This window comes from Nansenia antarctica (genome assembly GCF_963989245.1).
Source record: "Nansenia antarctica genome assembly, chromosome: 14".
Taxonomy (NCBI): domain Eukaryota; kingdom Metazoa; phylum Chordata; class Actinopteri; order Argentiniformes; family Microstomatidae; genus Nansenia; species Nansenia antarctica.
In genome coordinates, this window is record NC_137684.1 from 15,548,359 (window position 1) to 15,617,218 (window position 68,860).

The 68,860-nt window shown below is 45.5% G+C and overlaps 2 protein-coding genes across 2 annotated transcripts; one reads left to right on the forward strand and one right to left on the reverse strand.

Annotated features, from left to right (window-relative positions):
- Positions 1 to 5,974: 5,974 nt before the first annotated feature.
- Positions 5,975 to 36,179, forward strand: phrf1 (PHD and ring finger domains 1; the record flags this gene model as incomplete). The annotated part of the gene is made up of 18 exons (XM_080544625.1): positions 5,975 to 6,062; positions 6,359 to 6,511; positions 6,849 to 7,057; positions 7,522 to 7,742; positions 8,881 to 8,972; positions 9,377 to 9,552; positions 14,289 to 14,421; positions 14,960 to 15,084; positions 16,584 to 16,777; positions 18,498 to 18,620; positions 19,444 to 19,601; positions 20,289 to 20,852; positions 21,144 to 22,440; positions 22,761 to 24,307; positions 24,759 to 24,835; positions 32,907 to 33,005; positions 33,972 to 34,100; positions 35,063 to 36,179. 18 exons carry the CDS (start codon positions 5,975 to 5,977, stop codon positions 35,228 to 35,230), a joined length of 5,553 nt encoding a protein of 1,850 aa, XP_080400751.1. The 3' UTR covers positions 35,231 to 36,179.
- A 5,231-nt stretch (positions 36,180 to 41,410) lies between these two features.
- Positions 41,411 to 60,156, reverse strand: irf7 (interferon regulatory factor 7; the record flags this gene model as incomplete). The annotated part of the gene is made up of 10 exons (XM_080544626.1): positions 41,411 to 42,551; positions 43,324 to 43,439; positions 43,673 to 43,874; positions 44,660 to 44,895; positions 45,594 to 45,803; positions 46,186 to 46,240; positions 46,654 to 46,733; positions 47,152 to 47,323; positions 48,238 to 48,391; positions 60,086 to 60,156. The coding sequence occupies 10 exons, from the start codon at positions 60,154 to 60,156 to the stop codon at positions 42,357 to 42,359; spliced, it is 1,491 nt and encodes a 496-aa protein (XP_080400752.1). The 3' UTR covers positions 41,411 to 42,356.
- Between the last annotated feature and the right edge of the window lie 8,704 nt (positions 60,157 to 68,860).

A 68,860-nucleotide genomic window follows, 5' to 3' on the forward strand; every position in this document is an offset into this window, starting at 1 on the left:
ACCTGCTTAACTTCAGACCATCTGGGGGGAGTGGTGTCAAACTGAGAAGAGGGCTCGGGTGGGAGCGGTACGTGCCCTGGGGAACCAAGGGGACTCTCCTTTTGGCTGTCACTGAGCTGGTCCTTGATGTGTTCCTCCAGCTCCTGCTTGTGGTCTGCAGCTTCCCCGATTTCGTCTCCTCAAGCAAACCCCGGGCGTACTTGAACGGGTCCCGGAAGAAGTTCGTCCTTGCCTTTTCCTTGTTGCTTCTACGTTTCCTGATCCTTTCAGCTCGCCTCAGGTGGGTGAGTCTGGTTCTGATCTGACTCCAGAGGTTCTGCAAGCCCTCCTTCTCCTCTTCCTCAGCTCTCCTCCATGCCTTCCGCAAACGTCGCCGCTCCTTTACCAGCTGGAGGATTTCTCTCTCCCGTCTCCCGCTCTGCCTAGGAACGGTCCTCCTCTGAGGCATCTCTCCAAATCTTCCCTTGAATTCCTCATAGATGATATGGCCGAAGATGTTCAGCTTGGATGTTGTGCTGCCTCTTAGACTGTTCTGGAGGGTGGTATGTAAAGCTTTCGTCGAAGCTTCTCCATGAATCCTTGTCGCTGGCCTTTGGCCACTTGATCTTGGGTTTCCGGTCTGGCTTCTCTGGGGTTTCTTTGGTGGATTCTCTACCTGACGTTCTGCTCTGATGCTCCTGTTGTGGGTCGTGCAGATGTGGTTGCAAATCTTGCTGGGGAGGCTGTTCTTGCTCTCTCTCACCGGATGCAATGGTGGGATCAGTAGCACTGTGGTGCTCAACCTGGCTCTGATTCCTCCTTGTCTGACCTGCTGGCGCAGTGCAAGCTTGCATCTGGTAGCTGCCGCCGCATTTTGTCCTCCCCTGGTGGATCCGCAGGCCCAAGTAGGTTGTTACTTTGGACCACCCACAGCTGCATTCTCTCAGGATCCTTTGATCGTTAGTCGTTGCCGTTCCAGTCGTTACCGTGTTATCTGTCCTGATTGGTCCATCTTCCATCCCGCCTCTCGGTGGACCGCCGGGTTGTTTTTTCCTTATTCTGCTTGTAGTTAGTTTGGGGAGTCCCTGTAGCAAGGCTACAAGGACGTGTTTAAAGGGTAACTAGCCCCGCCACCCCCGGTGCAGTCTTTCCTGCCGCCAGCCAGACTTCCCTGGCAGCCCACCAGTCTTTCCTGGATGCCAACTGCTCTTTTCTCAGTAGTCACTGGCAAGCCAGATTAGATAGATGAAAGCACAGGTGGGTATACCTGCTGGGCATTGCTGCCTGTCGCACCTCCGACGGTGCCAGTGGGCTGACTGCAGGGTCGTCAGCCGGGAGCCACCCTTCACTGATGTTTCGCTCCTTTAATCCCGGAACATCTCAAGGTGGTGGAGCAGTGACAGGGACGTCTCCCTGCCACTCCCTGCAGCCAGCCCTAGGATCCTCCTTTCCCCCACGCCTTGTCCTTTCTTCTGAGCCAGAGCCAGAAGCTCCCTTGTTCAGCCTCCTCCGCCAGGTCTTTGAGCGCATTTCTCAGCTTGGATCCTGTGATCCCCAGCGACCTCAGGAGCCGCTGTGTAGATGTTCCTGTATAGCCTCTGCACCCAACTTCCACAGGATAGGTGACTGCCCTCCACCCTGCTTGCAAGCACGCAGCTGCCAAGTCTGTGTACTTTTCCTTCTTTCTCTCGAAGGCAGCCTCCATCCCCTCTTCCCATGGAACGGTCAGCTCCGCCATGATGACTGTCCTCATCGGGGTAGACCAGAGTACGACATCAGACATAAGTGTATATGTTACGGTACATGTGGGAAGACGGTACATGTGGGAAAACTAGGGTTAGGGTTAGGTGCTACGGTTAGGTTTAGGGTTAGACATGCCAGCATGTACTAAGTCGACGTAGCACCTAACCCTAACCCTAGTTTTCCCACATGTACCGTATTCCCACGTGTACCGTAACATATATACCTCTAAACCAAACTGATGTTTACAATACTACCTGCCTTACCTATCACTATCATTCTTTTGTTCGTTTTATTTAGATCATGTTCTTATATCACTATTTGCACTTTTGGTTGGATGCTAAACTGCATTTCGTTGTAAAGTACTTGACACTGTGCAATGACAATAAAGTTGAATCTAAATCTCTGTGTACACATCTCAGCAATGACAGTTAGATTTGTTAAGTGTTCATACAGAACAAACAATAGAAAAAAGAAAATAAGCCTTCTGCATATACTTAAATAAATTAGGCTGCATCCTGCCTTTCCTTCCTGTCTGGCCTCAGGACATCATCGACATCACAGGCAATGTTTTCCCTGGCCAAGCAACGATATTGCCTGTCATGACGCATCCAGCCCTGATATGCTTCAGCATTATATCACCACAGGCTTCCTCCATTACTTGTAGGAGGGGTATGCCCTCATGGGACCTGCACTGAAATACCTTCCAACTGGGCCTTACATCTTCTCGGCTGGGGTGAGGATATTGTAGTGTGTCCAGGAAAGTCATGAGATGGGCACTATTGTAGGGGCCCAGGGTTGAATAGTGATGGAGAATGCCTTGGTGATTGACCACATGGTCAACCAAAGTGGCCCGAATCTCATCAGAGGCAATTGCTCTCCTAGGTCGAGGTCTTAGTCTTCTACTTGCTCTTCCTCTTGCTCGTCGTCGTCGTCGTCCTCATCCTCATCCTCATCATCTCACTCCTCTTGCTATACCTCTCTCTGCAAAGATGGGATTGTGCCAAACATAGAGAATTGTGTGTAGTGTTTTCCAAAAAGCGTGGTTTAGAACTGCAAAATTAGTGGAAAGCAGAAAATGTGTTTTGTGCAGAATAGGTGTGAGATCAGGTACATGAGTTTAAGGGTTTGGTCATTGTATCTCAAGTTCCAGTGTTAGTGTGTAAGCAATTGAGAAAAACTGTAAGCAAAGTTAGCATTTAAAATAAAATAAAAAATGTTTTACATGAATGTTTATTTTAAACATTGACACAGTGCCAGAAACAATTTACATGCATTTCCATATTTTCAATCGAAGAGAAGATCTTGATGATAAAGAGGCTGTTCTTGAGAGAAAATTATCTAATATAGGCTAGAAAAAGTGCAATACTGCCGCAATTAACAAGGCGAGGGAAATGGTTTGGCAAGAAATTGTTGACCGATTAAATGCGTAGGTCATACCCCTACTTATTGTTTTATGTTCATATTTTAATAAATGAATATTCACTACTGTGGCGATATTAGCAGCAGGCTACAAACTATCAGATCATCACGATGGCATAGTGGTATTAACCACTGTCATGGTATCAAAGAGTTGTATTAAGACAGGGGTTCAAATCCCACTTCTGACAGACTTTTTACTGCATTTCGTTGTCTGATGCTTGTACTCTGCAATAACAATAAAGTTGAATCTAATCCAAAAATGTATGAAAATGATGGTATAGGCTAATTTACGAGAACTGACATGATGAAGCCTTTCTGACTAGTAATGATGTTCTTCTAGCACTGTAACTGGACCCTGGATTTGGCATAGATTATTATTTCTTATGATTACTGATGGATAGATGATTCACTTACTTAGACAGATGTATATATTGTAAATCGATTTGCATGAAGGCTTCGGTTAAATGTATTATTCTTTTTTATTTTTTTATTAAATCAAGGATCGAACCAGCAACCTTTGGACAACTAGCTGGCTGCCTTAAACCCTGCGCCAAATGATCTAAACTAGTCTTGATTGTCTCTAATCGCCCTTCATGGAATATAGGGCCCAGTCTTCAGACACCTGTATTTTCAATTAGGCTCGCCCCCTTTGCTCTCCCTCTTGCATCCATATACAACTATATAGTGATGCTATCATGATCACAATACACTGTTTATTTCATGATGGAATTGATACGAATATCTTATTGATCGGTGAACTAGCTCGTCTGCTGTTGGTTGTCCTTTTGTTTGTCATGTTTATTAATGTGTTTTAACTTTGTATTTATTTTACCCCCCTACCCGCCAATCTCAAAAGACTGTGCCTTTTGCCAGGTCGGCATTGTAAATAAGAATCTGTTCTTAATTGTCTTACCAGGTTAAATAAAGGTTAAATAAAGGTACAGTGCATTAAAAATGTTTAAACATTTTATTTAACCTTTATTTAACCTGGTAAGGGTACCTATAGGGGGCAAATATCGCCGATTAGAACTTTATCGAGGCTTAGAAGATAATCTCGTTTAGTGGAACGGGCCCCAGGTTAAATAAAGGTTAAATAAAATGTTTTTAAAATGTAATGCACTGTACCTTTAAGAGTGTCACAGTGATTTGAGTCCGTTCGGCCATTCCCATTCCCTGTCTCCAGCCGGTCGTGTCACTCACTCGACAACACATTTGTGGACTTCAAATTACTACAAATCTGCCCCACACAACCGCATAGGGTAGGTGCAGCTACACACTCAAGTATAGACTTAACATACAGCCCGAAGAGTGGGGAATAGTCAATTATAGGCAATAACATATGAATGTTACATCATGCACCGAACATAAACGAGCTTTGCAAGTTATATTTAGACTCGAGCTAATGCTAAACAGTGAGCTAGTCCATAGCATGCCGTTTTAATAACAACGTAAAGGCTAACTAGCTACCTAGCTTGCCTGGCTGACATGCCATGCATGGTCGCATAGAAGTGTGCTGGACTCATTAGCTTTTAGCTTAGCATGAAAGCAACTGTCTGCTCTTTGATTGTTGTGTTGTGTGATTCACTCGTAATATTGCCACGTTTTCCACATGGGTTTTGCAGGTAGCTAAGCTAAAGCTACAACTAGTACACTGAGAGTCGTTCAACGTGTGTTGTTTGTTGTCATGGTGCTGCGTTCGTAAATTCGCTCTGAGAGCGCCGGAGCACAACACTGGGTTCAACGTCATAAAGCGACCGAGTCATTTGATTGGACGAGAGGCGTTCCGCGAGTGCTGATCCGATTTCCAGAGCGAGTTTACGAACGCAGCCATTGGTGGAAGTGGAGCAGCTACAGCTAAGCGCACTGCTGAACAGCTGTTTGTCACTTTCATGATCTCGCAACGAATTGAGATTTACAACATATCACGGTAGGTAGGTGGGTGGCTGGGGAAAAAAATCATTATTGAATAGTGATCTAGCTGCATTGCATTTGAACACATTTAAGTGAACTCTCCTGTCAATGGTAGGCCTACAACATGTGTTTCTGCAGCAAAGAGTTGGGACAGTTGACAGTCAGTCCCACGTAGAGTTTGAGCATTATTTTTTTTTGCGATATGAAGTGTAGTGTGAATATATTTGCACAGGGGTTTTCAAAATGTGTCTTTGTAGGCAGTGTGGTTTGGAAATGTAATCCATGCACCCAGGGCATGCATTGCACTCGCTATCTCTCTCTTTGATTTTGTATCTTTCTTTCCCAATCTTTCCTCTTAGGCCGGGTGTCAGAGAGAGTTACCTAAGCTCCAGAGTTGCAATCGTCAACGTTTAGGGATCGTTAACTACCTGGCAAGTGGTGAGTACATGCTGTATGAAGCACACATTGTCTAACACAGCAGTGCCAACACACCGTTTTTAAGAAACCCGTTATTGCTGCATGGGTACAGTTATAATAATCATAATAATGCATGACATTTTATTTGTATTGCACTTTTCCTTCAAAAGAATCTGAATGAACTGTGCAGCTCGTTTGAATTCCCTGGCTTATTTGTTTTACAGACTCATTTACTTGTTGTAATATATATGCTGGCATGTCCCGGGAAATGCAGACATAAACCGTTTTCCCACATGTACCGTAACATACATATTACATTTGTAATATAAGCTTTTGAGATGAGCATGAGGTTATACAAATGAAAAGCGTGTTACAAAAATGTATTATTATAATAATAATATAATAACTATTATTATTATATTATTGTTATTATTATATAGGTTTTGGCCCTGTGGCCTGGTAGGGATTGGTGGTGGTGTCTGAGGCCTTCTGATGGTCCAGAGCCATGGATGAGGAGGACAGCCAGAATGAGCTGATCAACCGCAACACCTCCCACGGGAAGGGGAAGAGAGCAGCAACGTGGGCAATATCAGGTCTGGAGGCACTAAAACAGTTTAGTTTATTGGTCTTATAAGCATTATTGCAGGTTGTTAATATCTAAAACTGAATGTTTGAACACTTTTACGATATATAAAACATAATCTAATTTCGAAATCAGAATTTCAATGACTTTTAGAAATTCATAATTTATGAATGAATCTCGCAATATTTTGTTAGATAAGTTACATGTGTACATTTGTCCTGGTGTTTGAAAGGACGGTCCTGAGCACTTGGGAACACCATATGTTATCATATCATCACTCCTCTCTCATTCACTGTTTACACCTAGATGAAGATTCAGATGATGATGGCGAGGGGGCGGAGTCAGAGGGAGAGGAGGAGGGGGACTCTGACAGCGGTGAAGAGGAGGAAGAGGAGGGGGATCACATAGAGGGAGAGGAAGACGAGGATGATGAGGAGGACGAAGACGAGGAGACTGATGGTGAGGCTTAAAATAATGTATTTCCTTTTCTTTCTTTTTTTTTTCCCTTCTTTTTTTGTTGTTGTTTTGGAATCAACAGTTAACATGTTATTCTGCTTAACGTGAGTGTTCCAGAACCCAGAAGTGAATAACAGTGGCTGCGTTCGTAAATTCGCTCTGAGAGCGGCAGAGCGCACCCTGGGTTCGACATCATAAAGGGACCAAGTCATTTGATTGGACAAGAGGCATTCCATGAGCGCTGATCAGATTACCAGAGCGAATATACGAACGCAGCCTGTATGATGCACAGCTAATGGCTGATCTCTGTGTTTCACGTTTCTCTCTCTGCCTTTCCCAGACGGTGAAGAAGAAGAAGAGGAGGAGGATGCTGGGAAGGCCGCGGGGGGCGCTGTGGGTGGAACCTCTGCGGACCTGGCAGATCTGAGCTCTGACGAGGACTCTGAGAAATGCCCGATCTGCCTCAACTCGTTCCACAGCCAGCCAGTGGCCACGCCAGAGAGCTGCGAACACTACTTCTGTCTGGACTGCATCCTAGAGTGGTCCAAGGTGGGTCTGATACAAGGGCCAGGGGGGGAGGCTGGTGGAGGTAGAAATTGGAGGACGGGCTCCTTGTAGAGTACAGGGTTGACGAATGAGGAATGGTATCAAATGTTTAATACCATTCCATTCCATGCATTATAATAAGCCCGGCCTCCGATTTCTACCTCCACCTGCCTCCCCTGTGAAGGGAATATGTGACAAGAGACGGGGCAGAATGTGTCTCTGTTGTCCTAAGTGGAGTCTACACCCTGTGTGAATTTTAAACGTCATTCATTCATTCATCCACCTCAGCCTTAGGAGTTAGTCTTGTATATACACTTTATACTTTAGGGGTGAGTCATGTCACTAGCTGAAGATGTGTAGGATGTGTATGTGTGAAACATTGAGGATGTGTATATGTGAAACATTGAGGATGTGTATATGTGACATTGCGCCTCTAAGCATCGGCGTCTTCCTGCTCCTCCTCGTAGAACGCGAACTCCTGCCCCGTTGACCGCATCGTCTTCAACCACATCTACCTGAGGAAGAGCTATGGCGGCAAGGTGCAGAAGATGATGACGGTGCAGAAGCCTGTGAAGGAGGGCCAGGACGAGGTGGCGGTGGACCTGACCCTGGAGCAGACCACCTGCGAGGTGTGTCAGGGGAGCGACCACGAGGACCGCCTACTGCTCTGCGACGGCTGTGACGCAGGGTGAGACGCGTTACTGAAATATCACGTCCTCTGTGTATCCCCAGCTTCCTGCCGTTTGAGGTTGCATGTTGAGGTAGTCTGTTGAGGTAGCGTGTTGAGGTAGTGTGTCGAGGTAGTGTCGAGGTAGCGTGTTGAGGTAGCGTGTTGAGGTAGCGTGTTGCGGTAGCGGTGTTGAGGTAGCGGTGTTGAGGTAGCGTGTTGAGGTAGCGTGTTGAGGTAGCGTGTTGAAGTAGTGTGTTGAGGTAGTGTGTTGAAGTAGCGTGTTGAGGTAGCGTGTTGAAGTAGCGTGTTGAGGTAGCGTGTTGAAGTAGCGTGTTGAGGTAGTGTGTTGAAGTAGTGTGTTGAAGTAGTGTGTTGAAGTAGTGTGTTGAGGTGTGGTCCTGTAGGGGGGGGGGCGAGGAGCCAGAGAGACGTTCGAGAGCCTCAATGATTGGCTGAGGTAGAAACACAGGGTGAGGGTTATACATAAGGACGTGGCCACACTAGTCGTATGTGTCAATAAACATACAAAATGGGACTAGAATCGTGCATTCCCAGAATACATGGTAGTGATTGGCTTCATTCAGTCCACAGGATCTCCAACACCCTACACCAATGACGTTTTTGTAGGGGAGTGATAAAAAACCTCTTTTTTTTTCAACTTAATTCTCGCCACGTATTTGAGCATGTTGTTTCCTAGTGTAGTTGACATAACCCATCCCAATCCTCCCCAGAAATGCCATATTTTAAATCTAGCATCCGTTTTGTTTGGAGGGAATCCGTGTTGTATGCACACCATCTTAGCGTTTTAAGTGAGTCTCTCATACCACACAATTTCACTGTCTCCTGCCAAATCTTCAATACTACGTTAATCCATGGATTATTTTTATTTGTCATATTGTTTATTAATTCACTATGTGCAACTGCTATTTGAACCCCTTCTGCCATTGCACTCTCAGTTTCCTTCCATCTTGCAGAGTATGATGGGGTACCCCAATACACTACAGGCCTCAATTGAGCTGCGTAATAGTATTCTCGTGAACAAGGAAGGCGAAGTCAAAAGTCAATAGCTTTTTTGTGAGGGTTTGGTTGTAAGAAAGTTTTTTTTGATACATAAGGTTAAAGGTAAGTCATCCCCCCTGTTTTTGTGTGATGGTAGGTACCACATGGAGTGTCTGACACCCCCCCTGAACGCGGTCCCTGTGGAGGAATGGTTTTGCCCGGGGTGTGAAGCCAACAATCGCCATTCAAGTAATCTCACTGAACACTCAATACACTCACACAATCACCTCTTTTTTTACAAAGCAATGTAATCACTGGATATTAGGCTTGGGCCTTAGAACTCTCAAACCGGTATACCTTGCCTGGGAACAAGTCGCCAACTGACGGACTGTTCAGACTTTTATTCAGAAAATTGTAAATAAATTGAAAATCAATGACACACTCTCTAGTAGAGCCAAAACATTGCAATGCAATGGATTCTGTGAGTAACAGACACACCCCACTACTCTATGCTAACTAGTAGATTACTCAGAATAAAAGTCTCAACATTTTGATTGGTTGGCAACTTGTTCCCGGTTTCACCAGCTGCTGTCATATAAAAGTGTAAAAAAATAATGTATTGACAAGAAAAACAAGAAAAAACCTCCTTTCAGGAAGTTCTGGAGAAGACCTGAGCGAGGCGGAGAGTGTGCACAGCGCCCGTGCCACCACGAGCCGCCCTCGGCCTGCCACGGCGGGGCCGACCCGTGCCATCGCGCGCACGCAGCAGAGCGAGAGGGTCCGCGCCAACGTCAACCGCCACCGCATCACCCAGGCACGCACCGCAGAGGTTTGGCATGAGGCGTGCGCTTCTTCTGTCCCTGCATCTCTGTTAACACGCGCCAACGCGTCACGCACACACACACACACACACGCACACGCATGTTGTGGGAACCCGCTCACTTGACCGGAGTAAAAGTACACACACACAGCTAGAGAGAAAAGAGATGGAGGTCACTTTTAGGCGCATCGCCATATTTATTCCTATCTTAGGAGAAGTCGGGGCACTGCCCACTCAGGAGGACGGCGTAGCTGTAACAAAAGTCAATGTTCAACACTTTAAGGACGACTCGGGTATCAAAAAGTCAAGTAATAGGGGGAAGGGGCGATGTCCCACTCATCAGGGCAAAAGGATAACTCATTCAGTTTAAGCGGCAAAAAAGGATAATGTAGGTGTCCCTCTACTGGAGGGGGCTGCCGGCAGGGAAAGGGGGCGGGGCTCCATCACACCCGTAGTACTCGGGGGGCACTCCTGTACCTCTCTCCGGCTATTCTGTAAATCTTCGTCCCGTCGCCACTCCAGCTCTGGTTATATAGCTCTGGTTATATAGCTCTGGTTATCAGGGTTCTGCCCTCAGGTCATCTCGGTCTGGTCACACAAAGACACATTATTATAAACTTTCACACATAGTATTGGTCACAGATATACCACACACACACATACATACACTCTTCACCTCACTGCATTCAGCTAGCCTACTCGGTAACTGTGTCTCACCTAAGAATGTTGGCTGAAGATGTATGACGACTGTTGCCGTGTATGTGTTAGTCATGTTACATGTATGTGTTAGCCATGTTAGTCATTTTAACAATAGTGAGAGATGGAGGTAATGTAACTTTAAATTAAGTGATGTCCAAATAGAAGTCAAGGCTGGACGGTCGCCCCAGATGATGTTTTGACACTTCAGATAGCAGAAAAATTACCAATAACTAAAATGTTTGGAGAAGTTAGAATGGGTATTTATATGGGGAAGGTATTAGACATGCATGTTATCTTTTTATGTTTTTTTATGTTTTTTTAAGGTAAAAAATTCAGTTGGACAGAAAAAGTAGGCGTCTGGGAAGTTAAATTCTCATGGTTTTTGGTTCAGTTATCCCCTTTACACTGCGTTCCAAATTATTATGCAAATTATATTTTTCTCAGATTTTCCTAAATAGTCGATGCAAATGACAATCAGTATACTTTTCAAGTCATCAACCGTTAGAGTATAATTCAAATTTTATTGAACAAACCTCCAAATGATAACAGTATTTTTTTTTTAAATAAAAAACTCAAAATGCACTGTTCCAAATTATTATGCACAACAGAGTTTCAAAACATGTTATAGGTTGTAAAGAACTACAAATGGTAATTTGATGAATGTAGGGTTAGGAGGTCATATTAGGAGGTCATATTTACTGAAATCAAAAGCTATTTCAAACAAAAACATCTTAACAGGTCAAGTTACATGTTAACATAGGACCCCTTCTTTGACATCACCTTCACAATTCTTGCATCCATTGAACTTGTGAGTTTTTGGACAGTTTCTGCTTGAATTTCTTTGCAGGATGCCAGAATAGCCTCCCAGAGCTGCTGTTTTGATGTGAACTGCCTCCCACCCTCATATATATTTTGCTTGAGGATGCTCCAAAGGTTCTCAATAGGGTTGAGGTCAGGGGAAGATGGGGGCCACACCATGAGTTTCTCTCCTTTTATGCCTATAGCAGCCAATGACACAGAGGTATTCTTTGCAGCATGACATGGTGCATTGTCATGCATGAAGATGATTTTGCTACGGAAGGCACGGTTCTTCTTTTTGTACCACGGAAGAAAGTGGTCAGTCAGAAACTCTACATACTTTGCCGAGGTCATTTTCACACCTTCAGAGACCTTAAAAGGGCCTACCAGCTCTCTCCCCATGAGTCCGGCCCAAAACATGACTCCGCCACCTCCTTGCTGACGTCGCAGCCTTGTTGGGACATGGTGGCCATCCACCAACCATCCACTACTCCATCCATCTGGACCATCCAGGGTTGCACGGCACTCATCAGTAAACAAGACTGTTTGGAAATTAGTCTTCATGTATTTCTGAGCCCACTGTCATGCTGCAAAGAATACCTCTGTGTCATTGGCTGCTATAGGCATAAAAGGAGAGAAACTCATGGTGTGGCCCCCATCTTCCCCTGACCTCAACCCTATTGAGAACCTTTGGAGCATCCTCAAGCAAAATATCTATGAGGGTGGGAGGCAGTTCACATCAAAACAGCAGCTCTGGGAGGCTATTCTAGCATCCTGCAAAAAAATTCAAGCAGAAACTGTCCAAAAACTCACAAGTTCAATGGATGCAAGAATTGTGAAGGTGATATCAAAGAAGGGGTCCTATGTTAACATGTAACTTGACCTGTTAAGATGTTTTTGTTTGAAATAGCTTTTGATTTCAGTAAATATGACCTCCTAACAGGGTTCGAGTTATAAGCTGATCTCTGTGGGGGTCTCCAAAATAACAGTGCGAAATGTTCTCATGCACGCGCGAATCATGCCCACACAGCGATGGGACTTACAAGTTTTAATTAGCTATAGGCAGTAGCGGATTAAGGTGGTCAGTGGCCCTAGGCTACTCCTTTGTGTGAGGACCCCCCGCCCCCATACACAAGCCTCCCCCTCCCCAAAATATACAACTCACGAGCACCCTGCACACACACCACTCATAATGCTTTACCATAAAACACTTAAACACTTTAATAACACAATAACACAACAGTGTTAATAATGCAAAGAATTAAAAAAAAAGTTCAGTGCATTCAGTTCTGTCTCTATTGCTCTCCTCTCCCGTTGTCTCTCTGTTACTGTCCTGTTGTCCGTCTCTCTGTTGCTCCCCTCAGCTCTAAATGACAGAAATGAATTAGCTAATTAGTTGGCATGTAAACATATAGTTAGGGTTGGGTACAGTTTGGGTTTTATTCGATACCGGTGACAAATCGATACTTTAAAAACGGTACCGGTACCGAAACATCATCCTCATCCTCCTCCTCAAATACCAACATATCCTGACGCTACAGCTGCAGGCTACTCATTTCACCACATCAACAGCCCCACATGAAACAACAGCTATAAAAGCGATAGTCACACATGAATCTCGGCCAATAATTGTGTTATTTTTGCTATACAGAAGGAGCGAAAAATACATGTACACTAGGTTAGTAAAAAGTAAAAGCCACCTTACCTTTACGGAGACAAGATAGACCTGTTTGGTCTGTTTTCAGTAGGCTGCGGTCGCGGTCCTGGAACCCATGATGCTGACGTCCGATGTCCTTTCTTTATCCAAGATTGGATGAACGGGAGAGGGTCAAAAAATGGCCTTTTTTTGGGCGGCATGGTAGCTACTGTATGTATATACTCCTGTATAGCTAATGAATGAATGTTTGCTTCTCAATAATAGGCTAGGTGCACAATCTCACTACTTCCTGAAAGGCAACTGGTATATGAACATATCCTGTCTCACTCTATTGGTTTAATTGATTAATCAGCTGTGCACTGTGTGTTCCAACGGTTTACCGCACAGCTGATTAATCAACCTTTTGCTGTTGCACAATATTCTACTGCGCCCCATGGTGTCTTGGTGGTGAAGTGCAGGCAGTCAAAGGCCTACTGTCATTCACAGGAGATTAATGGTGCGCGTAGCTCTTTTGGAAAACGTGTTTATTTTACAATATTTATAATATAAATTAAATAATATTCATTACATTGACATTTTGATCAAATAATAGTTGTGGTAATGTATTATTAGCGACCCCCACAGATTTTTGATTTTACTGCCTTCATGGGAGCTCAGAGAGTCTCAGACCATCTCTATGGGAGCTCAGCTCCCATTGGCTCCCACATAACTCGAACCCTGCCTCCTAATATGACCTCCTAACCCTAAATTCATCAAAAAACCATTTTTAGTTCTTTACAACCTATAAAATGTTTTGAAACTCTGTTGTGCATAATAATTTGGAACAGTGCATTTTGAGTTTTTTATAATAAAAAAAAATACTGTTATCATTGGGAGGTTTGTTCAATAAAATTATACTCTAACGGTTGATGACTTGAAAATTATACTGATTGTCATTTGCATCGACTATTTAGGAAAATCTGAGAAAAATATAATTTGCATAATAATTTGGAACGCAGTGTATATTGTTTGAAAGAATTGTTGTATTGTTTGAAAGAAGATCAAATATTGATATGTCCATATTTCTTAAAAAAATAGCAAAATATTTCATGGCGTGTCCTAATTTTTTCATGACTATGTCTATGTGTTAGCCATGTTTCGGTCTAGAGTGGAAACATGGACAGGGCAGCGTGTGTGGAATGGGAATGGCCAGTAGTGAATTGAATAGTCTGTTTTACAGTTCTGAAACATGAAGCATGTCTGTGGTAGGACACAAGTCTATTACTAACTTAATTATATGGATCAGGGGAGGCTGGTGGAGGTAGAAGTCGGAGGATGTGCTCAGCGTAATGCTCAGAATGAGGAATGGTATCAAACACAGGCGTTTCTGTGTGGTGATGCATGGTGTCTCCCTCCCTCTCTCTCTCCCCCTTTCTCCCCCTATCTCTGTCTCTGTCCCTCTCCCCCCTCTCTTACTCACTCTCCCCCTATCTCTCCCTCTCTCCCTGTCTTTCTGTCACTTACTTTCTCCCCCCTATCTCCCTATTTCTATCTCTCTCTTTGTCCCTCTCCCTCACTCTGACCCTCCCTTTCTCTCTCCCCCTCCCCCCAGTTTGCTCCCAGGTTTCTGATGCAGTCCACCTGGCTGGATGACACCATCAATGCCGTGGTGGCGGGGCTGAACACAGCCGTGTACATACGAGACCTCACGCCCCGCGCAACAACCAGCCGCAGGCGCAAGACAGGTAGACACACACACACACACACACACACACACACAAACAGATAGAGACGCACACACACACACACACACACACACACATACACACACACACAAACAGATAGAGACGCACACACACACACACACACACACAGATAGACAGACAGACAGACACACGTGAGGAGGATTTTGGAGGAGCCTGTCTTATTTAAACCTCAGACATTTAGTTTGGTTTGCTCTCGATTGTTGAAGTGAGCGGTATCACCATGGCGAGATCAAAAGAGCTCTCTGAGGCCTTCAGAAAGAAGGTTGTAGATGTGTATGAGTCTGGGAAGGGATTTAAAAAGATCTCCAAACAATTAGAAATCGTTCCACTGTGCGAAAAATAATTTACAAGTGGAGAACATTTAGCCGCAGACGCAAGACAGGTAGATAGACACACACACACAAACACACACACACACACAAACACAAATACACAGACAGTGACAGACTCATAGGCACACACACAAAGACACACCTTTCCACTGTCATGATGGTTGACGACGTCTTTGTGCCAACAGTGAGGCGCAGGAAGGGCGTGAGTAAGAAGTCGTCAGCCTCGGGAGGGAAGGGCAAGGCAGCGGGCACTGGGGTGAAGAGGAGGAAGAGACGCAAAGTCAGGAGGAAGAAGTCCAGGAAGAGAACGGTGAGCTGTTACACATTCTGCTTTAGGCAATTAGATTAGAATTAGATTCAACTTTATATTGTCATCGCAGAGTACAAGTACTATACAACGAAATGCAGTTTAGCATCCAACCAAAAGTGCAAATAGTGATATAAGGGCATGATATAAATAGAACAATGGTATTGAATGGTAGTGATAGATAACTATGTAGTATACAGTATGTGCAGAGGTAGTATTGTAAACATCAGTTTAGTTTAGCGGTAACATGACCTACTGGGGTTTTTCTCAGATAACATGACTTACTGGGGTTTAGATAACATGACTTACTGGGGTTTAGATAACATGACTTAAGGTCTTTGCACACCAATGCGTGCGTTTTCGCATGCGTATTTTTTTATCCGTCATCCGAAAAAAACGTTACGCACCAAGACCTTGCACACCGGTCCGTTGCGGAGTCCGTTGCGTTTTTTTACGTTGCGAACATTCGCAATATGCACTCTACATTCTAAATTCTAACAGTTCTAGTGGAGGGACAGGAGGGAGAGCACTGGAGGTGTGGATCACGCCAATTATCCAATTCACTGTGACATTTAAATGCCATGGCTACAGTAAAGTACCATTGGTATATAGTAGTTGTGCTTCTGGACACCTCAACTATCCCACTGGTCTAATATCCAAATAAGACACTACTGAGGAAGGGAGAAACAACAAGAAATATAACCGCAAGCGGCAATGGGGCGTGTTCCTACAGATATGCCCCCATAACCATAAATGGGGTGAGATTGACAGACATGGGGTAGATCTACAGCAGGTAGAGTGATGTACCTGTATGATGCACTGACAGTCTGTGACAGTGTGTGAACCTGCCCGGACCCTGCCCTTCTGCCTGAGTTTGAGTAGGATGCTGCCCAAATGAATGTTATTGTTTAGTGATGCTGCCCAACTGAATGTTATTGTTTAGTGCCGTACGCTTTCGTGGTATTATATTGTGTGAATTATCATCTGTATGTTGTTTTTCTTTCACTCGACTAACCACCGAGATAATACTTGAGACATGTACTTCTGTAAACATTAATCCAACTGTCCTAAAGTTCTAATTTGACGATGTGTCCCAATCTATACCATGGCGGAGTGGTCAATAACAACTCTCAAAAGGCTTTTGACGGACGCGAAAAACGCAGAAAATCGAACCTGTTGCGTTTTTTTATTTTGACGGACGAATTATTACGGATTGGTGTGCAAGCGTGGTTGACACAACATGAGTTCTAATTTATTTTTTTAACGGACGTAAAAAACGCACGTAAAAAAACGCATTGGTGTGCAAGGGCCTTTACTGGGGTTTTTCTCAGATAACATGACTTACTGGGGTTTAGATAACATGACTTACTGGGGTTCAGATAACATGACTTACTGGGGTTTACTGTGTGTGGACGCTACCATGGAGACTCTGTTTGAAGTGTGTGTGTGTGTGTGTGTGTGTGTGTGTGTGTGTGTGTGTGTGTGTGTGTCTCTGTCTCCAGGCGGTCAAGAAGACGCCTACGTCCCGGGGCCGTATCGCCCGCAGCTTGGGGATCAGCAAGCCCAAGCGGGGGTCGACTCTGCCCTCCCTCTACCGCCCCACTGAGACCACCCTGGGCAGCATGCGCTCAGATATAGGGGCCGCCTCGCTCTCCGTCTACGGAGACCCCTTCGGCCTGGACGGCTTTGATAATGGGTATGTCACTGTGTGTGTGTGTGCATGGGTGGGTGGGTGCGTGTGTGTGTGTGTGTGTGTGTGTGTGTGTGTGTGTGTGTGTGTGTGTGTGTGTGTGTGTGGGTGTGTGGGTGGGTGTGTGGGTGGGTGGGTGGGTGGGTGGGTGGGTGGGTGGGTGTGTGTGTGTGGAGAGAAGAGATTGAGGGCCCTATTATGCACTTCTTAACTTGCCGTCTTAAGTCTTAATTAAGACGCACCGCCAGGTTAAGACCTACCGCCACCCTTATTATGCGCTTCATACGCGCTACTGCAATTATGCAGGTGTCGCTAGGCGCCCACACATAAGACGTAAGACCGTGCATATATTACTCATTGTGGGAGTGGTTTCATATGTTAATGAAGTGCGCTAGGCGCCCCTGCTATTATGCGATCTGACTTTGCGCCTAGCGCTAAGAAGTGGTTTGAAAAGTTCTTAGGCGCTAGACTTCATGCACGTTTTGAAACACGAGCGCGCCTCCGCGCCGACCGACTTCTTAAGAATGGCAGCTTCTTAAGAAAGCTCTGGTGAATTCCATGCCCAGGAGGGTTAAAGCAGTGCTAGATAACAATGGTGGTCACACAAAATATTGACACTTTGGGTACAATTTAGACATGTTCACTATGGGGTGTACTCACTTTTGTTGCCAGCTGTTTAGACATTAACAGCTGTGTACTGAGTAATTTTCAATGGACAATACATCTATACTGTTATTCAAGCAGCACACTGACTACTTTAAGTTATATCAAAGTTTCATTAAGATAGTGTTATCCCCTGAAAGGATATGACAGAATATTTGCAAAATATGGGCGGGGAGAGAGTTCAGCTTCCTGACAGCCTGGTGGATGAAGCTATCCCTCAGCCTGCTACTCCTTGCCCGGAGGCTCCTCAGTCTTCTCCCTGACGGCAGGAGACTGAAGAAGCCGTGTGTGGGATGTGTGGTGTCGCCTGCCATTCTTAGTGCTTTGCGGGTCAGGCGTGTGTTAAAAAAATGTCCTGGAGGGAAGGGAGGGGGACTCCAATGATCTTCTCGGCTGCTCTCACTGTGCGCTGCAGGGTCTTTCGGCAGGATGCCGTGAGACCACCGTGCCACACAGTTATGCAGCTGGTCAGGACGCTCTCGATGGTGCCCCGGTAGAAGGAGCACATGACGGGGGGCCGGGGCTTTGGCTCTTCTCAGTTTGCGGAGGAAGTTGAGGCGTTGCTGAGCTTTCTTGGCCAGTGATGCGGTGTTAGTTTTCCAGGAGAGGTCCTCAGTGATGTGCACACCCAGGAATTTGGTGCTGCTCACTCTCTCCACAGCCGTTGATGGTCAGTGGAGGATGCTGGGTGTGCGCTCTCCGGAAGTCGACAACAATCTCCTTTGTTTTCTCCACATTGAGAATGAGATTGTTGTCTCCGCACCATGTGGTCAGTCGGCTCACCTCGTCCCTGTAGCTGGACTCATTATTGTGGATCAGACCCGCCGCAGTTGTGTCATCCGCAAACTTGACGAAGACATTGGTGCTGTGCTTTGGTGTGCAGTCGTGGGACAGTAGGGTGAAGAGTAGGGGGCTGAGCACACATCTTTGTGCGTGTGCGTGCGAGTGTGTGTGTGTGTGTGTGTGTGTGTGTCTGTGTCTGTGTGTGTGTGTGTGTGTTCTGTGTGTGTGGAGAGATTGAGGTTGTGTGTGCGTGTACTAATGGTAGTGAAACTGGTCCTAGGGATGAGGCGGAAGAGCAGGACCAGGTGACATCACTGCTGGACGCAAAGAGGCGTGGCCTCTCTCGCTCCGCCCTTCGCTCTCACCAGCCTGTGGCTCGACCAATCACTGCCGGCGTTTCCAGGTACCTTCCCATCAACCGTTCTGTCATCATCATCCCTTCTCATACACACACTCTCATCCACACACTCTCATCCACACACACTCATCCTCACACTCTCATCTCTTCTCATCCTCACACTCTCATCCCTTCTCATCCTCACACTCTCATCTCTTCTCATCCTCACACTCTCATCCCTTCTCATCCTCACACTCTCATCTCTTCTCATCCACACACTCTCATCTCTTCTCATCCTCACACTCTCATCCCTTCTCATCCTCACACTCTCATCCCTTCTCATCCTCACACTCTCATCCCTTCTCATCCACACACTCTCATCCACACACTCTAAACATATAGTACACAATAAAACACTATGATAGTAGGAATACCCCCCCTCCCCTGCACCCTCCGCTCGTCCTTTTACTTCACCTCCTGTTGTTATTTTGTTTTGTTTGCTGCTGTTTCTTTTCTTTCTGTTTAGTTTTAACTGTGTTTGACACCTTGTCAACTCCACTGTTGTTAACCGGAATGTATTTTACTGTCTCTTGTCCTGTGAGGTGTCCTTGGGTGTTTTGAAAGGTGCCATACAAATAAAATTTATTATTATTATTATTATTATTATTATTATTATTATTATTATTATTATTATGATCCACACACAGTCATCCACACACTCTCATCCCTTCTCATCCCCTCACTCTCATCCCCTCACTCTCATCCACACACTCTCATCCACACACTCTAAACATATAGTACACAATAAAGCACTATGGTGGATTGATTATTTATGTAATTTCTTGACTGATTGGTAATTGTTTCTGGCGTGGTTGCCGTGGCGTGGTAGGCGGGGAGGTGCAGGCCTGCCCCCAGTGGAGGAGGTGGTTGAGGCGGCGCCTGTGCCCGACCTGTTGGGCAGCATCCTGTCAGGACAGAGTATGCTGCTGATGGACAGCGCTGACGTGGTCATCAACAGAGACGGCACCCTCAAGGCTCTTAAACCAGGTGTGGGTGGGTGGGTGGGTGGTTGTGTTGGGTTGGGTTGGGTGTGTGTGGGGGTGGGGGTGTGTGTGGGTGCGTGTCTGCGTGAGTTTAAGAACACAATTAGTTGTGTTTGTGTAGATGCGCAAGTGTGCAAGCACAAACAACACATATATTTTTACATATTATGAAAGTGCAGACTGTTAGCTTTCAAATGATGTCATACATTGAAAATAGTTGGAGAAGATACGCTTATTCGAATGTTGGTACACCTCAAACCAAATAGCGGACAAAATCTGATCAGAACAGTCTGTGCACATGCTGATGGGACTTGAACATGCTAAAAGCACATAACTACACATAACTAGATGATCACACAGTCATTGCTTTTTAACAGTCCTAAAATGTACGTTTATTTACTAACACTCACTATACAAAGCAGGACGGCAGAGGATACAGTCAATCCAAAACAAGCAGAGTTCTCTGACAAATTATACATATTTAGTGATCCTGAAACTGTTTGTTTTATTGACTCTCTTCAACACTTAAACTTTCGTAATATGAAAAAAATCAGAAAACCCATTAAAAACATATTTAAAAAAAATATGTTTTGGTCATTTTTGTGACTTGATGATTCGTGACTTGTTACCTCTTTCACCAGCCACTGTCTCATATGTTGTGTAATTGTATTGTATATGTTTTGTGTTGCAGTGAGTTTGTCGTCATCGAGGCCTGGCAGTAGCTTGACCAGCAGCCCAGGGGACCCCGGACCTCAGGTCACCCCAGGGATGTCCCCCAACCCTGGGGTCAGCCCCCTCTCTCTCCACTCTAACGGAGATCCAGCAGGAACCTCCCCAGGGCCCTGCCTGTCCCCACTCACCCCCTCATCCCCCGGCCCAACCAACCAAAGCCACCACCAACCGCCCCCTTACTCCCACCCTCCCACGCTGGGTCCTCCACCTCTTCACCCCCATGCCCCCCACCGACCCAACCCCCTACCTGGACACAGCCACCGGGGGACCAATGGTGTAGGTCCCCCTCATGGATCCCATAGAGGGGCCACCTCCACCTCCGTCCCCACCCCAGACTCTCGCTCCAGGGGGAGGGAGACGGCGCTACCACAGCCCCAGGCTAAGAAGGCCGCTCCCAAACCAGTGTGGGCGGGGGATGTGTCAGTGCTACCCAGGATACCAAAGCTAAAACGGGAGAGTAGTGAAGGCCTAACGAACGGTAGCACCAGCAGAGGGGGTAGTAGTGGGAGTGGGAGTGGGAGTGGGAGTAGCAGCAGCAGTGGTGGTGGTAGCGGTAATGCTAGTGGTCGCAGTAAGGCTAGTGGTAGTAGTAAAGCTAATGCTAGTGGTAGTAGTAAAGCTAATGCTAGTGGTAGCCGTGATGCTAGTACAAGTGGTAGTAGTAAAGCTAATGCTAGTGGCAGTAGTAATGCTAGTGGTAGCCGCAATTCTAGTGTTAGTGGTAGCCGTAATGCTAGTGCTAGTAGTAATGCTAATGCTACTCATAGCGGTAATACTAATGCTAATGGTGGTAGTAATGGCCTACCTGGGCCAGGTATGCACAGCTTGGCTGGGAACAGGGGCAAGCAGCAGGGTGTGGACCAGCAACAGGGCCGAAACCAAACCAGGCCGAGACCAGACAGAGCAGCCCCTCCTCCTTCAGCCTTCTCCAACTCCTTCTCCTCTTCCTCCGCTTCCTCGGCAGCGTCTTCCTCTTCCTCCTTCTCGACGGTGTGCTTCCGCATCAACTCCAGCGGGAACGCGTGGCTCGCCCACAACAACGCCTTAGAGACCGTCAGCGAGGCCACCGAGCAAGAAGCAGCAGCGGCAGCAGAGAAGGAGAAGTTGGCGAAGTTGGCGAAGAAAAGAGTGGCGCACGTGAGCAAGGCGCACACACAAGTGGCGCACACACCGCAGAACTCGCACTCACACACACAGGTCAAAGAGGAGGAGGTTGAAGAGGAGATCTACGACCCCTTCAATCCCACTGGTTCTGACTCCAACGGCTCGGACAGCGAAGCTGAGGGCCAGGCCACGGAAGTCAATTCCCAGAATGCAACGGCAGCAGCAGCGGTAGGGGGTAAGAGACCTGGCCGCCAGGTGAAAGCTGAGACACTGGAGAGTAGGATCTCACTGGCGCGGTGTGAGGGAGGAAAGCGTGTGGCGGTGAAGAAAGAACCAGAGCACACTGTCGTCGTCGGCTCTGAGAGGCCTGGTCACGGCCCAAAACCTGCACCCATGTCTGGGATGACGATCACCGCCGCCACACCCCTACCGCCTCACAGCCTGGTTCCAGTGAAGATTGAGAGGAAAGACCCAGGGGAGGAGGAGGAGGAGAACGGAGCCCCCACCTCCCTCCAGAAGAGAGCCACCGTTCCCACTCCCTCCGCTTCAGCCTCAGCCTCCAGCCACCACAGCGAGAGGAGGGTGAAGACGGAGATCAAATCAGAGCCCAATGACAGTCCACCTAGAAGGACCACAAAGTCACGGTCTAAGTCCCCCAGCAGGTCCTCCGGTCAGGGAAGGAAAGCCTCTAAAGGGAACAGTGGTGGTGGCAGTGGTGGCAGCGGCGGCGGCCAATTGTCGAAGGAGCGACGGTCCATCTCAAGCAGCCCAGAAGCAGGCAGGAGGAGGGGGGGAGTAGACCAGGATCGGTCATCGTCCTCCCAGGGAAGGAGGGGGAGAGGAGAGGAGGAGGGGAGAGAAAGGGAGAGGGAGAGGACACAGTCGAAACGCTCGCGGTCCAGGGAGAGGAGGCAAACACCCTCCACCTCAGACAGCTCGCTCTCCGAGTCGTCCGACCGGAGGAAAAGACGCTCACACTCACGCTCTAAAGATAGGAGGCGCTCGAGGTAACTGTGGCTATTATTCATATTAAACCTTTCTGTCTTTTTAAATTTTGGGGGGGGCATTTCTACTTTTGCGATAGAGACAGTAGAGATTGGCTGGGTGTGAGAGAGAAGGAATGACATGGAACATATGTCGAGCGTCGCAATCGAGCCAGGAACCTTGCGTTTATGTGGTACTATGCGCATTAGTGTGTTACAACTAACCCCCCCCCCAAGTCATGTAAATTCTGTTATTTTACTCTACTATGTTCTTTTACTCTAAGTAGTCTCCTGTGGGTGAAAATGTACATTTTCTCATCTATCTTTCTTTCTCTTGCTATCAGGTCGGGGTCTCGCTCCAGCAGCAGAGAGCGTTCGAAGAGAAGGAGGAGGGGGGATGAGAGGAGAGGAGGCAGCAGGGAGAGGAATGACAGCGCCAGAGGGAATGAGAGAGAGAGGGAGAGGGGCCGGGTGTCGAAGGACAAGAGGCACGGTGGTCGTTCTCGTTCTCGCTCACGTTCCAGATCCAGGGATAGGAGGAAAGAGAAAGAAGACCGCTCAAGATCACAACATCCGCCATCTTCTTCTTCCGGTTCAAAGGTCAGGGTTGAGCCGGGGTCAAAAGACCGGAAGAGGTCGCGGTCAAGAGAGAGGAGGAAAGATGAAGGGCCGTCGCAGAAAACAACACAGAAAACAACACCAGGCTCTTCCAAAGAGCCGAAGGAACTGTCTTCCAAAGAGCCCAAGGAACTGTCTTCCAAAGAGCCCAAGGAACTGTCTTCCAAAGAGCCCAAGGAACTGTCTTCCAAAGAGCCCAAGGAACTGTCTTCAAAAGAGCCCAAGGAACTGTCTTCAAAAGAGCCCAAGGAACTGAAAGAGAAGAAGAAAGAGAAAGCTCTCCCTCAAGGTTCTCTCAAAGAGAAGAGAGAGGTGAGACCGGTGATCAAACAAGAGATCCCTGCCTTTGTGTCTAGGTTGAAACCGGTTGAAATTGGCTCTGATGTAAAAAAAGAGATCAACTGTGTTGACATCGGAACAGACAGTGACGTTTCAGCAAAACTGGTCAAGGAGGAGGTCCTGAAAGTCATCAAGAAGGAGAAACTACCTTCCTTTGATATGTTTATGGAATCGCCGGACACTAACCCAATCAAGAAGGAAAAAGCCCAAACGCCTTCTCTCAGTGTGGTCAAGGACTTTCCTGAGCCCAAGGAGATTAAAAAAGAAAAACGTTGCCCGCCCCTCAAAAACGAGGCGTTTCTCCTCACTTTGGAAGAGAGATGCAGAAAGGAGCAAGTGCCATTAGAGAATCCTGTGAAGATCAAATCTGAGCCTATCTGGCCTGAGTTACCTCAACACCTGCCCCCCAATGTCCCCCCTCCACCCTCCACAGCACCACCCCAGCCCAGCCCTGTCATACCCAGCCCCAGCCCCAGCCCTGGCCCTCTCCCTCAGCCCGCAGTCACAGCAGACAGCCTCCAGGGGGCGACCTCCTCTCTCCCTCCTCCAGAATCCTCTGACACCCAAACAGAGACTTCAACCCAAACCAGTGTTCAATTCGAACCGACGATCTTAGTGAAGGAGGAGGCAGAGGACCAACCCTTGGACTCCGATGAAGACTTCAACGACGTGGACATGATGCTGGACTGCCTGGACTTTGTGAAGAGTGAGAAGAGTGAGGAAGGGGACCCAGGAGGTGGTGGTGGTGGTGGCGGGGAAGAAGGAGAAGAAGGAGGTGTCGTACAGGAGGAGGTGGAGGGGGAGCAGGTGAAGACGGAGGGAGAACCGGTGCCTGTCACTGCCGGAGCGGGAGCCAAGACCAAACCGTCAGTGAAGAGGGTCACCTGGAACCTCGAGGAACCTGAGGATCCGCCAGTAGAGAAGACAGCCAGTAGTGAGTATTACCAAAAGAGGACTTATCATCATCATTACTTTTTATTATTATTACAGCTAATCTATAGCTAGCTGGACTTTGTAAGCCTAGAGGCTTATGGACACATCTCAAGTCATTCCTTGATTCCTCAGTTCTCTTTCCTGGGGGGTATTCCATCAACGTCGCTAAGGGAAAATCTATGATAAGTCTTTCAAGATGTATCAAAATAAGCCAGGATTTACCTTTAGCGATGTTGATGGAATACCCCCCTGGTCTCCTTTTCAAAACTCATAGTCGGAGGTTTCCTCCTCTTGAGCTTTCTCTTGGACATTCCCCTCCAATGCATTTTGAGAAGGAGCCGAGGAGAGAGGATGTGAGGAATCAAGGAAAGACTTAAGATATTCGTCCATTAAATTGTTTTCTTTTGTTGTTTTTAAACGTCTTGTTGTTGTGATCCTCTCCCTTCACTCAGAGTTGGCCCTCTACAAACTGAAGCTGAAGCAAGAAGGAGCTCGCAGACCCGCCTCCTCCACTCAGCTGGCCAATCAGGTATGTATAACCCACCCCCTTTAGCCAATAAAATTACCTCTGTCACTTCCACCACATCCAAAGATCTATAAATTACTCTTTAGACAATCCCATATTTGTCATATGGGGCGGCTGTGGCGCAGGAGGTAGAGTCGGCGTCTAATGATCGCAAAGCAGATCGGCGGTTCGAGCCCTGACTGGCCACATGTCGAAGTGTCCTTGGGCAAGACACTGAACCCCCCAAAAATTGCTCGCAATGAGCGGGCTGGCGCCTTGCATGGTAGCTTGCCGCCATTGGTGTGTGAATGTGTGTGTGAAACATAGGCCATTGTAAAGCGCTTTGGATTAAGGCGCTATATAGTCCGTCCATTTACCATTTAATCAGTGTGTGTTTATCAAAATGCGTGTTGTTGTGACCCTGTGTGAAATGCACTTGTAAACTCCAAGAAACTAGTTCGATAATGTCTTTGATCGCAAAAGTATGTATGAACTGCAGCGCATGGTGTATGGCTGGGTTGTAAATAGTTGAAACAATGAGATATGTATTCACCTTTGCTTTGCCTTGCACAAAGCGGGAAACTGCCGTTGTAGTTAAGCCCATATCTGGACTTGTAAGCACTTCTCCAACGTCAGTAACGTCATTCTGTAATATACTCCAAATATCACAATATTCTATAATATATCTAATATTGGCCCAACCCTAATGTAAAATGTTCCAATTGCACATTCCTGTACGTGTAATGCACATGCATTTCCCCTACATGGCCACTAGGTGTCAGTCTATGTCTGCTGTGAAGAGTGGAGAGAGTGGATGTGTCAATCACGTGTGGGGCCAATAGACCTATCACGTGACCGAAACTGCAACTGATAGAGGAGCGTTTTCTGGAAAATGAAACTAAAAGTCTGACAGGGGAAATTCAAGTTTGTGCCAAGAGGAATGTGACACATCAGCTATTATGTGCAGACCAAGACAAAAGAAATCCTTTCAGGATGAGGCAATCATGGATCATGGAACATAATTACCCTCCTGAGCGTTGTTGCATTTGTGAGCCAGTGTTTCTGGCGGTCAAGTGATGAACCACTTCACATTATATTAAAGGGACACTTCACTTTTATCTTAGGGGTAATTTCCTTAGGACCTTTTCTCTCATCTTTTTGAGTACAGAAAGTAGCAAAAAAGCTGTTTTCACCTATGTAGTCATTGGTATGGTGCTGGAGATAATGAATAGGAGGTTAAAAAAGTAAGAAAGTGACATTTCCCTTTAGTATTTATAAAAGATATGGTAATTGTGACAATATAAAGATGTATCAGTTAGTAGCTGCTCTTATGCAGAATAATAACCGTGTCAACATAATGCCAGTATGGCCAAGCTTCTAACTTCTAACTGACCCTAGTGTAACCACCAGTCTCTCTCTCTCTGACCCTAGTGGCCAACAATTCTACCATTCACAGTTAACTTAAGTTTAACTAGAACTAGTTAAGTTGTTTTTATATACTCAGTTTATATCTCCAGTCATATGACTTTTTACAATTATTGTTTATTTTTGTCTACACCTGTCTCTCTCTCTCTGACCCTAGTGTAACCACCTATCTCTCTCTCTCTCTGACCCTAGTGTCTACACCTGTCTCTCTCTCTCTGACCCTAGTGTCTATACCTGTCTCTCTCTCTGACCCTAGTGTCTATACCTGTCTCTCTCTCTCTCTCTCTGACCCTAGTGTCTATACCTGTCTCTCTCTCTCTGACCCTAGTGTCTATACCTGTCTCTCTCTCTGACCCTAGTGTCTATACCTGTCTCTCTCTCTCTGACCCTAGTGTCTATACCTGTCTCTCTCTCTGACCCTAGTGTCTATACCTGTCTCTCTCTCTGTCTCTCTGACCCTAGTGTCTATACCTGTCTCTCTCTCTCTCTCTGACCCTAGTGTCTATACCTGTCTCTCTCTCTCTCTGACCCTAGTGTCTACACCTGTCTCTCTCTCTCTCTCTCTCTGACCCTAGTGTCTACACCTGTCTCTCTCTGACCCTAGTGTCTATACACCTGTCTCTCTCTCTGACCCTAGTGTCTATACCTGTCTCTCTCTCTGACCCTAGTGTCTACACCTGTCTCTCTCTCTCTGACCCTAGTGTCTACACCTGTCTCTCTCTCTCTCTGACCCTAGTGTCTACACCGGTCTCTCTCTCTGACCTTAGTGTCTACACCTGTCTCTCTCTCTCTGACCCTAGTGTCTACACCTGTCTGTCTCTCTCTGACCTTAGTGTCTATACCTGTCTCTCTCTCTGACCCTAGTGTCTACACCTGTCTCTCTCTCTCTGACCCTAGTGTCTACACCTGTCTCTCTCTCTCTCTGACCCTAGTGTCTATACCTGTCTCTCTCTCTCTCTCTCTGACCCTAGTGTCTATACCTGTCTCTCTCTCTCTCTGACCCTAGTGTCTATACCTGTCTCTCTCTCTCTCTGACCCTAGTGTCTACACCTGTCTCTCTCCCTCTCTGACCTTAGTGTCTACACCTGTCTCTCTCTCTCTGACCCTAGTGTCTACACCTGTCTCTCTCTCTCTCTGACCCTAGTGTCTATACATGTCTCTCTCTCTCTGACCCTAGTGTCTACACCTGTCTCTCTCTCTGACCCTAGTGTCAACACCTGTCTCTCTCTCTGACCCTAGTGTCTACACCTGTCTGTCTCTCTCTCTGACCCTAGTGTCTATACCTGTCTGTCTCTCTGACCTTAGTGTCTATACCTGTCTCTCTCTCTGACCCTAGTGTCTACACCTGTCTCTCTCTCTCTGACCCTAGTGTCTATACCTGTCTCTCTCTCTGACCTTAGTGTCTATACCTGTCTCTCTCTCTCTGACCCTAGTGTATATACCTGTCTCTCTCTCTCTGACCCTAGTGTCTATACCTGTCTCTCTCTCTCTGACCCTAGTGTATATACCTGTCTCTCTCTCTGACCTTAGTGTCTATACCTGTCTCTCTCTCTCTGACCCTAGTGTCTATACCTGTCTCTCTCTCTGACCCTAGTGTCTATACCTGTCTCTCTCTCTCTCTCTGACCCTAGTGTCTATACCTGTCTCTCTCTCTCTGACCCTAGTGTCTATACCTGTCTCTCTCTCTCTGACCCTACTGTCTATACCTGTCTCTCTCTCTCTCTCTGACCCTAGTGTCTATACCTGTCTCTCTCTCTGACCCTAGTGTCTATACCTGTCTCTCTCTCTCTGACCCTAGTGTCTATACCTGTCTCTCTCTCTCTCTCTGACCCTAGTGTCTATACCTGTCTCTCTCTCTCTGACCCTAGTGTCTATACCTGTCTCTCTCTCTGACCCTAGTGTCTATACCTGTCTCTCTCTCTCTGACCCTGGTGTCTCCACCTGTCTCTCTCTCTCTCTCTGACCCTAGTGTCTATACCTGTCTCTCTCTCTCTCTCTCTGACCTTAGTGTCTATACCTGTCTCTCTCTCTCTCTCTGACCCTAGTGTCTATACCTGTCTCTCTCTCTCTGACCCTAGTGTCTACACCTGTCTCTCTCTCTGACCCTAGTGTCTACACCTGTCTGTCTCTCTGACCCTAGTGTAACCACCTGTCTGTCTCTCTGACCCTAGTGTCTATACCTGTCTCTCTCTCTGGCCCTAGTGTCTACACCTGTCTCTCTCTCTCTGACCCTAGTGTCTACACCTGTCTCTCTCTCTGACCCTAGTGTCTACACCTGTCTCTCTCTCTGACCCTAGTGTCTATACCTGTCTCTCTCTCTGACCCTAGTGTCTATACCTGTCTCTCTCTGACCCTAGTGTCTACACCTGTCTCTCTCTCTGACCCTAGTGTCTACACCTGTCTCTCTCTCTGACCTTAGTGTCTATACCTGTCTCTCTCTCTGTCTCTCTGACCCTAGTATCTACACCTGTCTCTCTCTCTGACCCTAGTGTCTATACCTGTCTCTCTCTCTCTGACCCTAGTGTCTACACCTGTCTCTCTCTGACCCTAGTGTCTATACCTGTCTCTCTCTCTCTCTGACCCTAGTGTCTATACCTGTCTCTCTCTCTCTCTGACCCTAGTGTCTATACCTGTCTCTCTCTCTCTCTGACCCTAGTGTCTATACCTGTCTCTCTCTCTCTCTGACCCTAGTGTCTATACCTGTCTCTCTCTCTCTGACCCTAGTGTCTACACCTGTCTCTCTCTGACCCTAGTGTCTATACCTGTCTCTCTCTCTCTGACCCTAGTGTCTATACCTGTCTCTCTCTCTCTGACCCTAGTGTCTATACCTGTCTCTCTCTCTCTGACCCTAGTGTCTATACCTGTCTCTCTCTCTCTGACCCTAGTGTCTATACCTGTCTCTCTCTCTCTCTGACCCTAGTGTCTACACCTGTCTCTCTCTCTGACCCTAGTGTCTATACCTGTCTCTCTCTCTGACCCTAGTGTCTATACCTGTCTCTCTCTCTGACCCTAGTGTCTATACCTGTCTCTCTCTCTCTGACCCTAGTGTCTATACCTGTCTCTCTCTCTCTGACCCTAGTGTCTACACCTGTCTCTCTCTCTCTGACCCTAGTGTCTATACCTGTCTCTCTCTCTCTGACCCTAGTGTCTACACCTGTCTCTCTCTCTCTGACCCTAGTGTAACCACCTCTCTCTCTCTCTCTGACCCTAGTGTCTACACCTGTCTCTCTCTCTCTGACCCTAGTGTCTATACCTGTCTCTCTCTCTGACCCTAGTGTCTATACCTGTCTCTCTCTCTGACCCTAGTGTCTATACCTGTCTGTCTCTCTGACCTTAGTGTCTATACCTGTCTCTCTCTCTCTGACCCTAGTGTAACCACCTGTCTCTCTCTCTCTCTCTGACCCTAGTGTCTACACCTGTCTCTCTCTCTGACCTTAGTGTCTATACCTGTCTCTCTCTCTCTGACCCTAGTGTAACCACCTGTCTCTCTCTCTCTCTGACCCTAGTGTCTACACCTGTCTCTCTCTCTGACCCTAGTGTCTATACCTGTCTCTCTCTCTGACCCTAGTGTCTACACCTGTCTGTCTCTCTGACCCTAGTGTCTACACCTGTCTCTCTCTCTCTGACCCTAGTGTCTACACCTGTCTCTCTCTCTGACCCTAGTGTCTATACCTGTCTCTCTCTCTGACCCTAGTGTCTACACCTGTCTCTCTCTCTCTGACCCTAGTGTCTATACCTGTCTCTCTCTCTCTGACCCTAGTGTCTACACCTGTCTGTCTCTCTCTGACCTTAGTGTCTATACCTGTCTCTCTCTCTGACCCTAGTGTCTATACCTGTCTCTCTCTCTGACCCTAGTGTCTATACCTGTCTGTCTCTCTCTGACCCTAGTGTCTATACCTGTCTCTCTCTCTCTGACCCTAGTGTCTACACCTGTCTCTCTCTCTGACCCTAGTGTCTACACCTGTCTCTCTCTCTGACCCTAGTGTCTACACCTGTCTCTCTCTCTCTGACCCTAGTGTCTATACCTGTCTCTCTCTGACCCTAGTGTCTACACCTGTCTCTCTCTCTGACCCTAGTGTCTACACCTGTCTCTCTCTCTCTGACCCTAGTGTCTACACCTGTCTCTCTCTCTGACCCTAGTGTCTACACCTGTCTGTCTCTCTGACCCTAGTGTCTATACCTGTCTCTCTCTCTCTGACCCTAGTGTCTACACCTGTCTGTCTCTCTGACCCTAGTGTCTATACCTGTCTCTCTCTCTCTGACCCTAGTGTCTATACCTGTCTCTCTCTCTCTGACCCTAGTGTCTACACCTGTCTCTCTCTCTCTGACCCTAGTGTCTATACCTCTCTCTCTCTCTGACCCTAGTGTCTACACCTGTCTCTCTCTCTGACCCTAGTGTCTATACCTGTCTCTCTCTCTCTGACCTTAGTGTCTATACCTGTCTCTCTCTCTCTGACCCTAGTGTCTACACCTGTCTCTCTCTCTGACCCTAGTGTCTATACCTGTCTCTCTCTCTCTCTGACCCTAGTGTCTATACCTGTCTCTCTCTCTCTGACCCTAGTGTCTACACCTGTCTCTCTCTCTCTGACCCTAGTGTCTATACCTGTCTCTCTCTCTGACCCTAGTGTCTACACCTGTCTCTCTCTCTGACCCTAGTGTCTACACCTGTCTCTCTCTCTGACCCTAGTGTCTATACCTGTCTCTCTCTCTGACCCTAGTGTCTATACCTGTCTCTCTCTCTGACCTTAGTGTCCATACCTGTCTCTCTCTCTCTGACCTTAGTGTCTATACCTGTCTCTCTCTGACCCTAGTGTCTACACCTGTCTCTCTCTCTCTGACCCTAGTGTCTATACCTGTCTCTCTCTCTCTGACCCTAGTGTCTATACCTGTCTCTCTCTCTGACCCTAGTGTCTATACCTGTCTGTCTCTCTCTCTGACCCTAGTGTCTATACCTGTCTCTCTCTCTCTCTGACCCTAGTGTCTATACCTGTCTCTCTCTCTCTCTGACCTTAGTGTCTATACCTGTCTCTCTCTCTCTGACCTTAGTGTCTACACCTGTCTCTCTCTCTGACCCTAGTGTCTACACCTGTCTGTCTCTCTGACCCTAGTGTCTACACCTGTCTCTCTCTCTCTGACCCTAGTGTCTATACCTGTCTCTCTCTCTCTCTCTGACCCTAGTGTCTATACCTGTCTCTCTCTCTCTGACCCTAGTGTCTATACCTGTCTCTCTCTCTGACCCTAGTGTCTATACCTGTCTCTCTCTCTCTGACCCTAGTGTCTATACCTGTCTCTCTCTCTCTGACCCTAGTGTCTACACCTGTCTCTCTCTCTCTGACCCTAGTGTCTATACCTGTCTCTCTCTCTCTGACCCTAGTGTCTACACCTGTCTCTCTCTCTCTGACCCTAGTGTAACCACCTCTCTCTCTCTCTCTGACCCTAGTGTCTACACCTGTCTCTCTCTCTCTGACCCTAGTGTCTATACCTGTCTCTCTCTCTCTCTGACCCTAGTGTAACCACCTCTCTCTCTCTCTCTGACCCTAGTGTCTACACCTGTCTCTCTCTCTCTGACCCTAGTGTCTATACCTGTCTCTCTCTCTCTGACCCTAGTGTCTATACCTGTCTCTCTCTCTCTGACCCTAGTGTCTATACCTGTCTCTCTCTCTCTGACCCTAGTGTCTACACCTGTCTCTCTCTCTCTGACCCTAGTGTCTATACCTGTCTCTCTCTCTGACCCTAGTGTCTACACCTGTCTCTCTCTCTCTGACCCTAGTGTCTATACCTGTCTCTCTCTCTGACCCTAGTGTCTATACCTGTCTCTCTCTCTGACCCTAGTGTCTATACCTGTCTCTCTCTCTCTGACCCTAGTGTCTATACCTGTCTCTCTCTCTCTGACCCTAGTGTCTACACCTGTCTCTCTCTGACCCTAGTGTCTACACCTGTCTCTCTCTCTCTGACCCTAGTGTCTATACCTGTCTCTCTCTCTGACCCTAGTGTCTACACCTGTCTCTCTCTCTCTGACCCTAGTGTCTATACCTGTCTCTCTCTCTGACCCTAGTGTCTATACCTGTCTCTCTCTCTGACCCTAGTGTCTATACCTGTCTCTCTCTCTCTGACCCTAGTGTCTATACCTGTCTCTCTCTCTCTCTGACCCTAGTGTCTATACCTGTCTCTCTCTCTCTGACCCTAGTGTCTACACCTGTCTCTCTCTCTCTGACCCTAGTGTCTATACCTGTCTCTCTCTCTGACCCTAGTGTCTATACCTGTCTCTCTCTCTCTGACCCTAGTGTCTACACCTGTCTCTCTCTCTGACCCTAGTGTCTATACCTGTCTCTCTCTCTGACCCTAGTGTCTATACCTGTCTGTCTCTCTGACCCTAGTGTCTACACCTGTCTCTCTCTCTCTGACCCTAGTGTCTATACCTGTCTCTCTCTCTCTGACCCTAGTGTCTATACCTGTCTCTCTCTCTCTGACCCTAGTGTCTATACCTGTCTCTCTCTCTCTGACCCTAGTGTCTACACCTGTCTCTCTCTCTCTGACCCTAGTGTCTACACCTGTCTCTCTCTCTGACCTTAGTGTCTACACCTGTCTCTCTCTCTCTCTCTGACCCTAGTGTCTATACCTGTCTCTCTCTCTGACCCTAGTGTAACCACCTGTCTCTCTTTCTCCACAGGCTGCCTCCTCAGACACCCTGCCCCCAGCCGGGTTGTCACACCCTGGGCAGGTGGAGGACTCGGAGGAGGGGGGCGCGGAACCATTAAGGAACAACATAGTAAGACTATGTTTGGCTTGGATTCTAATCGCCTAAAAGATGCTCTAATTCAGCGGTTCCCAAACTTTTTCAATCAGGCCCCCCTTGGGTAATTGGAAATATTTTCGAGCCCCCCCTAACCCGGTCCCCACCTAGATTGATACAATTCATTGTATTGTTACACAAAGGTGAAAAAGGAACACAATAGCCACAAACTGGTTTAGTCTGGTCTTAGAGTACTGGGTCTGGGGAAACACAAAAGTCAAAAACTGCTCTAGATGGCTTGGTCCATCTCGGGAGAAAAGAGAGCAATCAGGTCTTTGTAATCATTTAAATGTGTCTGTTGTCTAGCCAATGTCAAGCTTCAAGTAGAGAAACTGGTTTCATTGTGTGTTTACAACAGGAAATTAGTTTCTATAGCTTTGCCCTAGATATCTGAAGTTTGAATCTTAAATGTAGAAAATGTCTTTTACATATTTAAAAAATATATAATCCCCTCCCATATTATTTCTGCGCCCCCCTGCAGTACCCCCGCGCCCCACTAGGGGGGCGCGCCCCACAGTTTGGGAAACGCTGCTCTAATTGGTTGGATTTGAACCCCCCCCCCCAAAAAACATTCCCATATAGGCTACAGATGCACAATGCACAGACATTGTTTGTCTTCGTACAAAAATACGAATGTGTGCGTCTTATTTATCAAAATCATAGAGGTTAGTTAGATTTTCTAAGGGAACCCCAATTTGAAATCAGGGGATGGGACCGACTCCAAGTTTGGGAATTGCTGCGTTAGAATGATGAGTGTATTGACAGACCCTCCCACCTTCCCTCCCTCCCTCCATCCTTTCCACCTTCCCTCCATCCTTTCCTCCTTCGCTCCTTCCCGTACTCCCTCCCTCTCTCCCTCCTTCCCTCCATCCTTTCTCCCTCCCTTCTCCCCCCCCCCTCCTTCCCTCTCTCCCTCTCTCCCTCCCTCCCTCCTTCCCACAGTTCATGAAGAAGCTTCACATGCAGGAGCGAGCCATAGAGGAGGTGAAGCTGGCCATCAAGCCCTTCTACCAGAAGAGAGACATCACCAAGGATGAATACAAGGAGATCGTACGCAAGGCCGTCCAAAAGGTGCTACATGTTTACATTTTAACGCCTTTATCCCATGGTTCAATGTACGGGAGGGTTTGGGGGGTCTGACCCCCCTAATTAAGACTTGAGTGCCCCGCGGTGGTGTAGCGGTCTAAGCACTGGCCACTAGTGCAAGTTGCCCACCGGGGACTGGGATCGTATCCCAGCTCGCCAGATCCGGATATGGCTGGGGCACACACGGGGAGCGACATATTGGGCGGCCGCTCCCGAGGGCGGTATAGGAGTAGTTCCGGACAAGGATCCGTCGCGCAACACCGCCCCCGTCTGGTGCTGGAGTAACGGTACTGGGCTCGAGGAGCCAGTCAGCTAGTCTGCCTGGCGCCCTCCTCTGGGACTGCCGGCCACGGGGTCGTGCGGCGGATCCTACGCAATAGGCAGGGGATAATTGGATGCTAGGTTGGGTTCAATTGGCTACCAAATTGGGTGAAAAAGGGGATAAAATCTGGGGGGGGGGGGGGGGGGGAAAGACTTGAACCCCCCCAAAAGAGGTAAAAACAACCGGTCGGGGGGGTCGGAACATTTATATATGACGCAATATATTTATATAGCTCACTGCTATATTGCTGAGTGCTGAGCTACGCTGTGCAAAAACCAGTATCTACTGATTATTACCTCCCCCCCCCCCCCCCCCCATCACCACGGCAACAACAAGGTGACACCCCCGATTGCCATTGTATAATTCGCACTCTGCTTTATCCAAAGCAATTTACAACAAGGTATAGCTCATCATTAGTCATCATGTTGTTTCTACTGTATGCAGAAGAATGTGTTGGTCACTCTTTCAATAGGAAAATACAGCATTTACTTGAATCCTTGAAAGGAAAAACATCACCTTTTGTTCTCACAACCTTCATCGTGGACTAGACATAGCAGGGGAGGCTGGTGGAGGTAGAAATCGGAGGAGGGGGCTCATATAACCTTCAGAAGCGTTGTCTTTGCAGGTGTGCCACAGCAAGAGTGGGGAGATCAACCCGGTGAAGGTGGCCAACCTGGTGAAGGCCTACGTGGACAGGTACAAACACGGCCGCAAACACAGGAGGGAAGAGGATGAAGGGAAGAGTCAGGAGGAGACAGAGAATGAGGGAACGGGGGACCCCGAGACCCCCTGAGGAGGAATAAACGACAAGAACAGTCACTCCCCCCCGCCTTCCTCCAGCGCCCCCGCCATCGCCAGAGACTCAGTCATACTCTACTTCTGTTGTTTGTGTGTGCCTCTGTTATCATTTCATATACTGTATATCATGTATGTCTCTAAGGGAGGCTGGTGGAGGTAGAAATTGCAGGACGGGGTTCATTGTAATGCATGGAACGGAATGAGGAACGGTGTCTACCTCCACTGTCTCCCCTCCCTCCAGATGCTCTTCTTTTGTTGATTGGTTTGGTGTGTGTGTGTGTTTACTCAACTCTGTGTGTGTCTGTGTGCGCGCACAAGCATAAGCATGTGTGTGTGTTGGGGGAGGGAGGGAGGGGATGGATATTAAGTTGTCACATTTTGTCTATAGTTGACCACTGTCCCACACATTTCAGAGAGGAGACCTTTTTGTTTCAAAGAATGTTGAAATGTCTTCAAATCAGTGTAGGGCTAGCATGTCCACGTTGACCGCCACTACAGAGTATCTGTTATGATATTATGTTATGTATGTGTGTAGGAGCTCAGTTTACCCAGTTTAACGCCAGTGTGTTGTAAAAGGATCGCCCGGCCTGCTCTCATGTCTCTTACCACAGTCCTGAAAGCTCAGCGTGAGACGTTTACTCAACTCTGTCTTAAAGAGACAGGTCTCAGATACAGGGGGAGGCCGGTGGAGGTAGAAATTAGAGGACGAGATATTGTAATGCATGGAACGGAATGAGGAATGAGGAATGAGTATCAAAACTCATTCCAACCCATGTATTAGCCTACAATGAGCCCCCGTCCTCTGATTTCTACCTCCACTAGCCTCCCCAGCTCAGATACACACCCTCTAATCAGGAGGACCTGAGTTAATATGTGAAGCTGCTGCTGCTTCTACAGGTTAAATGAGTTAGAAGCAGCTGTTTTGGCTTTTAGATATGTATCATGGCAGGTAGTTATCATGTATCATGGCAGGTAGTTATCAGAGGCTGAAGTCCTGGTTTTGAGGTGTGGAGAGGCACATGCCGTCATTAATTCAACAAGGATGTCACCATGAGGAAATTTTTTGTAGAAAAATAATAAAAGAAAGAAAAATAAAACAGGCAAAAAAGATAATCTGATTTTAGATTTTGGTGTAAATAGGTTATAAAATGTACGCCCTTTAGAAGTTGAGTTAATTGCCGATACCGGGAATTATTTTGATTGTGAAGAGTTCTTTGTTTTGTTTTTGTTTGATTTGCTGTATTTTTTGAACTGCCTCTGTGATTTTGTTTGTGGGTGTGATGTACTCGTTGGCCATGGAGTGATGTGACTGTGAGTGGCCTCCGTACTGGTACTCGTGTCCAGTCAAGACTCCCCACGTTTTCTCACGACGTTTCTGTTGACGTCATGTCAGTGCAAGTTTCTCAATCATTGGCTTGATCTGGGGGCTATTCCATCAACGTTGCTAAAGGAAAATCCAGGCTTATTTTCATAAGTCTCATGAGTCTCGCGGGATTTATCAAAAGTAAGCCTGGATTGTCCTTTAGCGACGTTGATGGAATACCCTCCTGAAGTGTCATTGATATCTCACCCATTGGCTACTCACCGGGTTAAAACTGTCTAAGAGACTGCACTTCTCAGTTTATCAACCGACTCTTCGGTTGTTCAATCAGCTTTTGATTGATACCTGATCGAGATCGATCAAGGACGATCAGTTGTGTGCCACGGACCTGTGAACGCTAGCAGCTGCCCTGGAGGATGCCAGTTGAGCAGGGGAGGCTGGTGGAGGTAGAAATCTGATTTCTACCCGTGGTTGCGCCAGTACTTCTGAAGTTTAATGAAAGCCCTACCATCGTCAACCATTTCTCTGTTCTTCTCTTCTCTTCATTTTCAATGAACTATTATTTTATAGTAGATGTAGTATCAAGTGGCCTTTACGTTGTAAGAGCCAGCTGGTCGCAAACACAGTCATGGTCTTGCAGCCCGAATGATGAATGAATGAATGAATGAATGAATGAATGAATGGATGGATGGATGAATGAATGGATGGATGGATGGATGGATGGATGAATGACCAACCTCTGACCTTCAAGCACAGAACGTGTTTCACCCTTTGTATTCTACTTGGTGCTTACTTTATCTGTGGAAGATTTTGGCTGATTGCAGAACTTATTTTCCAGTTGAATAAAACGTGCAATAACTCTTACTACTTTGATACTCATATCAGCATGGTTTTGTACTTTGCCACATATACTGTAGATAACAAACTACTAGCCTTGTTTCTTTTTTTTAAATGTCAACATACATTTTTCGTTGCAAGCTTGTTGCACACATGTCATCAAGTAACGGTTTGGGTATTGTACCAAATGCAAATCATGCCGTCCTTATCTTCTGAAAGTTTTGAGCTTTGTTGAAAAGTGCTTGAAAAAACGTGCTCATACTGTCTGCAATCAGTTGAGCCGGGATCTGTGGAGGTAGAAATCGGAGGATGGGCTCAATGTAATGCATGGAATTGAGGAATGGTATCAAACGGATACCCTTCCATTTATTACAATGAGCCAGTCCTCCGATTTCTTCCTCCACCAGCCTCCACTGGCGGCTGATCTGTGGAGTGAAGAGGTGGGTTGGGGCTGTGGACTGTGGACCCTGTCTGGCTGGATTGGGTATGGCATGGCAAACATGTTCTGGAGTTCTAATGTGTTAAGTTAGTTTTTTTGTTTGTTTTTCTCTTCACTTACTTGGTCATGTAGGGTTAGTGTTTCAACAAGGGAAGGCACAATGACAATACAGTAAACAATAAGAATAAAAGTAAGTAAAAGTTGTCAGAATCTAATTGACGTATTCTGCTAACTTGGTTTAAGAGGAGGCAATGTGATTGAATGGGCAACCATGTTGGAAAAAATGACCTTAGTAGAACAGGACATGACTATTACTGTACCTCTCAAACCGCTGGTGAGACATGGGTATGCATGGGGAGGCTGGTGGAGGTAGAAATTGGAGGACTGGAATGCATGGAACCGATCAGGAATGCTGTCAAACTCGATATTTGATACCATTCCTCATTCCATTCCATGCACTACAATGAGCCTCTGTCCTCCGATTTCTACCTCCACTAGCCTCCCCTGTGACTAATGTTCGCCTATTCTGCTGTGGTGTTTGAGCCAAGGGGCCGAGTCTCAAAAGTCTTTCTTCTCATTGGTAGACTTTGCACCAATGGGTCATGAGAAGGAGGTGAGGATTGAAGACATGAAATGAAGGAAAGACTTTTGAGACTTTGTTTTATGGTGTAACTGAGACAATGGAGAGGGGGGGGGGGGGGGTTGTCTCCTCCTTTTTCCCCCAGCAGCTGTCTAACACCTGTCTGGAACACCTGTCTGGAACACCTGTCAACTGTGTAAACAAGCTGCCTGTACTGTATGAAACTGCAGACCTCCTGTATGGTACTAGAGCTTCCACACAATTCATTGTAAATAGTTTTTTTGTATTTAATAATAAAATATACTGTTAACATTTGTCTTTGCTGTCTCTCTGATTGACTGTTGAGAAACGACCCAATGAATGCAAAATCAACTACATTGCCCGGTGTAAGTAACGGGACAGTGAAGCATTTTTCTCTTCTTTTGGCTCTACACTCCAAAGGTTGGGACCTCTATGAGGTTTAAGTAGAGATTCAAAACTTTAATATGATGGTATTTGTGTACAGAAATTACAACACTTTTTTAATGCAGAATTATTATAATATAACAAATTATATATTTCAGGGTACCCAAAAGTCATGGGACAATTGGCTTGACAGGTGTTCTTGGTAAGTCAGGTGTGTTCTGTCACATGGTTTGTGCTGGCATAAGGGAGCTTTCAAAGCAGTATTGATTCTAGGTTCTGGATTTGCTGTTGGAGTTTGCTATTGGTGTCTGTAAACATGAGGACAATGAAAGTCAAGGAAACCATTATAAGGCTGGAAAATCGGAAACAATTATCAGAAACAGCCAAAACCTTAGGCATGCCAACATCAACAGTTTGGAAAATCTTTCAAAAGAAACAAAAGCACTGATGAGCTCAGCTATCGCAAACAGGCTTCCACGGTGGATGAACAAAGCTTGCTCACCATAATTAAGAAAACCCCTAACACAACTGTCCCACAGATCAGGAACATGGCAGAATGTAGGTGTGAATGTGGCAGAGACTACCATCTGCAGAATACGTCATGAGCCACACTACAGACACTTCTCTGCAAGGTGCAAACCACCTAGTTATGCTCAAAAAGGATGGTCAGGTACAGTTTGCTAAAAAGTACCTTAAAAGCCTGCAGATGTCTACAACAAGGTAGGCTACTGTGGACAGATAAAATGAATATTATCATGGACCAGAGTGATTGCAAGCAATGTGGTAGGTTTGTGTATCCTGAAATAGGGGGACCACACATAAAAAGTGGTGTAAATTCTGAATGGTGAAACCAATATGCACACAAATACCATCGACAACAAAAGTTGAGAATCTCTACTGTTTGATCCTTAAAATCCAAAATAACTGTATTTCCTGAAGTATTTCCAAAGACATTCTCTTAGTATTGAAATCTGTCATTGAAAATATTCAGGTAAGTATTAAACAGGATATCACATCCACTTTGACCTAGAAAGACTTATTTTAATTATCAAACTGACCCATTCCTCTGGTATCACAGAACAACTTTTATATAATTACTGCCAGTAGTCAAGGCCTGGCAGTAATTAAAAGGAGGTTGATTACCTACAGTAAAACTGGGCAGTAAACTAAAGGCCAGTCATGGCAGCTACAGTATCTGACAGAGTCTGTTTGTTGCAGCAGAGTGGTGGATAGATGAACACAGAAAGTCTGTAAATTTGTGTTCACGTGTACATTCCCTAGCTCAGTGAAACCTTTTATTCCTCACAGCCTGTTTCCCTCTAACAAGCCATTTAATTGGTTAACTCACAAACTGCCAAAGAATTCTGGAACACTCACCAGAGTGCTGAGTGTTCTATGTGGTGTTTACATTGATTGAGCAGAGGCATTGGGTCCCATCTTTAGAGCTGTTGGCACTTTATGTCTTTGGTGTAACTTGGCCAGGGGCCACAGCCCCAAACCTCTTGATCCCAATGTGTTTCTATGCTGTGTTGCAATGTATAGCGCCTCATAAATCCTTATCAGAGAGATAAAGGCAGAGACTATCAGCCTAATAAAACAGTATCAATTAAGTTATTTAGTGCCAAGCAAGGCTGGGGGTGGCTCTGGGCAGGACAAACGTATGTCTTGCCCACCCCGCATTGAAGGCTTGCACCCAAATAACCTGCAGCTGTCATGCTGTCTCAAAAGTCTCAGTTGCACAGAGTATTGCAAGTGTGAAGGCGGTGAGGTCCACTGCTGCGACCCATTCACAATACATGAAGACAAAGAAGAGGAGGAGGCTGAAGGGAGTGAGGAGAGATGATGATGAAGCCATTTCCTGATTTTGACCTAATTTACACATAATTTATGCAAATTATGCTAATGAGGAAAGGTTGCATGACTGCGCCATGGTAGTAGATGACTTTCTGGACATCACAAACATGGACTTCGACGATCACCTTTTTAAGTTAACTAGAAGCAAAATGATTGCCATTTCCAGTTCAGTGTTAAATTTGCATAATATGCTAATTACTCAAATTGCCCAACATGCAACTTTCAGCAACCAAGTTGAATTTCATCCACTAGGCCTATAGATGACATTTCAATCATAAAAGTTCATATGAATCACCATTTCTGGGTTCAAGAAATTTCCAGTGGACTAACATGGATTAGAAGAAGATATAGTATACTTGATCCCTGAGAGGAAATTATAATTTTTGCACACACACACACACTCCCAGGGAGAACAGAGCTCTGGGCACAGGGTCAGCCCCTGTGAGTCACCCCTGGTGCCGTTGGTTAAGTGCCTTGCTCAAGTGCACAACGGCAGTGGTAGGATACCTTCGATGTGGTGCCAGCAACCCTCCAGGCACCAGCTCACATGCGGTATGTGTGGCTTCATCCAGGGAGGGGCTGTGAGTCATGTGGGTGAAGAACTTCAATGTCGAACAACAACAAGGCGCAGCAGTGTAGCAGTAGAAAACTTTATTATCTCTCATTGGGAGTGTTGGTTTTTAATCATAAAACACCAAAGACTGACTCACACAGGGCCTAATACACTACAGCAGGCTGGCTTACCATGTAAACAGTTTATTTACCTTAGCTTAACGGAAGAGGCAACTTCACCCGCAATAGGGGTGTATTTTGACAATAGGAGACAATTTGGAGTTTTATATGTCTACAAAGTCAGCAGGCACAGGCTTGAAGAGTGAGCGAACTATAGACAGGTTTAGACCGGTTTTTACAGGTCAAGTATGAAATAAGGAAATACTTCAGTAGAAGAGATTAGTCAGTAAAAGCTCAAATAAAATAAATGTAAATATCACTAAATGAGACACTAACGCTCACAACAGACACTGCAATGTGATTTTGACCTATCAAAAACATTCTCAAAACATTCTCAAAACGTACCTGTGAAAACAAAAACAGACAAAAGGCACCACATTTTTTGTTAGCAAAACCAACATGACACGGTTATAACACAGTTCTGAAACACTACCAGAATATTGCACTTAATTACAGAATTTGTACATTTACATATAATAACATTATATTTCTTATGTAAACAATTCTACCCTGAGGCAAGACAGATCTGTGGTGTATTAGCGTAGAGAGTGCTGTACCAGACAGATATAAAGGACAAGTGTAAAAACTAAATATAGTCAGTTTCAGGAAGTGATATTTGATTTGAGACAGCTAAACATCCAGTTCAAGAAACAGAGAGGTTGACTAAGAAAGGGGAGTAAATGCTATGTCAGCATCTATAGTCAACAGAGAAATAACAGAGAAAGTGCTACTCTGGCCTATTGGGCATGTATTGAGTTGGGAGTGTGTGTGTGTGTGTGTGTGTGTGTGCGTGCACCGGCGCATGTGTGCAAGAATGTGTGTGTGTTGTGTCTGCACCGGCGCATGTGTGCAAGAGTGTGTGTGTGTGGAGGGGTTTGGGACACAACCAAACGATGAGGTGACAGACCCAGAGAAGGGGGTTGACAGGTCAAATAGAGAGACCACAGGCTGTTCTAGGACCCCCAGGCTGTGCCATGCTGTGGCGTGTCTGTTGCCATGGGCAGACCGAAGCTGGCGCTGATCAGATCAAACAGGCTGCTGCCGCTGCTGTTGTTGGAGATCTGCAGGCTGATGTTGTCGTTGTGGAGGGACGACGCACCCTCCATCTGGGCCATCTCGTGGAAGTAACGACAGATCACAGGAACCACCTGGGAGAGAGGGGTATGAGAGGGAGAGAAGAGGGTTGAGGAGGGGGAGAATATGAGACGGAGAGAGGAGCAAGGGAGAGGTGAGGCCATAAATAAGAAAAAAAAAGAAAAACCTTTGAATCACACATTACACACATTATGCTGCATATCTGCTGGTGGCCAATGTGTTACCGTTGGTAACCTGTCTGACATCATAGGGTGTGTTTGTAAATCTGCTCTGGAAATCTGCTCTGGTTTCAACGTCATAGAGCGCTCAACTAACTGTAAACATGGTGGACACCAACATTACCATAATTTCGCTGAAGGCCAACAATTTTATGTTATATTGTTAACATTAACCTTGACTTCAGCTAGCTTTCTGTGGCTAACTTCAGTGATGTCGACAGTAGATAGCCTATTCGTTAACTAACGTTGCCATTTTCATCTTTTAAAATTCTTTCAAATGAACGTTAATTTATCCCATGTATGAACATGATTATTACTTGTTTTGTTACACGTAGATGCGTGTTGAATAATACTATTCATGTACTAAGTACCAATCAAGCCGCAACCATAACATTTTGCACGACTTGCTCTGACATTTTTATATTGGAGTGTTCAGACGCTCGGACTCGGTCTTTTCAGTCAGAGCGCCCAGTGTGCAGTCTGAATTTACGAATGACCAGAGAGCACCCCCCCGGGTGCGCTCCGGCGCTCTCAGAGCGTATTTACAAACGCACCCATAGTTCAACACTCAAGTGAGATACATATAGCTAGTAGGTGAGAGTGTTACCTTGACAACAATGAGTTTCTTCTCCAGGGATTTCCCGTCTGGGAACTTCTCTCCAAAGCACATGTTGATGGTGTATTCAGGAGACCCTCCCCTGTTCTCCTGGAACGCTATCAGATCTGACCAGGAGAAAATGGGGTCAGAACACTGACTTTATCCATGTAAAGTGTGTGGGTGTGCTCATGCATGCATTTGTGCATGTGTGTGTGATCTGCATATCTCTGTGTGTGCTGTGTGTATGCACTACGCATGTGTATTAGACCAGTGTGTATTAGATCAGTGTGTATTAGCCCAGTGTGTATTAGACAGAGTGTGTATTAGATCAGTGTGTATTAGACCAGTGTGTCCTCACCAGCGAGGTACTTCTGGAAGCTGAGCAGCTGCACCATGCTTTGGTGAGGCAGCTTCTCAGGCTTGGGGTGGGCCACGCTGGGGTCGCTGGTGCTGGCGAACACGTGACACTTGTCCTCCCGGTAACCATAGATACCGTCGTTCTGCACCTCCAGGAGGAGGCCTCTCTGGATGCTGCGGAGGATGCGGTTGGTGTACTCCACCTGAGGTCAGAGTAATGAGCTGCCATTTTATTATATTGTTTATTTAGTCTTTAAAATGTTTAAAACTTAAAAAAAGAAAGAAAAAAGAAAGATATTGTATGCATTATTATATACATTATATATTTACTTTAAAATATATATATATATATATTTTAAATTATTATATGCTTTTCATTTATTTGTACAATCTCAAAGAGCATACAGTTGAGTGCTTTGAAATCAGAAACACAAACAAGACTGTAAACACAAGAAAGAGGACTAGCGGAAGTTGGTGTTATTGTTGTTATGAGAGAGAGATTAGTCTAGCCATAGAGGAACACCAATGTGTCATAGGGCTGGGTATTGTGTCATAGGGCTGGGTATTGTGTCATAGGGCTGGGTATTGGCAAGGACCTCAGAAACAATATGAGTCATCGTATATTCGTCACAAATCGAGAACCGGTTCCAGTTGAGAACTGGTAACAAATTGTTCGATCCATCGGAATCGTACGCCTCCAAGGTTATCAATTAATATCGATGCCGCCTTGTTTTTCTGACAGTTGCATTGCACATTGCAAAGATTCATGTGTCATGACATCAAACTCTGCGTCTGACATCAAACTCTGCGGTGTAGTATGGGACTGTAAAGTTGTATTTAGTCTCAACAAGGAGTATTAACAGTGTTAACAAGGAGTATTAACAGTATTAACAAGGAGTATTAACAGTATGTATTCAAGCCCTCAGGCTATGCTACAACGCTACTTTCAATGGTTTATGACAGGAAGTACCGAAAGTATTAACGTTACCTGCTTATGGTCCACTAGCTGGTCCGTGTTGGGGAAGCAGATGGGGTGGGCGTTGGGTTCTGGGGTCGGGCAGCAGTGGAGCTGGACGCGGGGAGAGGACACTGGTGTCTTCAGCACCTCCCTCTGCCTGTAACTGATAGTGATCTCCAGGTCGTTGATGGACGGCTGCATGGGCGGCTGCATGGGCGGCTGCATGGGCGGGGCTCCTGTCGGGGCAGAGGGGAAAGTCAGCAACTCTGCAGGACAGTCAGGGATCAGGACAGTCAGGGATCAGGGGAGGCTGGTGGAGGTAGAATTCATTGGTGGAGGATGGCTCATTGTAATGCATGGCCAGAATAAGGAATGGTATATTTGATGTTTGTAATCCATTCCATGCATCACAATGAGTCTGTCCTCTGATTTCTACCTCCACCAACCTCCCCTGTAGTGGAACTAAAATAAATGCTTGTTTATTGTTAAAACCAATGCCTGTAGTCGTCATCAGGGTATTGCATGGGTGAGGGTAAATCAGAGGGTATTAGTAATAATACTACAAATTATTCATATAATTAATATGAAGTAATCATAATTCACGTCATGTTACAAATCTAACTGTAGGGTGCAGCTGTATGAAATTCACTGTGTTGGGTTTCTGCCCAGACCAGATTAGCTCCAGACCAGATTAGCTCCAGACCAGAGGCACAGTGCCCCTAGATCCCCCCCTGTATGTGTGCAGTATGTATGTGTATATGTGTGTGTGCAGTATGTATGTGTGTGCGCTGTATGTATGTGTATGTGTGTGTGGCGTATGTGTGTGTGCAGTATGTATGTATATGTTCTGTATGTGTCTGCACTCACTTGCCATCGCTGTATGTGTGTGTGTGCAGCCTGTACGTTTCAGATTGGGTGCCATAACAGCGGAAATGATAACTTGTAGAAAGGTATTTTAGCGTACCGTGGTAGTAGGGCTGCTCTACCTGGCTGGGGGTCTGGGAGACTGGCGGGGGCTCTGGGAGTACAGCGTGGAGGTAGGGGTACAAACCTGGTACCACATCCACAGGGTAGCTACCTGGTACCACATCCACAGGGTAGCTACCTGGTACCACATCCATAGGGTAGCTACCTGGTACCACAGCATCTGACTGGGAGTAGCTGTCTGGCCACTCTGTGGTAGAGGACAAAGAAGAACAAAAGTTTTAAATGTGGAATTTGCACGGAATGGGTGGAATGGGCTTTCATTTTGTTTGATCTCACTTTTATCTTCTGAATCCTGTATCTCAGTTTTTTTTGTTTTTACCATTGTGGTATGTGAAATGCCCTTACTCAAATAGTGTATTCTGTATCATGAACAGTCCCACCCAACAGTCCAAGGTTATTGTGAGACCAGGGGAGGCTGGTGGAGGTAGATATCAGAGGACAGGCACGGAAAGTAATGAGGAACGGTATCAAACACGTGTTTGAGCAATGAACCCGTCCACCGAACTCTCCCTCCACCAGTGTTCTAGTCAAGTGTACCTGAATGGCCACTTGTAAACACTGTACTGTACCTCCATGTTGGCTGTTGAGATCTAGGGTGATCATGTCTTTGAGCAGGTCATCATTCTGTTAGGAGAAAAACAAACATTTGCAAACATGCTATTGCTATTCAAGAAATAATATGATAATATGTCTGCAAACTAAGACTATAACAAAATAGCTGAAACAAGACAACACTGGGATTGAATAGACTCGACAGGCTAGACTAGACTAGATTAGACTGGAGACTAGATTAGAGACTAGAACAGAACAGACTATAATAGCACAGATGTATTAAAATCAACATGGATGGTGTGTTCAGCTTAGTGGAGGCTGATGGAGGTAGAAATCGGAGGACGGGCTCATTGTAATTCATGGAATGGAAAGCATGAATCGTGTTTTGATACCGTTCCTCATTCCGTCCCGTGTATTACAATGAGCCCGTCCTCCGATTTCTACCTCCACCAGCCTCCCCTGACGTCAGTGAGCAGCTGTAGTACCTCCATGTTAGCAGGGAGGCAGAGGGTAGGGCTGAGAGAGCTGTCGAGGATGAAAGGATCAACAATCTGTTCGTAATCATCTACAGGAAGACAAACAGGGACAACCAATGGTTAACCATCAGAGAAGGCAGTACTGTATGTATTTGATATATATATATATATATATATTCAGTTAGGTCCGTAAATATTTGGACAGTGACACAATTTCAAAGATGTAATTGAAGTGGTCAGCTTTAATTCAAGGGGTTGAACAAAAATATTGTATGAAATGTTTAGGAATTGCAACCATTATTATACACAGTCCCCTATTTTCAGGAGCTCAAAAGTAATTGGACAAATTAACATAATCATAAATAAAATTTTCATTTGTTCATACTTTGTTGAGAATCCTTTGCATCCTTTTAACATGTTCCCGGTTTCACCAGCTGTATATACATATATATCATCATATCTTTACAGGTATAAAGGTGTAATATACATAGTGAATTGTCTTCTTACACTCTTTGTGGATGATCTTGTAGATTTTGTGAGGATCTTCTGAGTTCTTAGAGTTATCCAGCTCCATCTGGAAGTGTTTCTTGAGGTTGTTCAGAGCGCAGCGGAAGTTAGTCTTCCACTTAGCTTTGTCGTCAGGGTTCTCGTTGATCTTCCCGCTGGCCTCCGCCCAAGCCTGTGAGGATCCAAAACAACAAGACAACAATAAACAAACCAACAAAAGACAAGGCAATTCAATGTGCTTTACATACATTCTTTAAAAAATACAGCAAGAGGAGCATTTCAACAGTCAATTCCATTGGATTAAACCGTTTTGTCATTGCACAGAATAAAACAAAATGTATGTTTTGCTCTAGGCACAGGGTCAGCCATAGTCAGAGCACATGCAGCTCCCTCCAGGAGAGGCAGGGATCTAACCAGCTACCTCCCGATTGCTAGCCGCCTCTCTAACCTCTAGGCTACCTGCGGCCTTGCCTCCAATATTAAAGGTGCCAGTGTGCCAAGAGCAGTGGAGGCCGGTGGATGTCGCAATCGTAGGACGGGCTCATTGTAATACATGGTATAGAATCAGGAACTACCATTCCCACGATTTCTACCTCCACCAGCCTCTACTGGTCAAGAGAGACATAACCACTCATGTCAATGATGGAAAGAAGAAAACAAACATAACTGGTGTATAAATGGCAGATGAATATAGAGCAATAGACAAGGATCACAGTGGAATGAGTCATGAGTCTTGCTGCGGGTTTAGCAACCAAACCACAGCAATCCACTTCCTTCCAGCTTGCAGACAGGGGTGAGAGCAAGACAAGACAGCAGTATGCCCTCTCTAGGTACACTACAGCTGTCTTGGAGTTTGATTGATTGATTGAAAACTTTATTAGAAGATTTGCAGAAGTAGGTACATGAAAGTACATATTACATACAAGGTCAACTAACAGGATAAAAACCCAAGAAAGCCACTGGCTTATTTCAATTGGTCTCTCTTGAAAATAAGATGTAATCTCCGTGAGGGTAAACCTGGATAAATACAGGTTAAGAAATAACCTACATTCAAAACATCAGTAGGACATCAGTTCGCTGCCTTACCCTGAATATTTTATTGTCCTCGTCGCAGCAGTCTTTCCTGGAGTTGTGCTTCCAGGGGACTCTGAACTTGTCTTTATTGTCCACATAGCACAAGCCTCTGTACTGCCCCGTCTCCACCTGCTCTATCAGCCAGCCGGCGAACTGTGGCTTGGGACTGCTGGGACACAAATCGTGACGTTAGAATTATAAGGTTCTATCTCCATTTTTGTCCAAATTGAGTTTTTTACATAATCTGATCCATTAGGTGTTTATTAATGCCTGTGTGGTGTTATTTTTAAAATGTTGACATGTTTTAGTTAGTAATTCATAAAATACAAAGGTTCCATCTCACAAAACATAATGGAATGTAAAAACTTATATAACTTATAAATGTCTCTGAACTACCCTAAACGGAGATAGAACCTTATCATTCTAAGCTCACGAAATGCCGCAACATTGACAGATCACGTTACTACACGGAGTTGCAATAGAGAAATTGCGAGAGAGGGAAGGACGGAGAGAGAGAGAGAGAGAGAGAGAGAGAGAGAGAGAGAGAGAGAGAGAGAGAGAGAGAGAGAGAGAGAGAGATAGCTATGGTGTACAATGGTGTACAGTCGCAACGCTCAATAAACCGATTTCTTTTTTTTGTCATACAGCAAATGGCTTGAAAGGATCAGAATCTTAACACAACAATCTTCCATCTATAAACTGCTTATTTGTTTACATTACATTACATCTCGCTTCAACACAACATATGAATATATAGGCATGCATGTATATACAAATATGCATGCATATTAATATATATGTATATATAAACTATTACCTTTGCATCTTTAGAGTAGGGCCACGTTGCTTCAGTTGAACAACAATGTTCAACTATTGGTTTTCAAAGACACAACAGCACATTTGACTCTTTTATAGTCTGGAGTAGTGACGTCACGTGTTGGTTACTCCCCCTTTAGGAGGAGCTTCTTCAAATATGGGCATTTCCGTTGTCTTTTTAATATTAAAAAACCATCGTGGATCACAGTGATTGGTTTAATACCAGCCAGCCAACACCAACCTACACCGAAAACACCGAGCTGAAAGTGAAAGTTATGCAGTGAAACACAAACGTTATTGCCATACTACTGAACATTACATCATCGGCAAAATGATGATAAAAAAGGACTATAAACAGTCATTATTTAACCTCACAGATATCAGCATCGCGCTCAAACATTATGCAATTATCGTATTATTTATAATAATATAATAATAATAACCTTTACTTGTATAGCACTTTTCCTGCAAACGTTGCAGCTCAAAGTGCTTTAACAAATTAACTAAATAATATAAGAATTACTATATGATTTAAACAAGTAAATATTAATATATATACAAATATATAGATTCATCAACTAACATTAACATTTAGTAATTTTCAGCCCATTCCATGTCCAATTAATGACACCTCTATTTCATTATCATGTTGTTGTCTTCAATATGGTCTCAGCAGCAGTGATGATGTAATTAGTTGGTGGACTTTGTATGAATGACGTTTACTTACTTTGGAATGCCCGAAAAGTTAGAAGGAAGTTCAATTACTTAATTATAACAGCCCTAGACATTACATTACATGCCATGGGACCACTGGCGGACCCAGGGGGGGCGCATGGGACTTTCCCTCTCTGTGACGCAGGTGACTAGTCTGCTACCTATTCCATGCATTACAGTGAGGCCGTCCTCCGATTCTACCTCCACCAGCCTCCCCTGCTGTATTCCCGTACAGGCTGATACCTGTTGGACATCTTTGTTGCTCTGTTAGCCTCCCAACCACAGGGTAAAACACACCGGGCACTGCCCTCTGAGTAATATCAGAATTTAGAATCTCATTCTCAACCCTCAGAGTGTTTTCATTGCATTTCAGCTGCACATGCACATGTACCTAGGTCTAAGGTACAGAATCTATGGGGGAATTCAGTTATGAAAATACCCTGATTATGCTAGCGGAGTTATAGATTTGTGAAATATTATTTAACAGTTGGAGTTACGTACGTCTACTTTCAAAAGGAAATGTGTAGAGTACATTAGTACATTAGTTCCAATAATGCACCCCTATACCACACAGACACAGACACAGACACACACACACACACACACACACACACACACACACACACACACACACACACACACACACCTAAACCGAATCTTTACTTGCCACAATTGGATTCATTCTACAAGTTACTGTGATAATTCAGCAGTAGATTCGGTCTCAGTCAGATGAGAGTTCCTGCTAAGTGTAACCCCAAGCAGCTGCAGTGACATGCCTTTGGTTGCGCTGACCAGCCACTGTGGCTCACCTTATAAAACCTCCCTGGAAACACTGATTTAGGTGTTGTTCCTGTTCATTCACACCAGCATCTGGCATCTGTGATGGGAGGGGGGGGGGGGGGGGGTACAGGTGTATGAATACATAATGTCATTCATGTATTTGTGTGTGACAAACACTAAATACGCCAGACACGGGGTGAGAGAGTGGGGGATGCCCTTGCCTTTGACGAGAGAAGCTTTCACTACTAGAGCGTCTGTCACCTGGGCCTCGAAAGAAATGACAGTTCCTGTTTCGAAGCCTTTGGATTTCATCATAAGCACACTAGCATGCACCAGAGGCAGCGGGTGGAGCGTGGGGGAATACCAGATGCAGATTGTAATTACTCTGACATTACCATTCCTTAATCCATTCCATGTATTCCAATGAGCACGTCCTCCGATTTTGACTTCTGACAGCCTCCCCTGGTCATGTTCTTCTACATGCACTACCACCAGTGGCGGGCCGTAAGGGCCAGCAAAGCCTTTTCTGCTTGAGCCTCGTGTTAAATCACTTTATTCCACTGGATAAAGGTTATGGTCACTGTTAATATGTGACTGGGACTGGTGAAAAAGTTGTAGGTCAAGGCCATTTAAAAAAAATAATCAGATGATGAAAATCCAGATTGTATTTCAAATGATGTGTCATACATTGAAATCTGAATATAGTTGAAGAATATGCTTATTTGAATGTTGGTACACCTCAAAGCAAATACTAGAGAAACCAGCAGCCTATGGCAGACAAAACAGTGACGAGACAGTAAATCCAATTCACACATTTGAAGTATTTAGTGATCCTAAAACTGTTGTTTGTTATATCGAGTGGGCTCTTAAAAAAAACGGAAAAAACATTGAAAGAATTGCCCGACAGGTGGACCTTTTCGCCAGACCGTGTCACCTATGGGGTGGTTTACGTCAAATGACAATAGCCTATAGCCCTAGTGTCATGGTGAGGTTATTCGAAGTGCGGTTGAATTGCGAGAGGGTATCACTGAAGGCCTAGGTGTAGAATACACGGCACGCCACTGACCACCACCACCACCACCACCACCACCACCACCTCAGTCTGTATTCACTGCCTCAGAGAGACGGAGACGGGCGTCACACTGGCCTACCTGAGGTGAAGGCCCTCAGGCCCCTACTTCTGCTCTCAGGAATAGAGAAGCGATACTCTCTCTGGGGGACACACTTCCCTGTTCCTGCTCCACGGAAGGACCTCTGTTGTCTCTGGGGCCCTCGTATCACGGGGAGGCTGGTGGAGGTAGAAATCGTAGGACGGCGGGCTCGTTGTGATGCATGGGAATGGGAATGAGGACCAGTGTCAAACACAGGTGTTTGGTGCCGTTCCTCATTGCTTTCCATGCGCATTCCGTTCCATGGGTTACAATGAGCCCCGTCCTCCGATGTCTACCTCCGCCAGTCTCCCCTGCCTCCTATGTTGTGTCTCTCTTCCAGCCTCCCTTCTGCTGAGGAGGGTTTTCGGATAGCTCCATTCATCCAGTTTTCACATCCCCATTCATACATATCGGAGCCAAAAGGGAAATGGATGGCCCCGTTCAGCCGCGCTGGTGATGTCGAGGTCAGAGGTCAACACTTGAGTTTACATGCCTCAGACAGGACTACCTCCTCAGGCAGGGCTACCTCCTCACCAGAGAGAGTGTTTCCTAACCACCCCTGCTACACTGGTGCACATTGTGACAGCAGCTGGTGAAACCGGGAACAAGCCGGCAGCCGATCAAATGTTCCGACTTTTATTCAGAAAAATGTAAATACATTTCGACGTTGTTGAAAATCAATGACACACAATCAATGTGTTAGTCAGCTAACACAGGTTGTGAGCCTGCTAACCATGTTAAGTAATGTTATAGAGGGGATTATTCATCAAATCCATTGCTTTGCTATATTTTTGTCTTGACTAGCGAGTGTATCATTGATTTTCAACAATGTTGATTTTACAGAATAAAAGTCTGAACATTTTGATTGGTTGGCGACTTGTTCCCAGTTTCACCAGCTGCTGGCACAATTAGGAACTTTGTGTGAGGGGAGGATTTAGGTTTACTCAAATGTTTGGCATGTCAGTGTTTGATGTAGCTCATTCAGGATATAGACTAGAGCCTTTTGATACTTACGAAATCAAAATATTGATTTAAAGTCTTGACGTTTCCTTTTGATACCTCATGAAAAATGCATTGATGAGATTATGACCAGGCTTTCAGTTCAAACAGTTCCAGTACATTTAAATTATTCAGCACCTTGTAGCTCTGAGATGAGGTCATTGTTGAGCAGATCATTCAGAGAGTAGAGCCTGTATCAAACTTCCCCCCTTGAGGTTCCCCCTCCCTCCCTCCCTCCCTCCCTCCCTCCCTCCCTCCCTCCCTCCCTGCTTCCCTTAAGGTTTGTGTCTTTCAGGGAGTTTTGATGGGGAAATCCCACGTCATTCCTCACTATATATCACTATGAGTGTCTGTCTGCCTGCCTGCCTGTCTGTGTGTCTGTCTGCCTGCCTGCCTGCTTGTGTGTCTGCCTGCCTGCCTGCCTGCCTGTCCGTCTGTCTGTCTGTCTGTCTGTCTGTCTGTCTGTCTGCCTGGCTGCCTGTCTCTCTGCCTGTCTCTCTGCCTGTCTGCCTGGCTGCCTGTCTCTCTGCCTGTCTCTCTGCCTGTCTCTCTGCCTGTCTGCCTGTCTGCCTACCTGTATCCCCCATGCCTGCATCTAAATTCCTTATCCTACACGTGCAAATGACTTACTTAGGCTTACTGTCCCCCGAGTACATTCTACCCTGGGAAAGACTGCCTTTTGCTTTAGTGCTCCTACCTCTTGGAATGATCTGCAACGCATTTTAAAGATTGATGTACATCCAAACTTTGCACAGTTCAAGGTTTTGATCTATAATCACTGCACTTCAGTTTGTAATTGTTTTAGTTGATCTTTTATTCTTATTCTTTGTTTTTATTCTCTTATCGTTGCACTGGTTTATTGATCTATTGATACTGCAGCGCGTAGTATTGTTGTACACTAGGGTGATGTCATCACCATTTCATCTTTGAGAGAGTGATGAAATCTATTATGAGGACCATAAACAATGAAACTGGTAGGATCACTGTTCTCTCTTTCTCTTTCATATGCTGTATGTAAATATTTCGTTTGGCCTGCATGGATCATAACACGTGTATGACATGTAATGAGTTTATGTTCGTGGGGTTATTACTATACATATATGGTAAATGGACTGAAGCGCTTTTACAATGGCCTCTTATTCACCCATTCACACACCAATGGTGGCAAGCTACCATGCAAGGCGCCGGCAATTTGCGGTTCAGTGTCTTGTCCAAGGACACCTTGACATATGGCCAGCCGGGGTTCGAACCGCCGATCTGCCAACCTTGTGATCATTAGACGCCGGCTCTACCTCCTGTTAACATAGTTAACTTTATGTCTGTGTGATCAACCAGGCAACAACACAATCATAAAGGTTAAGAAAGGTTACACCGCCACAGGCTTTTTGTGGGCAACAGCTCCCTCTTATGGGGAAGATGTATATACGGACGTTCAATACATAACACTCCTCATCACTTCTCTGTGTGCTGAGCTGGGGTGGGGTAGGGAGTGGGGTGGGGAGTGGGGTGGGGGACATGTGGGTTCGAAGGCCGCAGGAGAGAGCACATATCCTGGGTCAGCCTGCCTGAGAGCTGGGCCTCTGAGCCACAGAGCCATAGAGCTCCAGGACTAAATGTCCTTGATCCTTCATCAGGATTACAGACAATAGAAAAAAAAGACTAGAATAACAGAATGAGTAAAAAAGAGACTAACAAGCACTGTCATGGTACTGTAAAGGGCCTGACTACACACTGGGCTCTCTTTATGTGATGAAACATCACATCACAGCTGCGTTCTGACACCATTCATTTGTGATAATGTATTGCAAAATACAATGTCTTTCTTTCTTTCTTTCCTTCCCTCCTTCCTTCTTTCTTTCTTTCTTTCTTTCTTTCTTTCTTTCTTTCTTTCTTTCTTTCTTTCTGTCTTTCTTTCTTTCTTTCTTATACAGGAAAAGATTAAAAGTAACATTACATATGTTAAAATGTGTTACATTTAGACTGGCCTGACCAGTTTGCAATCACATAACAATACAACAAGTAAAAACGGGAACAATCACAGAAGCAAGATAACAGCAAAACATAACCAGCACACAACACTACAAAGGAGAGGAATTAAGTGTGAATAAGATGATGTATGTGAGTTGAATTGCCCTTGGATTGATGAAGGGAAGCATCAAAACCTTTCTGTCCCCAAAGCAGAAAGCTAGGATCTTTGGATGACCAAAGGAGGGCATCGTTGCCCCTCTTACTAGAGAGGTAGCAGGTTAGATGTACGGCCAGCAGGTGGCAGAGTAGATTCAATTCAATTCAATTCAATTCAAACAACTTTATTAGTCCAACTAGGGACAATTAATTTAGAGCAGCATGTTCACAGAAAAACATAAAAACATCTCACCACATACAAACCACAACAACAACAACAACAACAACAACAACAACAACAACCAGGAAGATCATTGGGTATCGTGGGTACCTTGAAATAATACAGTACAATTCAACAATCAGTGAATACACACTATAGCCTGCAGTGCGTCGCTAGCCTAAAAGTGCAAGGAAGGTTAGAATCTTCATTAGTTGATGATAAGCCTCAACATAGGGGAGGCTGGTGGAGGTAGAAATCAGAGGACAGGCTCATTATCATGCATGGAACGGAATGGTATCAAACACATGTCTACTCCATGCATCACAATGAGCCCGTCCTCCAATTTCTACCTCCACAAGCCTCCCCTGCTATACAGCATATCCCAACATTAATAAAATGATCAAATGGGTAAAGGAAATAGGCTTCTCAAAATGCACTCATACTGACATGCTTCTGTCAGACCTGCTCGGCTCTTGACAGTTGAAGTTGTTGTGACGGTTTGAAGCTTTCAACAGAGCCTAGTCAGGCCTTAGGACCCGCTGTGTGTCTCAGACACAAAGTGACGGATCCTGCTGGTCTTCTGGTAGGCCTGAAGGCCGTCATCTTCTGACAGGTGGCGTCATTCCTACGCCACACTCTGTCTAGTAGGACGTGGAACCACTCTGAGGATCAGGAAATTAGAAAGCATCCGTGATCAAATAGATCCTTTTTTGTGAGATGCGTTGCTTTCTATGGGAGTGCTACTTAAGTTACAAAACCATGAAAACTTGGTATATACATCGTTAGTTACTGTTGTTTGAAGTACAGTTTTAGAATAATGTATGTGCACTGTTAGGTTTGCACAGCTGTGGGTAAAGCATCTGTTTCGCTTCATGTGAAATGTGAATTGAAAACTAAATAACATCTGCACCTTCAGCCACCAAAGTCCTTTGCTAGTTTCAAGGACTTAAAAAGGACATGTAACTTAAGAAATTCACTGGAGAACAACATGAAAATAATTGACAGATGTATTATTTCAGACACGAGTAGTCTATATAAATAATATATATCGTCACCTTCTTAAAATAATGGCTTAAGTAATATTTTCAAGTTTTGAGAAAACAGAATAAACTGAACCAAATCTAAAATATTTGATATTTAGGCAAAACATAATTTTCCTCAAAAGTGACTTCAGCCATTATTTTAAGAACGTGACGATATTGTAACCAAGGTAACCGGATGGCCGCACATTTTAGTCCGGCCCACTTTTGATCACTTTGAACCGTACGAGACAGAACAGTTCAGAAGGGGGCTGGCTTGAGACAGTGGCAGTCGTAGCGGAGGTGGTTTGTGTGTGTGTGTGTGTGTGTGTGTGTGTGTGTGTGTGTGTGTGTGGGTGTGTGTGTGTGTGTGTGTGTGTGTGTGTGTGTGAGAGTGTGTGTATGACGCCTTCTGTGATGTAACAATGCCTTGTGAGACCAAACATCACAGTCTTGTGTTGAGGTAGCCCCCTGGACTTCGCCCTCAGGCCTTGAGGATCTCCTCTTGGCTTAACGGTGGACGATTGGGTCTTCCGTGTGAGAGGCCCAGACTCCAACCCCACCGTAATGTCACACAAACACATCTGACTTGTGTTGATGTCTTTTGCAGTGCTGGTTTGTATATTTATTTGTTTATATATTTTATTTGTAAAGGGACAATGCATATTAATGAACATACAAAATGTAAATACTCCTGATTTAGCCAGAACACCCATTTCCATCCGTAGTCCCTCGCCAAGTTATAAAAAGGCTTCCTAAAAAGATACACTAACATCATTTAATTTTAATTTAATAAATAATTTTGCCATTTAGCAGACGCTTTTATCCAAAGCGACTTACAATTACGAATTACAGGGACATTCCCCCTGGAGTAACTGAGGGCTAAGTGCCTTACCCAAGGGCACACTAGTAGTGGTGTGGCTTCAGGCGGGATTTGTACTCACAACCTTCCGATCACAAGTCCAACTCACTATCCACTAGACCACCACTACCCCTGCATCACACAGTAAAAGCATATACATAGCAAAAGTAATACTGTATATGAAATAATAGATCCTCTATTCTCAAATACAAGACAGGTCATTAAAAAAAATATATACCATACAATACCATACAATAACAACACAGTAGCAAGCAGTAGCGACAACACAGTAACACACAGAAACACTTCCATTCATTCTGGAGGAACATCCCCTTCCCCATGCTGTACTGTATGTGTAACGACAGAGTCACTAAGACAAAGACTCAAACGCATGCTTCACAGGCAAAAAAATCTTGTATCAAAAATATAGTCTTTACTTTCACAGTTCGTTTCACAGGTAGTCAATCAGATGAAAGGCAGATAATCCAGGAAGGAGTAGGCAGAGCAGGGTTCTGTACACAAGTTGTCAGTTCAGAAAATGAGCAAATAATATGAAGAGGATTATGAAAAAGGGGGGAAAAACACGCAGAGATCAAAGACTAGGAATACAAACAGTAGGAAACTGCTGGGATGTAAAGACACCCTTCTGCACACGTTCATCGAAAAGGATTGTAAGATGATTAGCCATGCATAGTATGTTAAATTTTAACATTGGTCCTGAAGAACTGAGTAAAGAGGATGCCTGCCTCCTAAAGATCTTGTTGGTGGCAAGTAAAAAGGCCATTACAAAAAACTGGCTCAAGAAAATCTGACCTCTTTGTCAATATTGTGAACCTACTGCATCACCTAGAACAAATGACTTACACTATAAGGCACCACAAAGAACTGGGGGAAAAACGCTGGGAAATGTATCTGATTCTTCATGACTATTCTTTGCACAATATATAACAACGTATGTTAGATTAGATAAACCCTGAATTGATTTAATTTGAACATCCCAAAACCTCACATTAGTTTTTTTCTTTCTTCTTTTTATACTACTGTATTATGTTATGTTTCTAAAGAAGCTCTATCTGTTTGTGAGTTTCTTATACCGTAAGTGAAAATATTCATAAATAAAACTTCGGGGCAGTCCCTATCATATTTTCCATTTTATTGGATAAATAGTGAAGACAGACAGGAAAGTAAGGAGAAGAGGGCATGTCAGCAGGGCATGGGCCAGTTTCGAACCCATGCCAACATGGGCATATGTGTGCACTGTAGACCGCGGTGCTAGACCAACTGGACCACCCCAGGCTACAATTCTCCCTTCTTCTAGCATTACGAATGCCAATGGCCCCTGGCCCGAGCAAAGATTCCTGCGATGACTGGTTGACAGATGATTCACACTATGTCTAAGTAAGTGAATCATGTCTTATAGGTGTATGGTCGGCAGATCAGAGGTTCGAAGCCTGGAAGCCGAAGGTGTCCTTGGGCAAGACACTGAACCCCCCAAAAATGTAAAATGTACCGTATGATGCCTCCTTACAATCCCCCTCTATGCTATATTTCTTATGAACTCCATAAAGTCAGAACTATAGAGTAGCCAGAGTCCCCTGTCTAGGAGAGGTGACCCTCAGTCGACCTCCCAAATAATAATGGAGTGAACAAATCCATAATGCTAGGTAGAGAAATCAATGTGTGGCAGAATGCAGTGTGGCTGTTTCCAAGAGCAGTGTGTGTGTGTGTGTGTGTGTGTGTGTGTGTGTGTGTGTGTCTGTCTAGAGGGGGTCAGCTTGGGTTGAGACCAGACCTTCCTCTGGAGACACATTGACTGATTCTGCAGCTGAGGTCATCAGTGGAAGGAGATATCAATGCACACACACGCACACACACACACACACACACACACACACACACACACACACGCGCTTGCGTACACACATACTCACACACACGCGCTTGCGTACATACACACAAATACAAGCTTGCATACACACACACACACAAAGACACGCTTGCGTACACACACACACACACAACACACACACACACACACACACAAACACACGCTTGCGTGCACACACACACACACACACACACACACACACACACACACACACACACTGTGGAACATTGTGATAATTGATCAACAGATTATTAATGCTATCAATTAATATGATACATTGGATACTGATCATAGAGTGAACTTGTGACTTGAGACACATGTTGACTTTTTCTGGCTACTGTTGTTGCAATAACACATTCCTGAGCATATGTAGAGGTGAAAGGTTACCTATGATTTGCATATGTAGAGGTGAGAGGTTACCTCTTCTGAGTATATGGAGAGGTGAAAGGTTACATCTGCTTTAAAGATTGAGAGGTCAAAATGTGGGAAGAAAGAGGTGATTTGGGAATAAAAAGGCTGCCTACAGAACTTCTGGCCTACAGAATTTTTTTACATTTCCCTGCCCTGTGCTGTGTCATGTGTAGAGTGTCTCTCTCTATGCATATGATTTTAGCGTATTGAAAAGTTGTATTTGATTAAGTCGCTTTGGACAAAGGCTAAATGCCCTAAGTGTAAATATAAATGCAACTCAAGTTTGGAGGGTTTTTCCCTCCACAACACACACACACACACACGCACACGCACACGCACACGCACACGCGCGCACGCACGCACACACACACACACACACACACACACACACACACACACACACACACACACACACACACACACACATTGTGGTGAGTGCAGTATGGTCCCAGCGGGATTTAGCATGGTGGTGAACTACAGGTTTTTGTTCAGCATGGAGGTGAACAGCAGGTTTTTGTTCAGCATAGAGGTGAACAGCAGGTGTGTAAAGGTTTCGGGCACAGAGGGAGGCCGACACAGAGAGAGAGTTTAGGCTTTGCCCGTTTATTGTCTTTGCGACCGTACCACAGCACCCCTACTTGGGTTTGCTGGCAATCAAAAGTCACGTAGCACCAAATAATAATAATAACAATAATCAGCCGTCAGAGACAGCGCCTTGGTTCCGTGTCTCTCACTCGCTCTCCCTTTCGGGAATCGCTTGGCCGTCTAGTAACGTGTCTCTCTTGGGCAGGTTCTCTCCACTGTGTTCACCGCCAGGGGGAACAAACACACACAGGTTAAAAAGACCATCTGGATAACGAGTCTGATTGCTGACACCTGTCCGCAATCAGCCCCGTCATCCACACCCCACCACAGTCTGGCTCCACCTGCAGGCCAGAACGTGCCATGCTCCCCACAAGGTGGAATTAGTATTCCCCTTGAGGCATACTCTTTGTGTAATTTCATATTAGTCCAGCGTGAATGCTTGTGCCTTTCTAAGGTCATGTTCTCACATGAAAGTCCGTATCGAGACCCAGAGCAAGTGGATGTGTTCGCAACACAAAATTATTTCTCTGATTTGTGTTCTCACAGCCCTTCATGTAAACGAAGTAACATACGCAATCGAAGCAACAGACGTGGTAGAATTGCCCGTTCGTCCCGCTCTTATCCAGATCAACACGCGTGCGCTGTTGTTTTCCTATGGACTGCCTCGAGCAGCGTTCTCACCAAAAGCGAAGTGAAGCAAAGTGATGGATGCGTCGTTTCTAACCGGAGCCAAACCACCCTTTTCAAGCGGAGCATCCGAGGGTTCTTTGCTGCGGGAGCGACTTCGAATGCGCGTTCTCACAGCTCCAAACGACACAGAGCAAAGCGAACTTTATCCTAAACTCTGTTTCAAGAGAACACCCCCCTTAGGAAGGCTCCTCCCATGATGTTCTCTTGGAGAAGGAAGCGAGGAGTGAGGAAAGGACGGTAGCAGCACATTTTCAACTACACGCATATTCCCAGTCTCATAAAGCTTCACTGAAATAAACATTTAAAAACGTTTCCTTAGGCCTTTAAATTCCCTAGGGAGCAGAGGCCATCGATGACCCCCCCCCCCCCCCCGCGCCCCCAATCCTCTCCATTCTTGCACTCTCCGATCCTGTTGTTGCCATGACAGCCCTTCCCCCTTCATCTCCTGTTCTGTGGTTCTTCTCCAGGTGGTTCTCGGTCCTCCTCTCTTCCTCCTGCCTTGTGGGTTCCATGTTAGAGCCAGCTGCTCTGTGATTGATTTGTTTTGTCTTCTGAGTGTGTGTCCTATCCAGTTCCATTTTCCCCTCCTGATTTAGATCTCAATCATTTCTATTGTTTCTTGTTTTGGTGAGTTCTAGCTGTCTCATTTAATTTGACAGCATATGCTTCTAACAATGAAAGTGGAATGAGTAACGTTGAGTACTGTGTGTGTGTGTGTGTGTGTGTGTGTGTGTGTGTGTGTGTGTGTGTGTGTGTTTGTCTGTGAGAGAGGGAGAAATAAAGAGAGAAACAAAAAAGAGAGAGAGAGAGAGAGATTAGGAAAGAGAGAGGATTTTCACAGAGAGAAAGAGAAAAGAGTCATGGTACAAGGTTGCTCCAGTATCCAAGGATAATTGAAGTTCTCATTTGTTGGGGAGTTTTTCAGAAAGTGGTTTCTTTGGCTTGAGACGCTTTCATGATGATACAGGGTGAAGGGTCTCAACCTTGGTGGCTAAATGAGATATTGATCCACGACCTGGCCTTGTCATACACCTGTCCCCTGTCATACCCATGGCCACTTGGACACTCTTTATTTATTGTAGAAAGATTTAGTCTGTCTGTCTGTCTGTCTGTCTGTGTGTGTGTGTGTGTGTGTGTGTGTGTGTGTCTATGTGTGTGTGTGTGTGTGTGTGTGTGTGTGTGTGTTTGTGTGTGTGTGTGTGTGTGTGTGTGTGTGTGTGTGTCTGTGTGTGTGTGTTTGTGTGTGTGTGTGTGTGTTGTGTCTGCGTGTGGGGGGCACAAGTGAGCGATTACTCTGTGGTGTTGAAGAAGAGGACAAGTAATTTCTGCGAAGATGTGTCATTTAGGACTCAACCTCCTGCTGGCCTGTCATCCCCCCTCACCATCCCCCAACCTCCTTCTCTCTCCTCTCGATCAACCCCCCCTCTCCCACCCTGTCTCTCTCAATCGTGATTCAATTATTTGTCTCCCCATTTGTCAGGGCCGTTGTCAGAGGAGGTTTATCAAAGGCAGAAGGTTAGAGGAGCCACACATGGCCTCAATTTACCCGTGGAGGAAGAGGAAGAGGAAGAGTGAGGAAGAGGAGTGTCAGGAGAGATCTGGTAATTACTTGTCCTTGTGATGTATATCAGTGTCATGTCGGGTGGAAAGGTGAAAGACCCAAGAGGAATTAGCTGGTTGGGTAACAGGATACTGTTTATTGTGTTTTTTTACAATGATAAATTCCAAAGAAACTGAATTCAATTTGAAGAAATGTTTTGAAGAAAATAATTGAAATGGAATATTTACAAAGGTAGAACAGACAGCAGATGGGGATTGAGAAAACATGGGGATGTTTGTCAAAGAAAGGTATTTGGTTTAAAAGTATTTACATATTCACACAAGCTCCAGGCAGTAGCCTGTTCCCAGCTCCAGACAGTAGCCTGTTCCCAGCTCCAGGCTGTACTCTGATCCAGTGAAACCAGCACAGCACGTACATAAATCCATAAAGACATCCAATCAAATGTCCCCCTGCACTCCATGAAATCGATTTCACAGAGAACCCGAGTGGTTAATTCTTCATTACTTGTCATCTCTGTGTCTCAGCACACCCTCCCCACGCTTTCATAAACGATGAAGCATGTAAATAATGCCGCTCTTCCACACCGCATTAATGAAGCAAAATCTCACTCATGAATTTTAATGGCACGTTTCTGAATACATATTCCAAAGGTGCGTCGCCCCCCTATAGCAGAGGATGGCGAGGGTGCTTACCGCAGCGATACGCACCTCCCTGCATCCCACTGACAAAGGCCTGTAAATTACAGGATTGAGGGTGACAAGTGTTAAAGCTATTACAATATTGCATTGGTAGAGCGAGGAATGAGCTCTCCCTGCTCCTACAGTCTGTGACAGTTGAGATTGAAACAAGAGGCCCCGTTGGAGGAATTATGGGCGTTCAATTTCAGATCAAGCAACACAGACTCCTCGTCTGGCGTCGTAAAAACAATGATAACTGGAGTTTTATGAGTTTTATGGTCCTTTTCCTGCATTGCTGCCATTCAAAGTAGGTCCATGAATATGGATGTGATGTGGGGAGGCGGGGGGGGGGGGGGGGGGGGGGCGGCACTGTGAGATATCCATGGATGGAGGCACGGTAGGTGGGGAAGTGTTGTCTGTTGTCGAGCAGGGGGAGGCTGGTGGAGGTAGAAATCGGAGGACGGGCTCATTGTGATGCATGGAATGGAATTAGATTAGATTAAATTAGATTCAACTTTATTGCCGTTGCACGGAGTACAAGTACTGAGACTAGTGTGGCATCTAACCAGAGTGCAAATAGAGGCATAGAATTAGGAATGGTATCATGTGTTTGATACCATTCCAAATTGGTTTCCATGCATTACTAATGAGTCAATCCTCCCATTTCTACCTCCGGCCTCCCCTGCCTTGGATGGAGGTAAGGAGGTGCTGTTTGTTGTAGAGGAACATCTGGTGGGAATAGATATAATAGTATTATGTACTAATATCTAGAATAGATAATAGTACATAAGATAACTTAACTGTCCATAGCTCATAACTGTATATACCTCTAAACTAGCCTAGATGCCTTACTGTACCTATCACTATCATTGTCATGTTTTTTTACATCATGTTCTTATATCACTATTTGCACTTCTGGTTAGATGCTAAACTGCATTTCATTGTCTGGTACTTGTACTCTGCAATGGCAATAAAGTTGAATCTAATCTAATCTAATCTAACAATTATAACATTCAGAATCAGAATTGCTTTTATTACATCAATTCTTGGGTACAGGTTCAATTAGACATTGGCATTGCAGTAGACATACAATAATAGAATAAGCAGGATATAAACAACAATCAATAAGAATAAGCAGGATATCGACAACAATCAACAATAGCTGTAGGCCTACAAGCAGCAGAATGCCAATCAACATTCTTAGTGCAAACAATATTACGGAAAGTTCAGATTCAAGTATCAGGTTGTGCAAAAATACTGTGCAGGTTACATTCAGTCCCACATTACATTCAGTCCCACTCTTACATTTTTTAAATTATTTTTTTTGTAAACATATTTTATTGGCATGTTGGCAGTCCTCACAAATCACCTCAGGCATTTTAAATTTTTAATTGGATAGAGATGAAGTGAGAAAAGACAGGAAAGTAAGCAGGAGAGGTCAGCAGGGTGTAGGCCGGCCATGGGCATGTGTGTGCAATGTAGGCCATGATGCTCGACCACTGGACCACCCCAGGCCACAAGAAATGGCATACTCCAAAATAGGTAAAAAATAAAAAATGTATACGATTATATAGGCTACTAATCATGTCTAATTTGACATTCATTGACTACAGGGCTCTTGTGTCATGACATTTAGCAGACACTTTTATCCAAAGCGATTTACAATCAGAGATTACTGGGACAGTCTCCCTGGAATAATTTAGGGCTAAGTGCCTTACTCAAGGGCACACTAGTGGTGGCGGTGTTCCCAAGTGGGATTTAAACTCATGAACTTCTGATCATCATTGCCACTCCCAATGCACTAGGCCACCACTACCCCGCTACATTTTGTTGTCTCAGTACTCGTTTTCTGTGCAATGACAATAAAGTTGTATAATCTAATCTAAATGTTGTAAATTTCTTTTATTAGGATAAAACCCCTTGAGATGAGCCATCTCGTTTTCGAGGGGGTCCTAAATCTAGACCCATGTCAGTCCTTTCGCCAGTGTGCATTTACAATCATCTTGCATTATATTTACTGTCCAAGCCTGAGATGATGATTCAACCCGTCACATCTTCAGAGGAGACAGAAAACCATCACTCAACTGGTCGACACCATGGGAAGGCCAGTGGAGGTAGAAATCGGAGGACAGAGCTCATTGTAATGCATGGGACGGAAGGAGGAATGGTATCAATGTGCAGCAACGTGTGTTTGACACCATTCCTCATTCCGTTCCATGCATCACAATGAGGCCCATCCTCCGATTTCTACCTCCACTAGCCTCCACTGTCCTACACTCTATCCTTCCAATCTCATCATGGTCCATTGCAGAATTGACACTACCAAAGACAAAGCCCATAGCTTCCACATCAGAAGAACCAGAAACACTACGCTACGCTAAGGAGCAGACCATGGGCCTCATTTATAGAAAGTACTTTGGATCAAATTTGATCTTACCCGTGTCGTACGTAGAAAACCACGTCAAAGTAGTGATTTATAAAATGTCAACGTGAGTCAATTTGACCGTGGAAACGATTGTAGCTCTACGTCAGGTATTGACTTGACGTACGCCCATTACCTACTGGTTATGCAGAGTTATTAGAGGCATGTGAGCCGCACTCGAACAACACAGCCGAGAAAATGAGTTTAATTCAAGATTTAAAGGGAACTGATGATTGTATTTCAGTCTTCCTTTATATGCCATTAGGCTATTTATTTGTAGGGTGTAATCATTCTAAATTGAGGCGTGATAAAGGCGAGATTCATTGGGATTCCCCAGGATTCCTTGGTATTTAGCATTATAAGCCCTGTTATACGGTTATTTACGATCATATGGGTCCATATCAACATTTTGACATACACAATGGATCTGGATGGGCATACAGAAAATCCTTCAAAAAACACCATAGCCCTAATATATTATGTCTAATTGAGTCAACTGGTATTATGCTTATCACCAAGTTCTCCCATACGGTGCTTATGGACTAGATTAGTATATATCAACGGTAATCTAATATATTAACACCATCCTTCCAGACAGGCTAGTGACCAAACTACTAGACCTGGGTCTATCACACTCTATATGTGCGTGGATCAAGGACTTCCTGACCGACCGCCCCCAGAGGGTGCGGGTGGGCCCCCACACCTCCACAGCCCTCAGCCTCAGCACTGGGTCACCCCAGGGCTGCGTGCTAAGCCCCATCCTCTACAACCTCTACACCCACGACTTCACCCCCATCCACCCCAGCAACTACATCGTAAAGTTTGCAGACGACACCACCGTGGTGGGATGTATCTCGGGGGGGGACGAGGCGGCGTACAGGGATGAGGTAGAGCAATTGAGCAAGCTGTGCAAGGTTAACAACCTGCTGCTAAACAAGTCAAAGACCCAGGAATTCATCGTAGACTTCAGGAGGAAAAAGTCCGAGATCCTGCCCCTGCTCATCGACGGAGAGAGCGTGGAGATAGTCTCAAACCTCCGATTCCTGGGACACAACATGCGGGATGACCTGGCCTGGAAGGACAACACTAAAGGCACCATCAAGAGGGCACAACAGCGGCTATACACCCTGAGATGCCTCAAGAAACAACACAGCAAGAAGGAGATGCTGGTGGCCTTCTACCACGGCGCAGTGGAGAGCATCCTCACCTTCGGCATCTCCAACTGGTTCCACAGCTGCACGGCAGCGGAGAGAAGCGAGCTACAGAGTCGTGAGAACAGCACAGAAGATCACCGGCGCCCCCCTCCCCTCTCTGGAGGAGCTGTACAAAACACGCTGTCTCAGGAGGGCCTCCAAGATCTCCAAGGACCCGACCCACCCTGGGCACAAACACTTTGTCAAGCTGCCCTCGAACAGGAGGTACAGGACCCCGGCCGCTAAGACAAACAGACTGAAGGACAGCTTCTACCACAGGGCCGTCAAGGCCCTGAACACAGAAAAGGCCTAAGTTCTGGGCCCAGGACAGTCCGGACGGATGGTATGGCAGCTAGTGCTGAGGCACAAACATGTACATTTTCAAGCCTGCAAACTGTGACACTTTAAAATAATGTGAAAAAATACTTTCTTGTGAAATATGACAACCCTAGTTGACTATCTGTGCAGTATAGTACAGTGGATTGTGTACATAGCCTCTATTGATGTAAACCAGCTCCTTACCTTCTTGTGATTTTATTGCATCTATGCTTTTTCTAAAATGTGTTTCTTTTTCCTTTTCCTAAACACCAGGGGAGCCTCCCCTCCTAAATTTCGTTGTTTGGTACCTGTACTGTAGCAATGACAAATAAAGTCTATCTATCTATCTATCTATCTATCTATCTATCTATCTATCTATCTATCTATCTATCTATCTATCTATCTATCTAATCAAGTGCTTCAGTTGGCGAGCGCACTTGGTGATGGTAAGCACTCATAATACGAGTTGAGACAGGCACACGAGACCACTCACCACACATCTGTCATATCATACCTCCGTCCCACATGTATTTATCATCATATTTGGCTGTGGCTGAAACGTAGGGACCCAACATGGGCTCCCAAATGACCACGTGGTGCCACCGTGCGACACACACCCAGGCCTGATCAGCCTGTGGTGGGCCAACCTCGGCAGAGGGTGTCTTGTGATAACTGGCCGAAACATCCAATGAGGTCGGGGACCACAACTGAAGATGTGTCGTACTGGTGGCACCACGTGATCATTGCCAAATTCCACTCCACCCAAGAGGACATCTCCAACTCCACTCAATTGTTGTGCTGAATATTTAGGGATTTTAACAACCAGTCCTATTAAGAATCCAATATAAAACGGAGGTATGATATGGCATGTATATATATATGGTACATGGCAGTCCCACGCGCCCGTCCCGCTCCAGTTCTGCATCCAATTGAATGCATGCAATGATTCAAGTAGATCTATAGACTCGTTTTCAAAGACGGGAAGCTCACCGAGTGGTCACTGGTGTCCGCACCCCGCTATGACAGGGCGTAAATAGTTCATGAAAAAGTTCATTCACCTGCGTTCAATTTCAAGTATATTTGTTATTTATAGAACGACAGAAAAATGTGCTTACGTGCAAGTCAAAGATGACGTTCAAGTACTTTTTAATAAATGAGGCCCCATATCATCTCAAGGTCCCTCGTTCGATTTCCGGCCATCGACATATCCTGCATGTCATCCTCTCTCTCTCTCTCTCCCTCTCTCTCTCTCTCTCTCTCTCTCTCTCTCTCTCTCTCTCTCTCTCTCTCTCTCTCTCTCTGTCTCTCACCCATCCTTCCTGTCAGTCTCTACTGTCTCTCTCCCAATAAAAGCAGAAATGCCCTAAAACATTTTATTTTTTAAATGAAAAAAGAAGAACCAGGGGCAATAACACACACACATCACGGGACGGTGAGGTGAACAACCCCAACGACTGCAGCTATATAAGGTCACTAACAGCCGTGGGGGAGAGAGGAGAGCCACTAGAGTAGTGTAGTATATAGTATATATAGCGTAGCATCCTATCTATATTACCCTATCTATATTAATTAGCCATCTGTAGATTCTGAGGTGCGAGGCAGGCATTCCTGTAGCATATGCCCCCCCCCCCCCTCCCCCAACCCCCCTGACCCCCCTGACCCCACCCCGATCTCTCAGTGTAGCAGCAGATGCTCTCCTCAGACCTCTCCTCCAGAGAGTTGCCCCCATTAAGATTCTGCTTAATTAGAATGTATCCCATTAACAAAGCATGTGTCTCATTAAGTGAAGGTTTCCATGGTTTCTGTTCTTGGACATCACACAGGTGGCAGGGTGAGCACCTCCGTGGGGGAAAGGCGAGGACCAGGAGGAAGACATTCATTTATGGGATCATTTAACCGTTTAAAGGCCAGTTCAGACCAAAGATCCGCGACGAGACGAGACCGTTTTAGAACGTCGCAGAGAAAAACTCGGCAACCACTTGCAAACGATGTTCTAAAACAAATTCAGGCCGCTGTTCTAAAACGGCATTGTCTCATCACGGATCTTTGGTCCGAACTGGCCTTAACTGTTAAAACGGAGATTCCTAGAAGACACAAGTTAGCCTTTTACCCAGTAAAGAGTCCAAAACCCTTGAGTGAAGTTTCAATTGTTGATTCCTAAGATGCATCACCGGTCTCCTAATGTACTCCCATGACGCCCCCCCC